This window comes from Arachis stenosperma, chromosome 9 (assembly GCF_014773155.1).
Source record: "Arachis stenosperma cultivar V10309 chromosome 9, arast.V10309.gnm1.PFL2, whole genome shotgun sequence".
Lineage (NCBI taxonomy): Eukaryota > Viridiplantae > Streptophyta > Magnoliopsida > Fabales > Fabaceae > Arachis > Arachis stenosperma.
The window spans coordinates 53,302,919-53,375,007 of record NC_080385.1 but is presented as its reverse complement, the minus strand read 5'-3'; the positions used below and the strand labels follow the sequence as shown (position 1 = coordinate 53,375,007).

Sequence of the window (72,089 nt, the reverse complement as noted above, 5' to 3'; positions counted from 1 at the left end):
TTACATTTTCCGGACTGAAATCTAAGCATTTCCCCCGAACCATTGTAAGCCAATTCTTTGGGTTTGGGTTCATGCTTTGATCATGGTTCCTAGTGATCCATGCGTTTGCATAGAACTCTTGAACCATTAAGATTCTGACTTGTTAAATGGGGTTGGTGAGAACTTCCCAACCTCTTCTTCAGATCTCATGTCGGATCTCCGGATACTCATTTTTCTTGAGCATGAAAGGGACCTCAGGGATCACCTTTTTCTTGGCTACAACTTCATAGAAGTGGTCTTGATGGGCTCTTGAGATGAATCTCTCCATCTCCCATGACTCAGAGGTGGAAGCAATTGCCTTTCCTTTCTTCTTTCTTGAGGTTTCTCTGGCCTTAGGTGCCATCAATGGTTATGGAAAAACAAAAAAGCTATGCTTTTACCACACCAAACTTAGAATATTGCTCACCCTTGAGCAAAAGAAGAAAGAATAGAAGAAGAAGAAGAAGATATGGAGGAGAAGGAGAGATGTGTGGGTTTCGGCCAAGGGGGAGAAGAGAGGGTGGTGTTGTGTGGAAATGAAGAAGGATGGAGGGTTTATATAGTGGAGGGAGAGGGGTATGGGTTTGGTTATTTAGGGTTGGTTTGGGTGGGAAAGAGATTTTGAATTTGAAGGTAGGTGGGGTTCATGGGGAAGAGTGGATGGATGTGATTGGTGAAGGGGTAATGGGGAAGAGAGATTGAGGTGATTGGTGAAGGGTATAGTGTTATTAGATTGTGTGAAGAAGAGAGGAGTGGGGTAGGTAGGGATCCTGTGGGGTCCACAGATCTTGAGGTGATCCTGTGGGGTCCACAGATCTTGAAGTGTCAAGGATTTCTCATCTCTGCACCTTTTAGGTGTGTAAAACAACCTCTGTATGCAATCCTGGTGTTTAATGCCAGACTGATGCTTGTTTCTGGCGTTTAACGCCAGCCTGATGCTTGTTTCTGCCATTAAACGCCAGCTTGGTGCTTGTTTCTGGCGTTAAACGCCAGACAGATGCTTGTTTTTGGCGTTTAAACGCCAGACAGCTCTTCATCCAGGGTGTGCTTTTTCTTCTGCTATTTTTGATTCTGTTTTTAATTTTTGCAATTATTTTGTGACTCCACATGATCATAAACCTAATAAAACATAAAAGAACAATAGAAATATAGATAAATAAAAATTGAGTTGCCTCCCAATAAGTACTTCTTTAATGTCAATAGCTTGACAGTGAGCTCTCATGGAGCTTCACAGATGTTCAGAGCATTGTTGGGACCTCCCAACACTAAACTTAGAGTTTGAATGTGGGGGTTTAACACCAAACTTAGAGTTTGGTTGTGGCCTCCCAACACCAAACTTAGAGTTTGATTGTGGGGGCTTTGTTTGACTCTGTATTGAGAGAAGCTTTTCATGCTTCATCTCCATGGTTGCAGAGGAAGATCCTTGAGCTTTAAACACAAGGTAGTCCCCATTCAATTGAAGGACTAGCTCTCCTCTGTCAACGTCAATCACAGCTCCTGCTGTGGCTAGGAAGGGTCTTCCAAGGATGATGCATTCATCCTCATCCTTCCTAGTGTCTAAGATTATGAAATCAGCAGGGATGTAAAGGCCTTTAACCTTCACTAACACGTTCTCTACCAACCCATAAGCTTGTTTTATTGACTTGTCTGCCATCTCTAATGAGATTCTTGCAGCTTGTACCTCAAAGATCCCTAGTTTCTCTATTACAGAGAGTGACATAAGATTTATACCTGACCCCAGGTCACACAGAGCCTTCTCAAAGGTCATGGTGCCTATGGTACAGTGTATTAAGAATTTACCAGGACCTTGTTTCTTTTGAGGTAAAGTTTGCTGAACCCATGTATTTAGTTCACAAATGAGCAAGGGAGGTTCACCTTCCCAAGTCTCATTACCAAACAACTTTGCATTCAGCTTCATGATGGCTCCTAGATATTGAGCAACTTGCTCTTCAGTTACATCTTCATCCTCTTCAGAGGAAGAATAGCTCTCAGAGCTCATGAATGGCAGAAGGAAGTTTAATAGAATCTCTATGGTCTCTATATGAGCCTCAGATTCCTTTAGGTCCTCAATAGGGAACTCCTTTTTGTCTGGAAGACGTCCCATGTGGTCCTCCTCATTGGGATTCACATCCTTCCCTTCCTCTTTGGATTTGGCCATTTTGATTATATCAATGCCCTTGCACTCTCTTTTTGGATTCTCTTCTGTATTGCTTGGGAGAGCACTAGGAGGAGTTTTAGTGATTTTCTTACTCAGCTGACCCACTTGTGCGTCCAAGTTTCTAATGGAGGACCTTGTTTCATTCATGAAACTTAAAGTGGCCTTAGATAGATCAGAGACTATGTTTGCTAAGCTAGAGGAGCTCTGCTCAGAATTCTCTATCTGTTGCTGAGAAGATGATGGAAAAGGCTTGCTATTGCTAAACCTATTTATTCCACCATTATTAAAGCCTTGTTGGGGCTTTTATTGATCCTTCCATGAGAAATTTGGATATTTCTCCATTAGGGATTATAGGTGTTTCCATAGGCTTCACCCATGTAATTCACCTCTGTCATTACAGGGTTCTTAGGATCATAAGCTTCTTCTTCAGAAGATGCTTCTTTAGTACTGTTGGATGCGTTTTGCAATCCATTCAGACTCTGAAAAATCATTTTGACTTGCTGAGTTAACATTTTGTTTTGAGCCAATATGGCATCCAGAGCATCAATTTCAAGAACTCCCTTCTTCTGAGGCATCTCATTACTCACAGAATTTCTTTCAGAGGTGTACATGAATTGGTTATTTGCAACCATGTCAATGAGTTCTTGATCTTCTGTAGGCATTTTCTTTAGGTGAATAGATCCACCTAAAAAATGGTCCAGTGACATCTTAGAGAACTCAGATAGACCATCATAGAATATATCCAAAATGGTCCATTCTGAAAGCATGTCAGAAGGACACTTTTTGGTCAACTGCTTGTATCTTTCCTAAGCTTCATAGAGGAATTCACCATCTTTTTGCCTGAAGGTCTGAACGTCCACTCTAAGCTTGCTCAGCTTTTGAGGAGGAAAGAACTTGGCCAAGAAGGCCGTGACCAGCTTATCCCAAGAGTCCAGGCTATCTTTAGGTTGTGAGTCCAACCATGTTCTAGCTCTGTCTCTTACAGCAAAAGGGAAAAGCATGAGCCTATAGACTTCATGATCTACTCCATTAGTCTTAACAGTATCACAGATCTACAAGAACTCAGTTAAAAACTAATAGGGATCTTCTGATGGAAGTCCATGAAATTTGCAGTTCTGTTGCATTAGAGCAACTAGTTGAGGCTTCAGCTCAAAATTGTTTGCTCCAATGGCAGGGATTGAGATCCTTCTTCCATAAAAATTAAAAGTAGGTGTAGTATAATCACCCAACATCCTCCTTGCATTATTGTTGGGTTCGGCCATGTCTCCTTCTTTTTCGAGATTCTCTGTAAGGTTTTCTCTGGATTGTTGTGCTTTAGCTTCTCTTAGCTTCTTCTTCAGAGTCCTTTTAAATTCAGGATCTGCTTCAACAAGAATGTCCTTGTCCTTGCTCCTGCTCATATGAAAAAGAAGAGAACAAAAAAGAAGATGAATCCTCTATGTCATAGTATAGAGATTCCTTTATGTGAGTAGAAGAGGAAAAGAATAGAAGAAGGAGGAGAAAAATTCGAACACAAAGGAGAAGAGAGGGTTCGAATTTTTAGATGAAGAGAAGTGTTAGTAAATAAATAAAATAAATAGAAAGAGAAGAGAGGAGGAGAATTACGAAAATTATTTTTGAAAAAAAGTTAGTGATTTTTGAAAATTAAGAGAAAAAATAAAATTAAAATTAAAATTTGAAAGAATTAGTTAATTAAAAGAATTTTGAAAAAGAGGGAGGTGATTTTCGAAAATTAGAGAGAGGAAAGTAGATAGGTAGTTTTGAAAAAGATAAGAAATAGTAAAACAAACAAAAAGTCAATTAGTTAGTTGAAAAAGATTTGAAAATCAATTTTGAAAAGATAAGGAGTTAGAAAAGATTTTTGAAATTGATTTTGAAAAAAAGATATGATTGAAAAGATATGATTGAGATTTGTTTTGAAAAAGATTTGATTTTTAAAATTAAAATTGATTACTTGAGTAACAAGAAACTAAAAGATATGATTCTAGAATTTAAAGATTGAACCTTTCTTAACAAGAAAGTAACAAACTTCAAATTTTTTAATCAATCACATTAATTGTTAGTAAAGTTTTCGAAAATTATGAAATAAAATTAAGAAAAAGATTTTGAAAATCAATTTTTAAAATTTTTGAAAAATAGTAAAAAAATGAAAAAGATTTGATTTTTGAAAAAGTTTTGAAAAGATAAGATTTTTAAAATTGAAATCTTGACTTGACTAACAAGAAACAACTTATTTTAAAAATTTTTGACTATGTCAACCCAAAGATTTCGAAATTTATGAGAGAAATAAGGAAAAGATATTTTTTGATTTTTTTTTAATTTTTAATGAGGAGAGAGAAAAACACAAATATGACCCAAAACATGAAAATTTTGGATCAAAACCAATTATGCATGCAAGAACACTATGAATGTCAACATGAACACCAAGAACACTTTGAAGATCAAGATGAACATCAAGACTTATTTTTAAAATTTTCAAGAAAAGAAAAACATGCAAGACACCAAACTTAGAAATTTTTAATGCTTAGACACTATGAATGCAAAAATGCATATGAAAAACAACAAAAAAACACAAAACAAGAAAATTTAAAGATCAAACAAGAAGACTTGTCAAGAACAACTTGAAGATCATGAAGAACACCATGCATGAGTTTTTTCGAAAAATGCACAAATTTTAAAAATATGCAATTGACACCAAACTTAAAAATTGACACTAGACTCAAACAAGAAACACAAAAATACTTTTTTGATTTTTTTGGTTTTATTAATTTTTTTGGATTTTTCAAAAATTTCTTTTTGGAAAAGCGAAAAAGAAGAAAAATTTTGAAAGATTTTTGAAAACTTTTTGAAAACTAAATAAGAAGAAAATTACCTAATATGAGCAACAAGATGAACCGTCAGTTGTCCAAACTCAAACAATCCCTGGTAACGGCACCAAAAACTTGGTAGGCAAAATTGTGACTCATACTTTTCACAACTCGAACAATTCCTAGCAATGGCTCCAAAAACATGGTGCACAATACTATGGTTCACACACATTCTTCACAACTTCGCACAACTAACCAGCAAGTGCACTGGGTCTTCCAAGTAATAAACCTTACGTGAGTAAAGGTCGATCCCACGGAGATTGTTGGTATGAATCAAGCTATGGTCATCTTGTAAATCTCAGTCAGGCGAATTCAAATGGTTATAATGGTTTTCGAATATAAAGATAAATAAAGCATAAAATAAAGATAAAGATATTTATGTAATTCATTGGTGGAAATTTCAGATAAGCGCATGAAGATACTGTGTTCCTTCTGATTTTCTGCTTTCCTACTGCTTTCATCCAATCATTCTTACTCCTTTCTATGGCAAGCTGTATATAGGGCATCACCGTTGTCAATGGCTACTTCCCATCCTCTCAGTGAAAATGGTCCGAATGCGCTGCCACAGCACGGCTAATCATCTGTCGGTTTTCGATCATGTTGGAAAAGAATCCTGTGATTCTTTTGCGTCTGTCACTACGCCCAACACTCATGAGTTTGAAGCTCGTCACAGTCATCCCATCTCAGATCCTACTCGGAATACCACAATCAAGGTTTAGACTTTCCGGATCCTAGGAGTGGCTGCCAATAATTCTAGCTTATACCACGAAGACTTTGATCTCACGGAATGGGAGGCTCGGTTGTCAGGTGAGGCAACCATGCGTCGTGGGTCAGGAATCCAAAAGATACACACTATAGCTTTCGCAGGTAGAATGGAATTGTTTGTCAGGCACGCGTTCATAAGTGAGAATAGTGATGAGTGTCACGGATCATCACATTCATCAGGTTGAAGTACGAATAAATATCTTAGAATAAGAATAAGCATGAATTGAATAGAAGAACAATAGTACTTTGCATTAATACTTGAGGAACAGCAGAGCTCCACACCTTAATCTATGGTGTGTAGAAACTCCACCGTTGAAAATACATAAGTGATAGAGGTCCAGGCATGGCCGAATGGCCAGCCTCCACAAAAGTCTAAGATAGCATAAAACTGATCAAAGATCTGGTCAAAAGACGCTTAGTACAATAGTAAAAAGTTCTATTTATACTAAACTAGCTGCTAGGGTTTACAGAAATAAGTCTAAATGTAGAAATCCACTTCCGGGGCCCACTTTAGTGTGTGCTTCGGCTGAGCTTGAGCTTTACATGTGCAAAGACTTCTCTTGGGTTAAACACCAAGTTGTAACGTGTTTTTGGCGTTTAACTCTGGTTTGTGACGCGCTTCTGGCATTTTACTCCAGAATGCAGCATGGAACTGGCGTTGAACGCCAATTTGTGTCATCTAAACTTGAATAAAGTATGGGCTATTATATATTGCTGGAAATCCCTGGATGTCTACTGGTGGACGAAATTGTGATCACATGCTCTTTGTACTTGTATGAAATTTAATAATTGGCTTTATTTGAATTCACAACTCCGTTCACTAACCAGCAAGTGTACTGGGTCGTCCAAGTAATAAACCTTACGCGAGTAAGGGTCGATCCCACAGAGATTGTTGGTATGAAGCAAGCTATGGTCACCTTGTAAATCTCAGTTAGGCAGATTAAATTGATTTATGGATTTTCGAATAATTAATAATAAAATAGAAAATAAAAAGGGATAGAATTACTCACGTAAATCAATAGTGGGAGTTTCAGATAAGTGCATGGAGATGCTGTGCTCCTCTTGAATCTCTACATTCTCATTGCTTTCATCCAATCCTTCTTACTCCTTTCCATGGCAAGCTGTATGTAGGGCATCACCATCTTCAATGGCTACTTTCAATCCTCTCGGGAAAATGGTCCTATGCGCTGTCACTGCACGGCTAATCGTCTGGAGGCATCACCCTTGTTGATAGCTACATCCCATCCTCTCAGTGAAAATGGTCCAAATGCTCTGTCACAGCACGGCTAATCATCTGTCAGTTCTCAATCAGGTTGGAGTAGAATCCATTGATTCTTTTGCGTTTGTCACTAACGCCCAGCCTTCAGGAGTTTGATGCTCGTCACAGTCATTCAATACCGGAATTCTACTCGGAATACCACAGACAAGGTTAGACTTTTCGGATTCCTGGGATCCTACTCGGAATACCACAGACAAGGTTAGACTTTCCGGATCCCCATGAATGCCGCCATCTATCTAGCTTATACCACAAAGATTCTGTTGGGAAATCTAAGAGATATGCGCCCGGCCTAAGGTAGAACGGAAGTGGTTGTCAGTCACGCGCGTTCATAGGTGAGAATGATGATGAGTGTCACTGATCATCACATTCATCAAAGTGTTTTGCAACGTATATCTTGGAATAAGAATAAAAGAGAATTGAATAGAAAGTAATAATAATTGTATTGAAACTTGAGGTACAGCAGAGCTCCACACCCTTAATCTATGATGTGCAGAAACTCCACCGTTGAAAATACATAAGTGAAAGGTTCAGGCATGGCCGAATGGCCAGCCTCCCAAAACGTGCTCAATGGCCTCCTAAGATGAAGAATAAAACAAAACTGAGACCAAAGATGAAACGTGGTCAAAAAGACATCTAATACAATAGTTAAATGTTCTATTTATAATAAACTAGCTCCTAGGGTTTACATGAGTAAGTAATTGATGCATAAATCCACTTCCAGGGCCCACTTGGTGTATGCTTGGGCTGAGCTTGATCTATCCACGAGCTGAGGCTTCTCTTGGAGTTGAACTCCAAGTTATGACGTGTTTTGGGCGTTCAACTCCGGATCATGACGTTTTTCTGGCGTTTAACTCCAGACAACAGCATGTACTTGGCGTTCAACGCCAAGTTACGTCGTCAATTCCCGAATAAAGTATGAACTATTATATATTGATGGAAAGCTCTGGATGTCTACTTTCCAACGCCGTTGAGAGCGCGCCAATTGGAGTTCTGTAGCTCCAGAAAATCCATTTCGAGTGCAGAGAGGTCAGATTCCAACAGCATCAGCAGTCCTTTTGTCAGCCTTTTTCAGAATTTTGCTCAAGTCCCTCAATTTCAGCCAGAAATTACCTGAAATCACAGAAAAACACACAAACTCATAGTAAAGTCCAGAAATGTGAATTTAACATAAAAACTAATGAAAACATCCCTAAAAGTAGCTTGAACTTACTAAAAACTACCTAAAAACAATGCCAAAAGCGTATAAATTATCCACTCATCATCTACTTTCCAACGCAATTGAGAGCGCGCCATTTCGAGTTCTGTAGCTCTAGAATATCCGTTTCGAGGGTATGGAGGTCAGAATCCAACAGTATCAGCAGTCATTTTTTAGCCTCCTATCAGATTTTTGCTCAGGTCCCTCAATTTTAGCCAGAAGTTACCTGAAATCACAGAAAAACACACAAATTCATAGTAAAGTCCAGAAATGTGAATTTTGCATAAAAACTAATAAAAACATCCCTAAAAGTAGCTAGATCCTACTAAAAACTACCTAAAAATAATGCCAAAAAGCGTATAAATTATCCGCTCATCAGTAGTCTACCCAAGATCTCGGCCAGTACAGCAGAGACGTAGAAAGCTCAGACCAAAATAATCCCAAGCTGTGGAAGAGCAGGTGCAAGCTCTACTGGAGGCAGGATTCATAAAAGAAGTCAAGTACCCACTATGGCTAGCTAACGTCGTCTTGGTGAAAAAATCAAATGGGAAGTGGCGCATGTGCACTGACTACAATGATCTCAACAAAGACTGCCCAAAAGATCCTTATCCACACTGAAGTATCGACGCTCTGGTGGATGCCTCCTCTGGATACAAATACCTCTCGTTTATGGACGCCTATTTGAGATACAATCAAATCCCGATGTACCCACCTGATCAAGAAAAAACCTCATTATTAACCCCGAAAGCAAACTATTGTTACATCATCATGCCATTCAGACTCAAAAATGCAGGAGCCACTTATCAAAGATTAATGAATAAGGTCTTCGCAGACCACATCGGGAAAGTCATGGAAGTCTACGTGGATGACATGTTAATAAAGACACAAAGTGAAGAGTCGTTACTGTAGGACCTCACCAAGTATTCGACACTATAAGAAGGCATGACATGCGACTTAACCCTGCAAAATGCACCTTTGCAGTAGAAGCTGGCAAATTCTTAGGTTTTATGCTCACACAAAGAGGGATCGAGGAAAATTTGAATAAATTCCGGGCCATACTCGACATGAAGAGCCCGACTTGTGTCAAAGAGGTACAACAACTCAATGGAAGATTGGTAGCCTTGCCTAGATTTTTAGCTGGATCGGTAATAAGATCTCTCCCCTTCTATGCCACTCTAAGGAAGGGAAAGAGGTTTGAATGGACGATGGAGTGCGAGCAAGCCTTCCAAGATTTCAAAAGATTCCTGGGACAACCACCTATTCTAAGTTGGCCACGGGAAGGAGAACCACTTATATTGTACCTCACAGTCAGAAATCGGGCAGTAGCCTCAGCACTGGTCCGAGAAGACGACAATGGACAACAATCTATATAATTCATCAGTAAAACACTACAAGGGTCCGAACTGAACTATCAAAAAATAGAAAAATTTGCCTAAACTCTCATACTAACATCCCGACGACTTCGCCCATATTTCCAAGCCCACACCATCAGGGTTCGGACCAACCAGCCCATAAAAGGCATTTTACAGAAATAGACTTAGCAGGAAGAATCTTGCAATGGGCAGTCGAGTTGTCTGAATACGACCTTCAGTATGAAGCTCGGACAACCATCAAATCACAGTATCTGGCCGACTTCATTGCAGAGTTTACTAACACCCCAGAAATCCCTATAAAATGGAATCTCTACGTAGACGGTTCCTCAAACAAAACTAGAAGTGGCACATGCATGATAATAGAAAGCGATCAGGGAACCCAAATCAACTTTCCCTCAAATTTGGGTTCCCTGCTTCAAATAACCAGGCTGAATATGAGGCACTACTAGGTGGTGTGAAGCTGGCTAAGGAGGTTGGAGCTCAAAAGCTTATCATCTTTAGTGACTCACAAGTAGTCACCTAACAAATAACAAGGAACTATCAAGCCAAGGATCCCACCATGAAAAAGTACTTGAACAAAATCAGGGAACAGCTCAGACAACTCGGGGAATATGAGGTTCGCCACATACCTCGGGAATATAATGCTCGAGCTGATGCAATCTCAAAACTAGCCAGCACCAAACCAGGGGACAACAATAGAAGCCTCATCCAGGAAATGTTGCAGAACCCATCAATCTCGGAAGAAGAAAAGGTCCTAGCCATAACAGGTCTGGATCAAGGATGGATGACTCCCATAATTAACTACCTCAAAACAGAAACCCTCCCTACAGATAAGAAGGAGGCAAAGAGGTTAAAACGGGAGGCACAATACTATACCATCATAAACAATACTCTGTACAAGAGAGGGATTTCAACACCACTATTAAAATGTGTGCCGACTTCCAACACAAAGGAAGTTTTAGAAGAAGTACACAGTGGCATCTGTGGCAACCATCTTGGAGCACTGGCTCTTACCAAAAAAGTACTCCGGGCCGGATTCTATTGGCCGACTCTACAAAAAGAAGCAACAGAATTCATAAAGACTTGTCCACCATGTCAGAAACATGCCAACTTTCACATCGCCCCACTAGAGGAGCTTATCAGCGTAACCTCACCCTGTCCATTCGCAAAATGGTGACTCGACCTTCTCGGTCCTTTCCCTCAAGGATCCGGACAAGTCAAATTCCTCATCGTGGGGGTAGACTATTTCACAAAATAGATTGAGGCAAAACCCCTAGCTAACGCCACTGCTCAAAGAAGTCGAAAATTTCTATATAGAAACATTGTCACAAGGTTTAGGGTTCCATACTCTATCACCACAAACAATGGCACTTAATTTACAGATGCAGGCTTCAGAAAATTGGTGGCCGATCTAAACATAAAACACCAATTCACATCCGTAAAACACCCCCAGGCCAACGAACAAGCAGGAGCTGCTATCAAAGTCATATTAGCTGGGTTAAAACGGAGATTACATGATGCAAAGGGAGCCTGGGCTGAAGAGCTCCCGCAAGTCCTATGGGCATATCAAACAACTCCACACTCCACCACAAAGGAATCACCTTTTCGATTAGCTTACGGAATAGAGGCAATGATCCCAGTGGAGGTCTGATGAGCGGATAATTTGTACGCTTTTTGGCATTGTTTTTAGTATGTTTTTAGTATAATCCAGTTAGTTTTTAGTATATTTTTATTAGTTTTTAGTTAAAATTCACTTTTCTGGACTTTACTATGAGTTTGTGTGTTTTTCTGTGATTTCAGGTATTTTCTGGCTGAAATTGAGGGACCTGAGCAAAAATCTGATCCAGAGACTGAAAAGGACTGCAGATGCTGTTGGATTCTGACCTCCCTGCACTCGAAGTGGATTTTCTGGAGCTACAGAAGCCCAATTGGCACGCTCTCAACGGCGTTGGAAAGTAGACATCCTGGACTTTCCAGCAATATATGATAGTCCATACTTTGCCCAAGATTTGATGGCCCAAACCGGCGTTCAAAGTCACCTTTAGATTTCCCAGCGTTAAACGCCGGAACTGGCACCTAAATGGGAGTTAAACGCCCAAACTGGCATAAAAGCTGGCGTTTAACTCCAAGAAGAGTCTCTACACGAAAATGCTTCAATGCTCAGCCCAAGCACACACCAAGTGGGCCCGGAAGTGGATTTTTATGTCATTTACTCATCTCTGTACACCCTAGGCTACTAGTTCTCTATATATAGGACCTTTTACTATTGTATTTTCATCTTCTGATCTTTGGAATCTTTTGTTCTTTAGATCTTTTGATCACTTTGGGAGGCTGGCCTCACGGCCATGCCTAGACCTTGTTCTTATGTATTTTCAACGGTGGAGTTTCTACACACCATAGATTAAGGTGTGGGGCTCTGCTGTACCTCGAGTATTAATGCAATTACTATTGTTCTTCTATTCAATTCCGCTTGTTCTTTGTCCAAGATATCACTTGTTCTTCAACTTGATGAATGTGATGATCCGTGACACTCATCATCATTCTCACCTATGAACGTGTGACTGACAACCACCTCCGTTCTACCTTAGATTGGGTGAATATCTCTTGGATTCCTGATACACGATGCATGGTTGATCGCCTGACAACCGAGTGCTCGCCTGACAAACAAGCCAGCCATTCCGTGAGATCAGAGTCTTCGTGGTATAGGCAAGAACTGATGGCGGCTTTCAAGAGAATCCGGAAGGTCTAACCTTGTCTGTGGTATTCTGAGTAGGATTCAATGATTGAATGACTGTGACGTGCTTCAAACTCCTGAGGGCGGGGCGTTAGTGACAGACGCAAAAGAATCACTGGATTCTATTCCGGCCTGATCGAGAACCGACAGATGGATAGCCGTGCCGTGACAGGGTGCGTTGAACATTTCCACTGAGAGGATGGGAGGTAGTCACTGACAACGGTGAAACCCTTGCATAAGCTTGCCATGGAAAGGAGTAAGAAGGATTGGATGAAGACAGTAGGAAAGCAGAGAGACGGAAGGGAAGGCATCTTCATACACTTATCTGAAGCTCTCACCAATGACATACATAAGTATCTCTATCTTTATCTTTATGTTTTATTCATCATCTATACCCATTTGAGTCTGCCTGACTAAGATTTACAAGGTGACCATAGCTTGCTTCATACCAACAATCTCCGTGGGATCGACCTTTACTCGCGTAAGGTTTATTACTTGGACGACCCAGTGCACTTGCTGGTTAGTTGTGCGGAGTTGTGTTTATGCCATGGTATTGAACACCAAGTTTTTGGATTCATTACCGGGGATTATTTGAGTTGTGAAAAGTATTGATCACAATTTCGTGCACCAAGTTTTTGGCGCCGTTGCCGGGGATTGTTTCGTGTATGGACAACTGACGGTTCATCTTGTTGCTTAGATTAGGTATTTTTTCTTCAGAGTTCTTAAGAATGAATTCTAGTGTTTCAAGGTGATGTTCTTATCATCTCCAAAGCTGATTGATCTTCATCAATTTAGCTCTTGAATGCAATGTCCTGTTGAAGCTTGGCTAGCCATGTCTAATTCCTTTAGACTGAAGCTTTAGACTAACATTGCATGATTCCTGGAATTCTCATTAAGAATTTTGATACCTTCATTTTCTCTTCCATATAATTTTCGAAAAAAAAAACACAAAAAAAAAATTACAAAATCATAAAATCCAAAAATTTCTTGTTTGAGTCTAGTGTCTCATTTTAAGTTTGGTGTCAATTGCATGCATTCATTCATGTGTCTTAAGGATCTTCAAGATGTTATTGATGATTTCTTACTCTAATCTTTAAATTCTCTTGACTTGAGTGTTTTGTGTGTCTTATATGCATTCTCATTAGTGTCAGTAGTATACAAACTGCTAAGTTTGGTGTCTTGCATGCATTGTTATTTGATTTTAGTTGCATTTTGATTATTAAAAATCCAAAAATATTTTTAATTTGTGTCTTCTCAAGTCAATAATACAGAGAATTGAAGATTCAGAACATACAGCAGAGGAATTGCACAGAAAAAGCTGGGCGTTCAAAACGCCCAGTGAAGAAGGACAGACTGGCGTTTAAACGCCAGCCAGGGTACCTGGTTGGGCGTTTAACGCCCAAAAAGGTAGTGCATTGGGCGTTAAACGCCAGAATGTGCACCATTCTGGGCGTTTAACGCCAGGATGGCACAAGGGGGAGAATTTTGTTTTCAAATCAATTTTTTTTTCATGTTTTCAAAGTTTTTCAAAATCAAATCTTTTTCAAATCATATCTTTTCAATCAAATGTTTTCAAAATCAATTTCTTTCTTTTTTTAAAGATACTTGCTATCAATTAATGATTTGATTCAACATTTCAAGTATGTTGCATTTTCTGTTGAGGAAGGTTTAATGTTTGAATCATATCTTTTCTTGATAGCCAAGTTATTAATTTTTAAATTCAAATCTTCTTAAAAGTTTTTCAAATCATATCTTCTCAATCACATCTTTTAAAAACCAATCATATCTTCTCAACCACATCTTTTTCAAAATAGTTTTCAATCAAATCTTTTTAATTTCTAAATTTCAAAATCTTTTTCAAAAATCACTTTACTTCTTTACCACTTTTGCTTTCGAAAATCAATTAGTGTTTTTCAAAATGTTTTCAAAATCTTTTACTTGATTTTCGAAAATTACTTCCCTTTTTCTCACATCCTTTTATTTATGGACTAACACTATTCCTTGATGCAAAATTCGAACTCCATCTTCTTTGATAAGTTCGAATTTTCTACCTCTTTCTTCTATTTTTCTGTTCTTCTGACACCTCAAGGAATCTCTATACTGTGACATAGAGGATTCCATATTTTCTTGCTCTCTTCTCTTTCATATGAGCAGGAACAAAGACAAAGGCATTCTTGTTGAAGCTGACCCTGAACCTGAAAGGACCTTGAAGCGAAAGCTAAGAGAAGCTAAAGCACAATTCTCCATAGAGGACCTAACAGAAACCTTCAAGGAAGAAGAACACATGGCAGCCGAAAACAACAACAATGCCAACAATGCAAGGAAGGTGCTTGGTGACTTTACTGCACCTACTCCCGACTTCTATGGGAGAAGCATCTCTATCCCTGCCATTGGAGCAAACAACTTTGAGCTTAAGCCTCAATTAGTTTCTCTAATGCAACAGAATTGCAAGTTCCATGGACTTCCATTGGAAGATCCTCATCAGTTCTTAGCTGAATTCTTGCAAATCTGTGACACTGTCAAGACTAATGGGGTTGACCCTGAGGTCTACAGACTTATGCTATTCCCTTTTGCTGTAAGAGACAGAGCTAGGACATGGTTGGACTCACAACCTAAAGAAAGCCTGGACTCATGGGAAAAGCTAATCAATGCCTTCTTGGCAAAGTTCTTTCCACCTCAAAAATTGAGTAAGCTTAGAGTGGAAGTCCAAACCTTCAGACAGAAGGATGGGGAATCCCTCTATGAAGCTTGGGAAAGATACAAACAATTGATTAGAAAATGTCCTTCTGACATGCTTTCTGAATGGAGCATCATAGGTATTTTCTATGATGGTCTCTCTGAACTATCCAAGATATCTTTGGATAGCTCTGCTGGAGGATCTCTTCATTTGAAGAAGACGCCTACAGAAGCTCAAGAGCTGATTGAAATGGTTGCAAATAACCAATTCATGTACACTTCTGAAAGGAATCCTGTGAACAATGGGACTAATCAGAAGAAAGGAGTTCTTGAGATTGATACTCTGAATGCCATTCTGGCTCAGAACAAGATATTGACTCAACAAGTCAATTTGATTTCTCAAAGTCTGTCTGGAATGCAAAATGCACCAAGCAGTACTAAGGATGCTTCATCTGAAGAAGAAGCCTATGATCCTGAGAACCCTTCAATGGAAAGGTGAATTACCTAGGAGAACCCTATGGAAACACCTATAATTCTTCATGGAGAAATCACCCAAATCTCTCATGGAAGGATCAACAGAGACCTCAACAAGGTTTCAACAACAATAATGGTGGAAGAAACAGGTTTAGCAATGGCAAGCCTTTTCCATCATCTTCTCAGCAACAGACAGAGAATTCTAAGCAGAACCCCTCTGACTTAGCAACTATGGTCTCTGATCTAATCAAAACCACTCAAAGTTTCATGACTGAAACAAGGTCCTCCATTAGAAACTTGGAGGCACAAGTGGGACAGCTGAGCAAGAAAATTACTGAACTCCCTCCTAGTACTCTCCCAAGCAATACAGAAGAAACTCCAAAAGGAGAGTGCAAGGCCATCAACATGGCCGAATTTGGAGAGGAAGGAGAGGAAGTGAACGCCACTGAGGAAGACCTCAATGGGCGTGCACTAGCCTCCACTGAGTTCCCCAATGAGGAACCATGGGAATCTGAGGCTCAAAATGAGACCATAGAGATTCCATTGGACTTACTTCTGCCTTTCATGAGCTCTGATGAGTATTCTTCCTCTGAAGAGGATGAGTATGTCACTGAAGAGCGAGTTGTTAAATACCTTGGAGCAATCATGAAGCTAAATGACAAGTTATTTAGAAATGAGACTTGGGAGGATGAACCCCCTTTGCTCACCAAAGAATTGGATGACTTGTCTAGGCAGAAATTACCTCAAAAGAGGCAGGACCCTGGGAAGTTTTCAATACCTTGTACCATAGGCACCATGACCTTCAAGAAGGATCTGTGTGACTTAGGGTCAAGTGTAAACCTCATGCCTCTCTCTGTAATGGAGAAGCTAGGGATCTTTGAGGTACAAGCTGCAAGAATCTCACTAGAGATGGCAGACAATTCAAGAAAACAAGCTTATGGACTTGTAGAGGATGTTTTGGTAAAAATTGAAGACCATTACATCCCTGCTGATTTCATAGTCATAGAGACTGGGAAGTGCATGGATGAATCTATCATCCTTGGCAGACCCTTCCTAGCCACAGCAAAGGCCGTGATTGATGTTGATAGAGGTGAACTGATCATTCAAGTGAATGAAGAATCCTTTGTGTTTAAGGCTCAAGGATATCCCTCTGTCACCATGGAGAGGAAGCATGAAGAGCTTCTCTCAAATCAGAGTCAAACAGAGCCCCCACAGTCAAACTCTAAGTTTGGTGTTGGAAGGCCACAACCAAACTCTAAGTTTGGTGTTGAACCCCCACATTCAAACTCTAAGTTTGGTGTTGGGAGGTTCCAACATTGCTCTGAGCATTTGTGAGGCTCCATGAGAGCCCTCTGTCAAGCTACTGACATTAAAGAAGCGCTTGTTGGGAGGCAACCCAATGTTATATTTTATATATTCTCTTTTGTTATTTTATGTTTTCTGTAGGTTGATGATCATGAGAAGTCACAAAAACAATTGAAAAAGCAAAAACAGAATGAAAAACAGGAAGAAAAATAGCACACCCTGGAGGAAGAACTTACTGGCGTTTAAACGCCAGTAAGGCTAGCAGATGGGCGTTTAACGCCCAGTCTGGCACCATTCTGGGCGTTTAACGCCAGAAAGGGGCACCAGACTGGCGTTAAACGCCAGGAAAGGGCAAGAACCTGGCGTTAAATGCCAGAAATGGGCACCAGCCCGGCGTTTAACGCCAGAATTGGCTAAAAACGCAATTTTGCATGCCATTTGGTGCAGGGATGACTTTTCCTTGACACCTCAGGATCTGTGGACCCCACAGGATCCCCACCAACCCCACCACCCTCTTTCTTCTCCACCCATTCACCAATCACCTCAATACCTCTTCCCCAAAAAACCCTTCACCTATCAAATCCCATCTTCCTCTTCACCACTCACATCCATCCTTCATAAAACCCCACCTACCTCACCATTCAAATTCAAACCACTTTACCACCCAAACCCACCCATAATGGCCGAAACACAAAGCCATTCCCTTCTTCCTCATTCCTTCTTCTTCTACTCTCTTCTTTCTTCTTTTGCTCGAGGACGAGCAAACCTTTTAAGTTTGGTGTGGTAAAAGCATTGCTTTTTGTTTTTCCATAACCATTTATGGCATCCAAGGCCGGAGAAACCTCTAGAAAGAGGAAAGGAAAGGCAAAAGCTTTCACCTCCGAGTCATGGGAGATGGAGAGATTCATCTCAAGGGTGCATCAAGACCACTTCTATGAAGTTGTGGCCATGAAGAAGGGTCAACTTTGATCAAAGGTTGGACCAAGTCCTCATAAACATTTGTGAAGAGGGCGCTCAATGGAAGAGAAATTCAAGAGGAAAGCCGGTTCAACTGAGAAGGCATGACCTCAAGCCCATCACTAAGAAAAGGATGGAGCAAACAAGAGACCCCTCTCATCATGAGATCCCTGAGATGCCTCAAGGGATGCACTTTCCTCCATGAAATTAGAGAAGATTAAAGATTCATGAGAGAGGAGCAACAAAGACAAGGAAGAGACATTGAGGAGCTCAAGCACTCCATAAGGCCTTCAAGAGGAAGAACAAGCCGCCATCACTAAGGTGGACCCGTTCTTTAATCTCCTTGTTCTTTATTTCCTTGTTTTTCGAAAAATGTGCTTTATGTTTGCCCATGTTTGTATCTTATGATCATTAGTGTCTTAGTGTCTATGCCTTAAAGTTATGAATGTCCTATGAATCCATCACCTCTCTTAAATGAAAAATGTTTTAATTACAAAAGAACAAGAAGTACAGGATTTCGAATTCATCTTTAAAACTAGCTTAATTAGTTTGATGTGGTGACAATACTTTTTGTTTTCTGAATGTATGCTTGAACAGTGCATATGTCTTTTGAATTTGTTGTTCATGAATGTTAAAATTGTTGGCTCTTGAAAGAATGATGAAAAAGGAGACATGTTACTGAGGATCTAAAAAATCATAAAAATGATTCTTGAAGCAAGAAAAAGCAGTGAATACAAAAAAAAAAGAGAAAGAGAAGGAGAAAAACGAAAAAAAAGGGAGAAAAAGAAAAAGAAAGAAAAAGAAAGAAATAAAGTTGTGATCCAAGGAAAAAAGAGTGTGCTTAAGAACCCTGGACACCTCTAATTGGGGACTCTAGCAAAGCTGAGTCACAATCTGAAAAGGTTCACCCAATTATGTGTCTGTGGCATGTATGTATCCGGTGGTAATACTGGAAAACAGAGTGCTTTGGGCCACGGCCAAGACTCAATAAGTAGCTGTGTTCAAGAATCATCATACTTAACTAGGAGAATCAATAACACTATCTGGATTCTGAGTTCCTAAAGAAGCCAATCATTCTGAATTTCAAAGGATAAAGTGAGATGCCAAAACTGTTCGGAGGCAAAAAGCTACTAGTCCCGCTCATCTAATTTGGAGCTAAGTTTCATTGATAATTTGGAGTCTATAGTATATTCTCTTCTTTTTATCTTATTTGATTTTCAGTTGCTTGAGGACAAGCAACAATTTAAGTTTGGTGTTGTGATGGGCGGATAATTTGTACGCTTTTTGGCATTGTTTTTAGTATGTTTTTAGTATAATCCAGTTAGTTTTTAGTATATTTTTACTAGTTTTTAGTTAAAATTCACTTTTCTGGACTTTACTATGAGTTTGTGTGTTTTTCTGTGATTTCAGGTATTTTCTGGCTGAAATTGAGGGTCCTGAGCAAAAATCTGATCCAGGGACTGAAAAGGACTGCAGATGCTGTTGGATTCTGACCTCCCTGCACTCGAAGTGGATTTTCTGGAGCTACAGAAACCCAATTGGCGCGCTCTCAACGGCGTTGGAAAGTAGACATCCTGGGCTTTCCAGCAATATATGATAGTCCATACTTTGTCCAAGATTTGATGGCCCAAACCGGCGTTCAAAGTCACCTTCAGATTTCCCAGCGTTAAACGCCGGAACTGGCATCTAAATGGGAGTTAAACGCCCAAACTGGCATAAAAGCTGGCGTTTAACTCCAAGAAAAGTCTCTACACGAAAATGCTTCAATGCTCAGCCCAAGCACACACCAAGTGGGCCCGGAAGTGGATTTTTATGTCATTTACTCATCTCTGTACACCCTAGGCTACTAGTTCTCTATATATAGGACCTTTTACTATTGTATTTTCATCTTCTGATCTTTGGAATCTTTTGTTCTTTAGATCTTTTGATCACTTTGGGAGGCTGGCCTCACGGCCATGCCTAGACCTTGTTCTTATGTATTTTCAACGGTGGAGTTTCTGCACACCATAGATTAAGGTGTGGGGCTCTGCTGTACCTCGAGTATTAATGCAATTACTATTGTTCTTCTATTCAATTCCGCTTGTTCTTTGTCCAAGATATCACTTGTTCTTCAATTTGATGAATGTGATGATCCGTGACACTCATCATCATTCTCACCTATGAACGTGTGACTGACAACCACCTCCGTTCTACCTTAGATTGGGTGAATATCTCTTGGATTCCTGATACACGATGCATGGTTGATCGCCTGACAACCGAGTGCTCGCCTGACAAACGAGCCAGCCATTCCGTGAGATCAGAGTCTTCGTGGTATAGGCAAGAACTGATGGCGGCATTCAAGAGAATCCGGAAGGTCTAACCTTATCTGTGGTATTCTGAGTAGGATTCAATGATTGAATGACTGTGACGTGCTTCAAACTCCTGAGGGCGGGGCGTTAGTGACAGACGCAAAAGAATCACTGGATTCTATTCCGGCCTGATCGAGAACCGACAGATGGATAGCCGTGCCGTGACAGGGTGCGTTGAACATTTCCACTGAGAGGATGGGAGGTAGCCACTGACAACGGTGAAACCCTTGCATAAGCTTGCCATGGAAAGGAGTAAGAAGGATTGGATGAAGACAGTAGGAAAGCAGAGAGACGGAAGGGAAGGCATCTTCATACACTTATCTGAAGCTCTCACCAATGACATACATAAGTATCTCTATCTTTATCTTTATGTTTTATTCATCATCTATACCCATTTAAGTCTGCCTGACTAAGATTTACAAGGTGACCATAGCTTGCTTCATACCAACAATCTCCGTGGGATCGACCCTTACTCGCGTAAGGTTTATTACTTGGACGACCCAGTGCACTTGCTGGTTAGTTGTGCGGAGTTGTGTTTATGCCATGGTATTGAACACCAAGTTTTTGGATTCATTACCGGGGATTATTTGAGTTGTGAAAAGTATTGATCACAATTTCGTGCACCAAGGTCAAAGAAGGATCTCCCAGAGTGATCCACTACAGTAAAGAGGCTAACTCCCAACTTCAAAGAGAAGAACTCGACCTACTTCCAAAAATTCGAAAAAGAGCTCGGATTAGGGAAGAGGCATTAAAACGTCGAATGGCTTCAAGATACAATCAAAAGGTAGTGCCGCGAGGTTTTTCCGAGAATGACCTCATCCTAATCCAAAATGACATTGGAATAACTCGACCTGGAGAAGGAAAGCTGGCAGTAAACTGGAAGGGACCCTACCGAGTCATAGAATTACTCGGAAGAGGCTACTACAAGCTATCCAAACTCAAAGGGCAAGAGCTCCTAAGGTCATGGCACGCCTGCAACTTAAGGAGGTACTACAGTTAGGAGGTAATAAAAGATCTTAGGATGAGGTGCACTCTTTTTCTTTAAAAAGGTTTTTTAACGAGGCACCAAGCCAAGATCCATGAAATACCTAACTTAGAGGGGTAAAACTTCCACATGTATATATTTGCATATTTTCTTTTTGAATAAAGTTTTTTCAGATTTTCTGTAAATCCTTTATCAAGACGCATTAATCTGAAACGCAAAATTTCATCGCCCGAATATAAAGCTACAGATCAGCAAAAGTGAAAACTAAATTCACTGCCTGATCACGATAAAGACCAACAAAGATGAAAACTGAATTCATCAAAGGTCGACCAAGCGAGGATCAAACTCAATTTCTACAAAATCGGCAAAGATGAAAAGGGACAAAATAGATTAAATGCAAGAAGTTATCGAAAGTGACCTATAGGAAAGGACCTGACGAGGTCTTAATGAAAATGGGTTGCTAAAAAATAACTTAAAGGATAGACCGACATAAAAAAGTCAGACTAGTCGACCACAACAACAAAATTATAAAACGTAAATCCCTGGAAAGAGGCCTGGCCAGCCCTAAAAAAGAGGATTACTAGAAATAACTTCGAAGGGACCGACATGATGAAGTCGGCCTCCCACAAGCCAAAGTTAAAAAAGTAATCCATAAAGGGGATCTAACAAAGATTCAAAATAGATTACTAGAAATAACTTAGAAGAGACCGACATGATAAAGTCGGCCTCCCACAAGCCAAAGTTATAAAAGAAATCCATAAAAGAAATCTGACAAAGATCCAAGATGGATTACTAGAAATAACTTAGTAGAGACCGACATGATGAAGTCGGCTTCCCACAAGCCAAAGTTATAAAAGTACTCCATAAAAGAGATATGACAAAGATCCAAAATGAATTACTAGAAATAACTTAGAAGAGACCGACATGATGAAGTCGGCCCCCAACAAACCTACAAAAAGTTATACAAGGTAATCCATAAGAGAGATCCGACAAAGATCCAAATAAAATGGATTACTAAAATAACTTAAGAAGGAGCAGATTGAGGCGAAGGAGTCAGCCAAACAAAAGGCATGCGCTATAAGGGACTTCAAGTCGGACACAGAATGCCATGACCCAAAAGAATTAAAGCCATAAGTATGAAAGTATAAAGGCAATCAAAAGAGGTCAGAAAACAGTATTTCAATGTCTCGAAAAAGCCTAAATACTAAGCGAGCAATCAACAGGCAGGAACCAAACTGCTATAATAAACAAAGACCCAAGATGCCACCTGAAGTCAACCCCAAGAGCCTGAGAAACTAATTTGTTTATTCCAAAATAAAGTTGCTAACAGAAAAGCAACCAAAGTATCCATAAGCTAAGACTACAAATTTCAAAAAAGAGTTCAAAGCCCACAGGTCGGGCTATACACAAATGTACCAGAAATAATCATAGAGAATCCAAAGACTTCCCAGTAGTTGCATCATGGGGTGAAGGAGGACGAGTTTGAATGGGTACAGCATCTACCGTCCCATCATCCTGGTTCAAGATCTAGACGTTAAGATCAGGCTGACCAACTTCAGCTATCGGAGCTGAGGAAGCAGGGGCAACAGAGACTTTGGCAGCAGGCACAGGAGAAGGCTCGACATCGTCATCATCAACAGGGTCATCAGGGACAACTTTACCATCTTTTACAATGTTGTCCAAGCTGAAAAGAGTAAGGTCAAGCTCGGGCGCAAGAACTCGAACCTGCTCCTTCAAATTCTCCTAAGCAGCATTAACACTTCCTACAAGATGACCTTGAAGTTCGGCATAATCAGCTCGGACAGACTCCAAACTCTCCCTGAGACCCATCATCTCCTTATAAGTGGTGAGATAGCTCTCCTTATGCTTCAACGCCGTATCCTCAGCCAACTTTGCAGAGGCCGCCAAAGCAATATCTCTAGTCTTTTCACCCTACAACTCTTTTTCCAGCTTGACCACTTTTACCTCAAGCTCCTCCTTCAAACCCTTGATCCGGTCGAACTCCGACTTGGCCTCCTCCATAAAAGCCTTTGTTGCATGGATAGGAAGATCTTGGGCGGTTCAATATAAAGCTGCTCCCATATGAGCCATCTTGATACTGCTCTGAGTAATAAAATCCAAATGACGAAGAAGAGAGACATCGTCAGTAGGCATAACACCATAAGGAGCAATCTGCTGGTCGACAAACCCAATAGCATCAAAGTTAGGAGCATCTAGATTGAAGGGCTCAACAATCTGAGGTCTTTTCGAAGGAGGAACGGCTGTAGGAGAAGAGGTAGCAGTAGAAGCCTGGGGAGGATCGAGCACATGAACCCGAGGGGTAGGAATCATCCTCCTCGGTCCTGGAGAGCTCAGCACAGGCTATTTTTGAGAAACATGAGAAGACCCTTCCCCAGTCACTCTGGCCAAGATGCTTTGGGCCGCGGTAGCCTTCCTCTCCTTTTTAAAGGCTTTCAGGGAGTCATTATTCTTAGCCATCTCTGAAAAACAAAATCAACCATAGAAATAGGTTACAAACTGGAAAGAGAAGGAAGCAAAGTAAAAGCAGAGCAAAATAAGTCAGCCAATACCCAACACAGTTCGGATTAGGAAGGGGTCCCCCCAAAAACCTCTTGGTGTCAAGATGGGGAGGTTCCCCCAGATATCTTCTAAAACATTTACAAAAGCCTGCTAGACCTCGTCAAGCATCTCTCATGTGTATTGAGACACCACAACGTAATTCTTAAAGTAATTCTTAAAGTCCCTAAAGGACTCGTCATACATAGAAAACACTTTGTGTCCCTGGGCAGATCGGAAGGAAATCCAAGAGGCTTTTTTTTTAGGAAATCCCGGGCTTAGTCAAAACAAAAAGATAAAGAAAGAGAGTCTGAGAAGGTGTGACGTCCAGCTCTTGGCAAGGCAACTGAAAAATCTTAATAAAACCCCAGGAGTTCGGATGGAGTTCGGATGGAGCTACGTTACACGACCACAACAAGTCGGTCTCAAAGGAAGTGAAAGGAAAAGTAATATTCAACTGGCTAAAAAAATAGTCATAAGCATAAAAGAAGGGACGTTCCCCCGGGGTCAAAGCAGGAAAGCAAACCCTCTCATCAGAATCAGGCGCTACCAGTTCATAGTTCTTTTCCTGATGATCTCTATTCTTACAGAGTCAGTGATGTTTTCTAAGCTCCGTACAAAACTCAGCATTTACCGCAGAAACACAGATCAACACAAGGGAGTCCAACCAGTCGGACATCCCCTCAGGAACCTTAGAAGACGTCTCAACAATATTTTTGCGAGAAAACATGGCCAACTAGTCCTACAAACAAGAAAAAGAGAATGGATTACTAACAACTCAAGCGAAATCAAAACAGCTCGGACAAAACATGACTCAGAACAAAACAAAATAGCAAAAGGAAGACCCCAAGACACACACCAAGGCCCAGGGGCACCTTTGGAGGTAGAGATAAAGTAAGCACTCAGGAAAAAGTCTACAAGGCTACACCCCAATAAAACTCTCATCAAAGAAAAACAATCCTCATCCAACCAAGTAATGACACGAGAAGAAAATCAAAATAAGTCACCAGAAAATCGTTATCATCCAAAGAAAAACTACCAACATTGCGAGAGTCATCAAAAGGAGCAATCTTTCGAAAAAGCAAAAGACTCAATAACAATATACATTTCAAATATTAAGATACTCCTAGAGCAGTAACAAGCAGATGCACCACCATACAAAATGGTTCGAACTTTCCAAGTAAGATCAAAACTTTACCAAGAATGGAACAATGTAAGAATGAAGGAAGAACGACGAAAGAAGTAAAAAAAAGAAGAACCAACCTGAAACAGGAGGAAGCACTGATAAAGTTGAAAGCAAAGAGACAAAAATCCGAAATGCCTTTCGAGCAAAGGAAGCCCCAGCAATCACCAATGACGCTACGAAAGGAAGCATGAAGAAGGTTCAGGCAAAGACAGAAAGAAAGAAAGAGAAAAGGGGAAGTTACAGTAAACAAAGAGAAACAGAAAGGAGAAAGCTTTGGGGTAATTCAAAATGAAATAAAGAAAGGGGAAAAAGCAGCAAAGAGAAGAATTAATGGGTAATTGAACCCTCGCACGTTCCCAAGGTAGAGAGACGCGCGTTTCAAAAGAACAAAGGAACGCTTGTTTCAAAAGAACAAAGGAACGCTTGTTTCAAAAAAAATTATTAAAAGAAAGAAAACGTTCTGCATTCAAAGGGAAACTCTACAAAGAAGAAATCAACAAATGCTCGAGTTCATCTTCACCAGAGAAGGATCGAAGTCTTAAAACTAAGGACTCAACCTCAAAAGGAAGACCACGCTCGAGCAGGGGCACTATTTATACCCTGGGTCAAACTGTCTGACTCGGGATGTTTAAACGACAAGTCAACCAACCTCTTCAGGTCAGGGCTATCCGACCTCTTCTCAAAGAGCTCGGCCAAATCGCCATAAGAGGCCCAAGCAGGCCCAAACAAAGGAACACGACCCAAATCTAAAGTGTAAAACCCGGTTAATTAGTGGCTAATTAACCTGTAAATGAGAATTTATTCTAGAAAGCCCTAAATGTAATTTTTATGGCTAAATGTGATAGAAGAGATTGAGACGAGAATTTTGGTACCAATTTTATAGAATTCGGACCAAGATTGGACCGAACGGGCCAAACCGGGCCAACCAGACCCAAAGTGGGCCCTTGGCCCAACATAACTAAACCAAAACCCTAGTTTTTAGCATTTTCTCTCCTCACTAAACACATTCACATGCTGAAATTGGAGGCACAAGAGGGAAGAACACTCTCTCAAGTTCTCTCCCTTGGTTGATCTTCAAACCACCATAACTTTTGATCTAGAGCTCCGATTGCCGCACCGTTTACGGCCATGCGTTCACCGCGGAGAGGTCTAAAAAACCCATACAATCAATATTGAGGTAAGCCACGTTTTGCTCTTCGAAATTCCAGCCTTATTTTCGAGTTTCATGAGCAAAAATGTTGAGATTTTGGGCTCTTTGATGTTATAGGACCCAACTCTCTTGAAGGGGAAGGTTAATCTTGTCTCCTTGGACCTTGGGTATGTTAAGATTCTCAACCCTAGTGTAATTTGTTGTTTTATGATGTTTGGGTTTTGAGATGTTGTGTATGGGTATGATGATTGTGACTTAGGTTGTGTATGTGTGAATATTGGAATTTGATTGGTGATTTTGGAAAGCTTAAGAAGGGATTTGGTGGTGAAAATCTGCTCTTGGAAGTATTGAGGCCTTGAGAGCTTGAGGAAAAAGTGGTTTGGAAGTGCTCCGGTTGAGCTTGGGAAATTGGCTAAGGTATGGTTTCGGTTTCCTGTATCTAATATGTAATGTGGTAGGAAATACTTAGGCTAGAGGCCCTAAGATAGGCATTGAATGGTTGATGTTTTTGAATGATTGAGATATATGATGTGGTCATATATGTGATGACGATTATTGATGCCTTGGTGGTATGATGTATGAGAAATATGCATGTTGTGATATATGCTTAATGATTGGTTATGGTTGAATTGTGGGTTGAACCATGTTGATGGTGAGTATGATGTTGATTGTGTACAATAATGATTTATTAGAATTGGTGTTGTTGAAAATTGGCATGAGGAAGAGTATATGATATGTCAATGTGTTTGGGTTTGAACCACTTGGGTGAAGTGGGTTAAAATGATGAGATAGTGATTTTGGTAAATTGAGATAATGTGTCAATGTGTGAGTTGAGGAGGCTTGATGTTGAATTTGATATATTTTGATTGGTTTCAAAGAAAAGGGATGAAATTGGCATGCTTTGATTGATTTCGAAAAGAGTTGAAAATGGCTTGTTTTGAAAATAGCACTTTGTGGTTTTATATGAAAAATATGGTTTTGGGGCATACTTTGACGGGACATAACTTGGACTACGGATCTCCGTTTTGTGCCAAATCTGTTTAGAAATGAAATTGGATCCGGGATATCCATGCCGTTCGAAGAACGGGTGAAAAATGATTTAAAATGAGAAAGTTATGTCCGTTGGAAGATTGGGGTTTGAATCTGTGAATTCCGCAGCTTTTAACTTAGAAAATTTTTAGCAGAATGACCCCTTGCGCGTAGGCGCACTTGGCGCGTACGCGCCGTTCTTCCAGAAAGCGCCATTGATGAGCGGATAATTTGTACGCTTTTTGGCATTGTTTTTAGTATGTTTTTAGTAGATTTAGTTAAGTTTTTAGCATATTTTTATTAGTTTTTAGTTAAAATTCACTTTTCTGGACTTTACTATGAGTTTGTGTGTTTTTCTGTGATTTCAGGTATTTTCTGGCTGAAATTGAGGGACCTGAGCAAAAATCTGATTCAGAGACTGAATAGGACTGCAGATGCTGTTGGATTCTGACCTCCCTTCACTCGAAGTGGATTTTCTGGAGCTACAGAAGCCTAATTGGCGCGCTCTCAACGGCGTTGGAAAGTAGACATCCTGGGCTTTCCAGCAATATATGAAAGTCCATACTTTGCCCAAGATTTGATGGCCCAAACCGGCGTTCAAAGTCACCTTCAGAATTCCCAGCGTTAAACGCCGGAACTGGCACCAAAGTGGGAGTTAAACGCCCAAACTGGCACAAAAGCTGGCGTTTAACTCCAAGAAGAGTCTCTACACGAAAATGGTTCAATGCTCAGCCCAAACACACACCAAGTGGGCCCGGAAGTAGATTTTTATGTCATTTACTCATCTTTGTAATTCTTAAGCTACTAGTTCCCTATAAATAGGACCTTTTACTTTTGTATTTTCATCTTGGTTCTTCTGGTTCCCTCTTTGGGACCGAAGCCAATGATCACTCTTGTTCTTATGTATTTTCAACGGTGGAGTTTCTACACACCATAGATTAAGGTGTGGAGCTCTGCTGTACCTCGAGTATTAATGCAATTACTATTGTTCTTCTATTCAATTCCGCTTGTTCTTGTTCCAAGATATCACTTGTTCTTCAACTTGATGAATGTGATGATCCGTGACACTCATCATCATTCTCACCTATGAACGTGTGACTGACAACCACCTCCGTTCTACCTTAGATTGAGTGAATATCTCTTGGATTCCTGATACACGACGCATGGTTGATCGCCTGACAACCGAGCGCTCGCCTGACAACCGAGCCAGCCATTCCGTGAGATCAGAGTCTTCGTGGTATAGGCTAGAACTGATGGCGGCATTCAAGAGAATCCGGAAGGTCTAATCTTGTCTGTGGTATTCTGAGTAGGATTCAATGATTGAATGACTGTGACGTGCTTCAAACTCGCGATTGTGGGGCGTTAGTGACAGACGCAAAAGAATCACTGGATTCTATTCCGACATGATCGAGAACCGACAGCTGGATAGCCGTGCCGTGACAGGGTGCGTTGAACATTTCCACTGAGAGGATGGGAGGTAGCCACTGACAACGGTGAAACCCTTGCATAAGCTTGCCATGGAAAGGAGTAAGAAGGATTGGATGAAGACAGTAGGAAAGCAGAGAGACGGAAGGGACAAAGCATCTCCATTCGCTTATCTAAAGTTCTCACCAATGAATTGCATAAGTATCTCTATCTTTATCTTTATGTTTTATTCATCATCTATACCCATTTGAGTCTGCCTGACTAAGATTTACAAGGTGACCATAGCTTGCTTCATACCAACAATCTCTATGGGATCGACCCTTACTCGCGTAAGGTTTATTACTTGGACGACCCAGTACACTTGCTGGTTAGTTGTGCGAAGTTGTGATAAAGAGTTGAGATTGCAATTGTGTGTACCATGTTGATGGCGCCATTGATGATCACAATTTCGTGCACCAAGTTTTTGGCGCCATTGCCAGGGATTGTTGAGTTTGGACAACTGACGGTTCATCTTGTTGCTTAGATTAGGTATTTATCTTCAGAGTTCTTAAGAATGAATTCTAGTGTTTCAAGGTGATGTTCTTATCATCATCAAAGCTGATTGATTCTCATCAATTTAGCTCTTGAATGCAATGTCCTGCTGAAGCTTGGCTAGCCATGTCTAATTCCTTTAGACTGTAGCTTTAGACTAACATTGCATGATTCCTGGAATTCTCATTAAGAATTTTGATACCTTTATTTTCCTTTTCACTTAATTTTCGAAAAATCCAAAACAATTACAAAATCAAAAAAAAAAACCAAAAAATATTTTATGTTTCTTGTTGAGTCTAGTGTCTCATGTTAAGTTTGGTGTGAATTGCATGTTTCTGTTCTTCTTGCATTCATTCATGTGTCTTCATTAATCTTCAAGTTGTTCTTGATGATTTCCATGCTCTGATCTTTAAATTCTCTTGACTTGATTGTTTTGTTGTTTTCCATATGCATTCTCATTTTGTTAGTGTCGGTAGTATACAACTACTAAGTTTGGTGTCTTGCATGCATTGTTATTTGATTTTAGTTGCATTTTGATTATTCCTCATTATAAAAAAAATCCAAAAATATTTTTAATTTGTGTCTTTTCAAGTCAATAATACAGAGAATTGAAGATTCAGAACATACAGCAGAGGAATTACACAGAAAAAGGCTGGGCATTCAAAATGCCCAGTAAGGAAGGCAAACTGGCGTTTAAACGCTAGCCAGGGTGCCTGGCTGGGCATTTAACGCCAAAAAAGGTAGTGCATTGGGCGTTAAACGCCAGAATGTGCACCATTCTGGGCGTTTAACGCCAGGATGGCACAAGAGGGAAGATTCTGTTTTTAATTCAGATTTTTTTTCAAGTTTTCAAAGTTTTTCAAAATCAAATCTTTTTCAAATCATATCTTTTCAATCAAATCTTTTTCAAAATCAATTTCTTTCCTTTTTCAAAAATACTTGCTATCAATTAATGATTTGATTCAACATTTCAAGTATGTTGCCTTTTCTGTTGAGAAAGGTTTAATGTTTGAATCATATATTTTCTTGTTAGCCAAGTCATTAATTTTTAAAATCAAATCTTTTTAAAATTGTTTTCAAATCATATCTTTTCAATCATATCTTTTTAATCACATCTTTTTCAAAGAAGTTTTCAATCATACCTTTTTAAATGCTAATTTCAAAATCTTTTTCAAAAAATTACTTGATTTCTTTCCCACTCTTGGTTTTCGAAAATCAATTAAAGTTTTTCAAAATGTTTTTAAAATCTTTTTAATTTAATTTTCGAAATTTCTTCCCCTCTTCTCACATCCTTCTATTTTTGGAGTATCACTCCTCCTCAATGCACAATTCGAACTCTGTCTCACTAAGTTCGAATTCTTCTACCTCTTTCTTCTATTTTTCTTTTCCTCTGACACCTCAAGGAATCTCTATACTGTGACATAGAGGATTCTATATTTTCTTGTTCTCTTCTCTTTCATATGAGCAGGAGCAAAGACAAAGGCATTGTTGTTGAAGCTGACCCTGAACCTGAAAGGACCTTGAAGCGAAAGCTAAGAGAAGCTAAGGCACAACTCTCTGTAGAGGACCTAACAGAAATCTTTAAACAAGAAGAACCCATGGCAGCCGAAAACAACAACAATGCTAACAATGCAAGGAAGGTGCTGGGTGACTCTACTACACCTACTCCCGACTTCTATGGGAGAAGCATCTCTATCCCTGCCATTGGAGCAAACAACTTTGAGCTTAAGCCTCAATTAGTTTTTCTAATGCAACAGAATTACAAGTTCCATGGACTTCCATTGGAAGATCCTCATCAGTTTTTAGCTGAATTCTTGCAAATCTGTGACACTGTCAAGACTAATGGGGTTGACCCTGAGGTCTACAGACTTATGCTATTCCCTTTTGCTGTAAGAGACAGAGCTAGGACATGGTTGGACTCACAACCTAAAGAAAGCCTGAACTCTTGGGAAAAGCTAGTCAATGCCCTCTTGGCAAAGTTCTTTCCACCTCAAAAATTGAGTAAGCTTAGAGTGGAAGTCCAAACCTTCAGACAGAAGGAAGGAGAATCCCTTTATGAAGCTTGGGAAAGATACAAACAATTGATCAGAAAATGTCCTTCTGACATGCTTTCTGAATGGAGCATCATAGGAATTTTCTATGATGGTCTGTCTGAACTATCCAAGATGTCCTTGGATAGCTCTGCTGGAGGATCTCTTCATCTGAAGAAGACGCCTACAGAAGCTCAAGAGCTAATTGAAATGGTTGCAAATAACCAATTCATGTACACTTCTGAAAGGAATCCTGTGAACAATGGGACAAGTCAGAAGAAAGGAGTTCTTGAGATTGATACTCTGAATGCCATATTGGCTCAGAACAAAATATTGACTCAGCAAGTCAATTTGATTTCTCAAAGTCTGTCTGGAATGCAAGCTGCACCAGTCAGTACTAAGGATGCTTCATCTGAAGAAGAAGCTTATGATCCTGAGAACCCTTCAATGGAAGAGGTGAATTACATGGGAGAACCCTATGGAAACACCTATAATTCTTCATGGAGAAATCATCCAAATCTCTCATGGAAGGATCAACAGAGACCTCAACAAGGTTTCAACAATAATAATGGTGGAAGAAACAGGTTTAGCAATGGCAAGCCTTTTCCATCATCTTCTCAGCAACAGACAGAGAGTTCTAAGCAGAGCCACTCTGACTTGGCAACCATGGTCTCTGATCTAATCAAAACCACTCAAAGTTTCATGACTGAAACAAGGTCCTCCATTAGAAACTTGGAGGCACAAGTGGGACAGCTGAGTAAGAAAGTTACTGAACTCCCTCCTAGTACTCTTCCAAGCAATACAGAAGAAAATCCAAAAGGAGAGTGCAAGGCCATCAACATGGCCAAATTTGGAGAGGAGGAAGAAGCTGTGAACGCCACTGAGGGAGACCTCAATGGACGTGTGATGCCAAGGCATCTTAGGCTAGTTTCACTAGCATTTTTCTGTTAGTTTTAGTTGTTTTATGCATTTTCTTGAGCTTAAAGTAACCAAGAATGGTTAAATGAACAACAAAGTAATGAATCATCCAGGCAGTATAATTTTGATGCAAATTCCATGAGTTTTAGTTATATTACTTGAATGCTATGAATGGAAGAATTCTCATGAAATTTTGCAAGACTTTGATGCAATTGTTTGGATGATTTCAGGGAAGAAGAGGCTAGGCAAAGAAGCAACAAAATCAATAAAGGAAGCTTGAAGATCACATGTGCCAAGCCATATAATGCTGAAACTGGCGTTTAACCTCCAGTTTAACCTTAAACTGGAAGTTAAACGCCAGAATAAGAAATGCACCAAAGCTGAAAGTGGCGTTTAACCTTCAGTTTAAGGTTAAACTGAAGGTTAAACGCCAGAATCATGAAAGCTGAGAAAAGAGGAAACTGGCGTTTAACCTCCAGTTTAACCTTAAACTGAAGGTTAAACGCCAGAATGAGAATGGCACTAAGGGAGCATTTCCACGTTTAACCTCCAGTTTAACCTTAAACTGGAGGTTAAACGTGTTCGAACCACATTATGCTCCAGGAAGCCATTTCCACGTTTAAGCTCCAGTTTGACCTCAAACTGGAGCTTAAACGTGTTCGACATTCACACTCGTGGGCTACCTTCTTTATTCCCACGTTTAAGCTCCAGTTTAAGGTCAAACTGGAGCTTAAACGTGTTCGGCGTTTTTACTCCTCCAGGGTTGCCTTCTCATTTCCACGTTTAAGCTCCAGTTTGACCTCAAACTGGAGCTTAAACGTGTTCGACCAGAATTTGCCTCCAGGGGTTGCAATCTTCATTACCACGTTTAAGCTTCAGTTTAACCTTAAACTGAAGCTTAAACGTGTTCGATTAATTACCCTCCTGGGTTGCTTTTTTCCAATTCCACGTTTAAGTTTCAGTTTAACCTTAGACTGAAACTTAAACTTCAACTTAAACGCCACCTTTTGAAAGGGTTTCTGGGCCAAATATATTGAAGTTTAAGTTAGCATTTGAGCACAAACATTAACTTAAACGTATTATGGTATGAAACCCAATTGAATATTATGGTTTATGGGATTGGGCCGGAAGAATTGATGAGTCTGGAACTTCAATTTGTTGAGTCTTGTGTCATTACTTGTTTATCACTAAATTTGCTCAATGAATGTTACAGAATTGGATCACAGCCTCATCAGGATTATGGATCATAAACCCAAAGCAAAAGGAAATCAAGAAAAAGCCTCAAAGCCCAAGAAACTCAACAGAAGCTCAATTTAGAAAGTGTATAAATAGGATAGAATTGAAGTTAGGAAGGACTTTTTTGGGACACTTTGGAACTTTGGATCATTTTGCTATTTTTCATACTTGTAATTGAATTCAGAGCTATGACTCACTAAACCCCTTTCATTGGGTTAGGGAGCTCTATTGTAATTCAATGAATCAATAATAGTTTTTATCTTCTTCTTCAATCTTTTCTCTTGAATTTTGTTAGAAAGCTTCTCGATCTAATTCCATTGGGTAGTTGTCTTGGGAAAGAAACTACCCATAATTGGAATCCTTCGGAACCTTGGGAAAGGAATGATGGATTCATGCTAGAGAAGCTTTCTCACAGTGAATTGGATTGGGGTTTGGATGGATATTGTGACATGTAATCCTACCAAATTGTGGTTCATGAAACTGTGTGGTATAATCAGTGATCGAGCATCATCTCTTCTTATGAACATTTAAACCAAGGGATTGGGAATTTGTTTGTTTTTAGAGAGAATTGGTGAGCCAAAGGATTGGGATCCAATCATATAAGGTTGCCAAGCAAAATTCAATGAATGCATTGATTGAGGAAGGGATAAAACGTTTTGATTCGGAGATCTCAATATCTCCTGAAACCCAATGAATTCCCCATTTCTGATCTACCACTTTCTATTTACATTCTGCAAATTTCAATTCAAGCAATCACCCCAATTCCCTCTTACTTTCAGCAATTTACTTTCTCGCACCTTAATTCTCGCAATTTAAGTTTATGCAATTTCAATTCCTTGCAATTTACGTTTCCTGCCACATTTACTTTATGCAATTCACATCCAAAAGTTGATTCCGCTCAACTAAACAAACTTCTAATTCGAATTGCTCATTCAACCAATCCTTGTGGGATTCGACCTCACTCTATTGTGAGTTTTTACTTGACGATAACCGGTGCACTTGCCGGAAGGAATTTTGCCGTTCGTGCAATTTCCTAAAATCGTAGCATAACAAGTTTATGCGCATCAAGTTTATGGCGCCGTTGCCGGGGATTGGTCTTCGATTGACAATTCTCAAATTGGAAGTTAACTAGATTGAGCATTTTTTTTTTGTTTTGATAATTTAGTTCAAGTTACTTGTTGAATTTTTAATTTCTGCACTCTGTTATTTGCCTTCTTTCTTTATGCCTTTAAATTCAAGCAACTAACCCACTGACCCACTAACTATTTGAATTAATTCCTCAACTGCTCTAACCATACTCTTCCATTAACCAAGAGTATTCCACTTGTTTGTTGCATGTGGTGTGTTCTTGTATGACAGGTAGAAGAGGAGAGACATCAACTCCTCCATATACCGAACCAGAGAGGACCCTTCATAGACTTAGAAGGGAAGCAAGAGGGAAGAGAGTACTGAGAGAGGAAGAATCTGAAGGAGAATCTGAGGACAACTTTGAGGAAGCTCTAGATCTCAACATGGATAGAGAATTTCACAACCATGAGAGGGCTGATGGAAACAATGCCATTCCTGAGAGGAGGGTTCTTGGTTCATACATAAACCCAACCTCTGGGAATTGTGGTAGCAGCATTCAGAAACCACCCATTCAGGCCAACAATTTTGAACTCAAACCACAGCTAATATCACTGGTGGAGAATCATTGTTCATTTGGTGGGAGTGCTAGTGAAGATCCAAACCAACATCTCACCAAATTCTTGAGAATTTGCGACACTGTGAAGTCCAATGGAGTCCAGGAAGATGCCTATAAACTGCTCTTGTTTCCATTTTCACTTAGGGACAAGGCAGCTAAGTGGCTGGAATCATTCCCAAGGGACAGCCTAACAACCTGGGATGAGGTGGAAAGCAAGTTTCTGGCACGTTTCTACCCCCCACAAAAGGTCAATAGGCTTCGATCTGAGGTTCAAACTTTTAGACAACAAGATGGTGAGACGCTCTATGAGGCATGGGAGAGGTTCAAAGAATTGACAAGGAAATGCCCACCAAACATGTTCCCTGACTGGGTGCAATTTAATATTTTCTATGATGGACTTTCTTATGAATCAAGGAAGGCTGTAGACCATTCATCAGGAGGTTCATTGAACAGGAAAAAGTCTGTGGAAGAAGCCATTGAAGTGATTGAGACAGTAGCTGAGAATGAGTACTACTATGCTTCAGAGAGACACAATACTAAGGGAGTCATGGAGCTGAACCATGTTGATACAATTCTAGCCCAAAACAAGGTGTTTGCCAAGCAACTAGCAGAGCTCACAAGGAAATTAGACACAAAGCAAGTGGCTGCAATACACACACAAGATCAAGAGGAAGTAAGCATTGAAGGAGGTGATTGGGAAGAGGCCAATTATGTAGGAAATCAACAAAGGCAATCATATGATCCACATTCCAACACTTACAACCCAGGATGGAAAAACCACCCAAACTTTGGGTGGGGAAACCAGCAAACCCAACCACAAAACCACAAACCTTACAACCACAACCAACATAACAATTCCACATGCCAAAACTCCAACCAAAGATCATACCAAGCCACACAAACACCTACTCCCAACCACCATATCATGGCCAAAATAATCAACCTGCCCAACCTAATCCGAACCAACAATTTCAAGATCAATTAAACAGGATAGAAGGAATACTTGCAAACATGGGTCAGGACATAAATGAGTTGAAAAGCTTTAGGGATGATGTGAGATCTACCTTAAGGGACCATGGTGAAAAACTCAAGAGGATGGAGTCTCGAGTAGGAGAGCTATCTCAACAGACCCCCAAGTCGACTGCAGTGTTCCCTAGTGACACTGAAAAGAATCCTAAGGGGGAACAAAAGGGAGTGAGATGGGAAGAATGCAAGGCCATCACCATATTGAAGGAAGTCTCAGAAGAAGAAGGGACCAGACCATCAGAAAAGGAGCCAGAAATCTTGAAAGAAGGTGTGGAAGAAGCTAAGCAGGAAAGTGAAACTGAGCAAGCCAAGGAAATGCAAAAGGAAGGCATGCTGGGAACATACAAACCAAAAGCACCATTCCCTCAGAGGTTTGAAGGAGGTGAAAAAGGGAAAACATATTCAAGGTTCTTAGAGACATTTAAGTCTCTCCGCATCAATATTCCCTTTCTTGAGAGCCTCCAACAGATGCCTACACATATCAAGTATTTGAAGGAATTGCTGAGCAAGAAAAGAGTTTTGAAGGGAGGACAAACTGTAATAATGAACAAAGAATGCAGTGCACTTATCAAGAAGGATATGGTCTCCAAGAAAACAGACCCAGGAAGTTTTCATATCCCCTGCATCATAGGGGAAACAAAAATTGACAGAGGACTCTGTGATCTAGGAGCTAGCATAAATGTGATGCCTCTGACTCTTATGAGGAGGCTACAACTGAATGAGGTGAGATCCACTGATGTAATCATACAACTGGCTGACAAAACTCAAAAACAAGATGAAGGGGTAGTTGAGAATGTGCTGGTGAAAGTGGGAAATTATTTTTTCCCCACAGACTTTGTCATTTTGGACATGGAGGAAAGCTACCCACACCCTATCATTCTGGGAAGGCCATTTCTAGCCACTGCTAGAGCGCTCATAGATATAGAACAAGGAGAGCTAATTTTGAGAGTACATGATGAACATCTCATTTTCCATGTTTTTAAACCTGCATCTGAGCCTGAACCAGAACCTGAAAAGCCTAAGGATGATAATAGCAATCTGTGTTTGGAGGAAAGCAATTCAGCAGCTGAAACTCTAAAACAATCCTTTGAAGGCAAACAAGAATTACAAGAGTTGAAGCCACAAGAATCAATAGAAACAGCTCAGAAGGACCCTCCTTCCATAAGGGTCAATGAAGAAATCCTCAAGAAAGAGGGAAGAATTGTAAAGAAATTGCCAAGAGGGTGGAGAAACAAGAAAATTCCCACTGAAGGTTTCTCTCCGGGAGATAAAGTGATATCAAGTCATTATTTGCCAATCCCACCTGGCCTCAAACCCATTCCTTCTCAGCTCCCTCAAGTGTTCACAATCAGGAAAGTTCTTTCTATGGAACATTTGGAAATCATGAAGGAATCAAATGGGGATGTTTCCATAGTGAGAGGAGAGGACATCAAGCACTACAATCCACCCTAACAAGGGACAACCGTCAAGCTAGTGACATTAAAGAAGCGCTTGTTGGGAGGCAACCCAACCTGAGGTAATACTCTTTTGCTGTTTCTTTTATTTGTTTCAATAAAAAGGTGAAGTAGTTTCTGTGCATTGCAAAGAATTAAGTTTGGTGTTTCACACCAAACAATGAATTTGTGGATCAATAATTCAAAGGGGAATGTGTGACTCTAAGTTTGGTGTTCCACCATACAGATTAACTGAACACAACAACCTTTGAATTATATGAAAGGAACAACCATTCTAAGCAATCACAGAAATGCTTAAAATCCTTAGCAGCAACTTCATTCCAAGGAGAATTCAAGGATTCAAAGAGCAGAGGAGTAAGTAGGAGACTAAGTTTGGTGTTCACACACCAACTTAAGACTCAGACACTTGCCCATATATAGTGAGCTAACCATTCAAGTGCTTGAGAAACAAGCAACTTCGTCACTCTTTGCAGGAAAGGAAACAAGGATCTTAGAAAGAACATGATGCAATAACTAGTAGAAGAAGGAGAAATCAAATTGTTTCCTGGCAACAAAGAGAAAACAAGAAATTTCACAAGGTGGTGTTGTTCCTTGACCTTTCTTTAAAAGGCAAACAAAAGCATGCTTGTTCTGGTTTAAACTGAAATTGTTGAATCTTTCTGTAATGTGAAGTTTTAGTATGTTTGTCTGTTTACTGCTTTGAATAAAGTGAATGCCTAGATGTTTGGATATAACTCACCCTTCTTAAACAAATGCTTGCCATGCTTGTTCTGTTTCCAAAAATTAAAAAGAAAAGTTTGAACAAAAGTAACTTGGCTCAATTAGTGACAAATCAAGTAGAATCAAGTGGTGGTATGCATGCTTGATTGTTTAGTTAGCTCACTGGAATTGAGTGTAGAATTATCATTTTCTGTGTAGAAGTTGAATACTGTCTATGGATCTTGATGAATAATTGTCTTTGGCCATGAAAAAGAAAGAAAAAGAAGAAGAAAAGCCACTGAAACAGGGCAACCAAACAGCAAAAGAATTAAGAAAATAAAGCTAGGCACCAATGGTTTGAACTTTTGAGACATATGCCTGTGGTGTTTATGTACTAGGATCTGCTTGGATGAATAGGTTCTGTGGAGTGTTTCAACACTTGATAACTTGGGTTAACTAACCCGGGATTATCAACCAAAAGTCCATTATCAAGAGCAACCTAGCTACAAAACATTTAGTCACACAAAGAGGTGCTGGGCACCAATGTCTCAGGAAGAAATGTGAACTAAAATGCCTGTAGTGGATATGTGTAGTGCACTGATAAGAAAAAGAAAATGCCAAAGGCTTGTGCAACACATGACACTGAGCAAACAAGGAGCAAAGGAGCTCTAAGAAAAAGAAAAACAAAGAAAGGCAAAAGTGCCAAGGACATAAGAATAACAAGAGGCCATAGCAGTGTTTGATGGATGCAATGGAAAAGTGATAATCCTACCTGATAAGAATGAAAAAGTGATGCTGCAACTTTCCGCATAAAACCCTTCTGATGAACTTCAAATGCTTACTAATATAGCCAATGTCATTGCTTTCTGTTTAATACTTTCTTCTCAAATATCTCAGGACTTGCTTAGGGACAAGCAAGTATTAAGTTTGGTGTTGTGATGCCAAGGCATCTTAGGCTAGTTTCACTAGCATTTTTCTGTTAGTTTTAGTTGTTTTATGCATTTTCTTGAGCTTAAAGTAACCAAGAATGGTTAAATGAACAACAAAGTAATGAATCATCCAAGCAGTATAATTTTGATGCAAATTCCATGAGTTTTAGTTATATTACTTGAATGCTATGAATGGAAGAATTCTCATGAAATTTTGCAAGACTTTGATGCAATTGTTTGGATAATTTCAGGGAAGAAGAGGCTAGGCAAAGAAGCAACAAAATCAATAAAGGAAGCTTGAAGATCACATGTGCCAAGCCATATAATGCTGAAACTGGCGTTTAACCTCCAGTTTAACCTTAAACTGGAAGTTAAACGCCAGAATAAGAAATGCACCAAAGCTGAAAGTGGCGTTTAACCTTCAGTTTAAGGTTAAACTGAAGGTTAAACGCCAGAATCATGAAAGCTGAGAAAAGAGGAAACTGGCGTTTAACCTCCAGTTTAACCTTAAACTGAAGGTTAAACGCCAGAATGAGAATGGCACCAAGGGAGCATTTCCACGTTTAACCTCCAGTTTAACCTTAAACTGGAGGTTAAACGTGTTCGAACCACATTATGCTCCAGGAAGCCATTTCCACGTTTAAGCTCCAGTTTGACCTCAAACTGGAGCTTAAACGTGTTCGACATTCACACTCGTGGGCTACCTTCTTCATTCCCACGTTTAAGCTCCAGTTTAAGGTCAAACTGGAGCTTAAACGTGTTCGGCGTTTTTACTCCTCCAGGGTTGCCTTCTCATTTCCACGTTTAAGCTCCAGTTTGACCTCAAACTGGAGCTTAAACGTGTTCGACCAGAATTTGCCTCCAGGGGTTGCAATCTTCATTACCACGTTTAAGCTTCAGTTTAACCTTAAACTGAAGCTTAAACGTGTTCGATTAATTACCCTCCTGGGTTGCTTTCTTCTAATTCCACGTTTAAGTTTCAGTTTAACCTTAGACTGAAACTTAAACTTCAACTTAAACGCCACCTTTTGAAAGGGTTTCTGGGCCAAATATATTGAAGTTTAAGTTAGCATTTGAGCACAAACATTAACTTAAACGTATTATGGTATGAAACCCAATTGAATATTATGGTTTATGGGATTGGGCCGGAAGAATTGATGAGTCTGGAACTTCAATTTGTTGAGTCTTGTGTCATTACTTGTTTATCACTAAATTTGCTCAATGAATGTTACAGAATTGGATCACAGCCTCATCAGGATTATGGATCATAAACCCAAAGCAAAAGGAAATCAAGAAAAAGCCTCAAAGCCCAAGAAACTCAACAGAAGCTCAATTTAGAAAGTGTATAAATAGGATAGAATTGAAGTTAGGAAGGACTTTTTTGGGACACTTTGGAACTTTGGATCATTTTGCTATTTTTCATACTTGTAATTGAATTCAGAGCTATGACTCACTAAACCCCTTTCATTGGGTTAGGGAGCTCTATTGTAATTCAATGAATCAATAATAGTTTTTATCTTCTTCTTCAATCTTTTCTCTTGAATTTTGTTAGAAAGCTTCTCGATCTAATTCCATTGGGTAGTTGTCTTGGGAAAGAAACTACCCATAATTAGAATCCTTCGGAACCTTGGGAAAGGAATGATGGATTCATGCTAGAGAAGCTTTCTCACAGTGAATTGGATTGGGGTTTGGATGGATATTGTGACATGTAATCCTACCAAATTGTGGTTCATGAAACTGTGTGGTATAATCAGTGATCGAGCATCATCTCTTCTTATGAACATTTAAACCAAGGGATTGGGAATTTATTTGTTTTTAGAGAGAATTGGTGAGCCAAGGGATTGGGATCCAATCATATAAGGTTGCCAAGCAAAATTCAATGAATGCATTGATTGAGGAAGGGATAAAACGTTTTGATTCGGAGATCTCAATATCTCCTGAAACCCAACGAATTCCCCATTTCTGATCTACCACTTTCTATTTACATTCTGCAAATTTCAATTCATGCAATCACCCCAATTCCCTCTTACTTTCAGCAATTTACTTTCTCGCACCTTAATTCTCGCAATTTAAGTTTATGCAATTTCAATTCCTTGCAATTTACGTTTCCTGCCACATTTACTTTATGCAATTCACATCCAAAAGTTGATTCCGCTCAACTAAACAAACTTCTAATTCGAATTGCTCATTCAACCAATCCTTGTGGGATTCGACCTCACTCTATTGTGAGTTTTTACTTGACGATAACCGGTGCACTTGCCGGAAGGAATTTTGCCGTTCGTGCAATTTCCTAAAATCGTAGCATAACAAGTTTATGCGCATCAATGTGCACTGACCTCCAATGAGTTCCCTAATGAGGAACCATGGGAATCTGAGGCTCAAAATGAGACCATAGAGATTCCAATGAATTTACTTCTGCCATTCATGAGCTCTGATGAGTATTCTTCCTCTGAAGAGGATGAGTATGTCGCTGAAGAGCAAGTTGCTAAATACCTTGGAGCAATCATGAAGCTAAATGACAAGTTATTTGGAAATGAGACTTGGGAGAACAAACCTCCTTTGCTCACCAAAGAACTGGATGACTTGTCTAGGCAGAAATTACCTCAAAAGAGACAAGATCCTGGAAAGTTCTCAATACCTTGCGCCATAGGCACCATGACCTTCAAGAAGGCCTTGTGTGACCTAGGGTCAAGTGTAAACCTCATGCCTCTCTCTGTAATGGAGAAGCTAGGGATCTCTGAGGTACAAGCTGCAAGAATCTCACTAGAGATGGCAGAAAATTCAAAGAAACAAGCCTATGAACTTGTAGAGGATGTTCTGGTAAAGGTTGAAGACCATTGCATCCCTGCTGATTTCATAGTCCTAGAAACTGGGAAGTGCATGGATGAATCCATCATCCTTGGCAGACCCTTCCTAGCCACAGCAAAGGCTGTGATTGATGTGGATAGAGGTGAACTGATCATTCAAGTGAATGAAGGATCCTTTGTGTTTAAGGCTCAAGGATATCCCTCTGTCACCATGGAGAGGAAGCATGAAGAGCTTCTCTCAAAGCAGAGTCAAACAGAGCCCCCACAGTCAAACTCTACGTTTGGTGTTGGGAGGCCACAACCAAACTCTAAGTTTGGTGTTGAACCCCCACATTCAAACTCTAAGTTTGGTGTTGGGAGGTTCCAACATTGCTCTGAGTATCTGTGAGGCTCCATGAGAGCCCTCTGTCAAGCTACTGACATTAAAGAAGCGCTTGTTGGGAGGCAACCCAATGTTATATTTTATCTATTTTCCTTTGTTATTTTATGTTTTCTGTAGGTTGATGATCATGAAAAGTCACAAAATCAATTGAAAAAGCAAAAACAGAATGAAAAACAGGAAGAAAAATAGCACACCCTGGAGGAAGAACCTACTGGCGTTTAAACGCCAGTAAGGCTAGCAGATGGGCGTTTAACGCCCAGTCTGGCACCATTCTGGGCGTTTAACGCCAGAAAGGGGCACCAGACTGGCGTTAAACGCCAGAAAAGGGCAAGCACTTGGCGTTAAACGCCAGAAATGGGCACCAGCCCGGCGTTTAACGCTAGAATTGGCTCAAAACGCATTTTTGCATGCCATTTGGTGCAGGGATGACTTTTCCTTGACACCTCAGGATCTGTGGACCCCACAGGATCCCCACTAACCCCCACCACCCTCTTTCTTCTTCACCCATTCACCAATCACCTCAATACCTCTTCCCCAAAAAACCCCACCTACCTCACCATTCAAATTCACACCCTAAACATTACTTCTTCCCCCCTTTGGCCGAAACATAAGCCTCCTCCATCTCCTCCATTTTCTTCTTCTTCTACTCTTTCTTCTTTTGCTCGAGGACGAGCAAACCTTTTAAGTTTGGTGTGGTAAAAGCATTGCTTTTTGTTTTTCCATAACCATTTATGGCATCCAAGGCCGGAGAAACCTCTAGAAAGAGGAAAGGGAAGGCAAAAGCCTCCTCCTCCGAATCATGGGAGATGGAGAGATTCATCTCAAGGGTGCATCAAGACCACTTCTATGAAGTTATGGCCATAAAGAAGGGTCAACTTTGATCAAAGTTTGGACCAAGTCCTCATAGACATTTATGAAGAGGGCGTTCAATGAAAGAGAGATTCAAGAGGGAAGCCGGTTCAACTGAGAAGGCATGACCTCAAGCCATCACTAAGAAAAGGATGGAGCAAACAAGAGATCCCACTCATCATGAAATCCCTGAGATACCTCAAGGGATGCACTTTCCTCCACAAAACTACTGGGAGCAAATCAACACCTCTGGTGGACGAAATTGTGATCCATGTTCTTTTGTACTTGTAGGAAATCATTATTGTGGCATCAGTTGTTTTCACAATTCCGTTCAACTAACCAGCAAGTGTACTGGGTCGTCCAGGTAATAAACCTTACGCGAGTAAAGGTCGATCCCACAGAGATTGTTGGTATGAAGCACGCTATGGTCACCTTGTAAATCTCAGTTAGGCAGATTAAATTATGGAATTTAGAAAATCAAATAATAAAAGAGAAATAATAAAAGGGATAGAATACTTATGCAGATTCATTGGTGGGAATTTCAGATAAGCATATGGAGATGCTGTATGGCTCAAGGACGCCTGCTTTCCTACTGCTTCAACTCAATCCTTCTTACTCCTTTCCATGGCAAGCTGTTTATAGGGGTTCACCGTTCGACGATGGCTACTTTCAATCCTCTCGGGAAAATGGTCCTCTGCGGCTGTCACTCGCATGGCTAATCGTCTGGAGGCATCACCTGGCCGAAGGCTACATCCCATCCTCGCAGTGAAAACTATGCTCACGTGCTCTGTCACAGCACGGCTAATCACTGGTTGGTTCCCGCGCCTACTGGAATAGAATCCCTTGATTCTTTTACGTTTGTCACTAACGCCCAGCACTTGCAAGTCTGAAGCACGTCACAGTCATTCATTACCGGAATCCTACTCGGAATACCACAGACAAGGTTAGACTTTCCGGATTCCCAGGATCCTACTCGGAATACCACAGACAAGGTGAGACCTTCCGGATCCTCATAAATGCCGCCATCTATCTAGCTTATACCACGAAGATTCTGTTGGGGAATCTAAGAGATACACATTCAAGCTCTGTTGCATGTAGAACGGAAGTGGTTGTCAATCACGTGCGTTCATAAGTGAGAATGATAATGAGGGTCATATAATCATCACATTCATCATGTTCTTGGGTGCAAATGAATATCTTGGAATAAGAATAAGAGAGAATTGAATAAAAGAAAATAGAATTGCATTAATACTTGAGGTACAGCAGAGCTCCACACCCTTAATCTATGGTGTGCAGAAACTCCACCGTTGAAAATACATAAGTAAAAGGTTCAGGCATGGCCGAATGGCCAGCCCCCATGTGGTCACAAGACCGAATGATCAAAGACCTCTTAGGATGAAGAATAAAACAAAACTGAGACCAAAGATAGCTAATACATTAGTAAATCATCCTATTTATAATAAACTAGCTCCTAGGGTTTACATGAGTAAGTAATTGATGCATAAATCCACTTCCGGGGCCCACTTGGTGTATGTTTGGGCTGATCTTGATCAATCCACGAGCTGAGGCTTCTCTTGGAGTTGAACTCCGAGTTATGACGTGTTTTGGGCGTTCAACTCCGGATCGTGACGTTTTTCTGGCATTTAACTCCAGACAGCAGCATGAACTTGGCGTTCAACGCCAAGTTACATCATCAAATTCCAAATAAAGTATGGACTATTATATATTGTTGGAAAGCTCTGGATGTCTACTTTCCAACGCCGTTGAGAGCGCGCAAATTGGAGTTCTTTAGCTCCAGAAAATCCATTTCGAGTGCAGGGAGGTCAGATTCCAACAGCATCAGCAGTCCTTTTGTCAGCCTTTTTCAGAGTTTTGCTCAAGTCCCTCAATTTCAGCCAGAATTTACCTGAAATCACAGAAAAACACACAAACTCATAGTAAAGTCCAGAAATGTGAATTTAACATAAAAACTAATGAAAACCTCCCTAAAAGTAGCTTGAACTTACTAAAAACTACCTAAAAACAATGCCAAAAAGCGTATAAATTATCCGCTCATCACAACACCAAACTTAAATTGTTGCTTGTCCCCAAGCAACTGAAAATCAATTAGGATAAAAAGAAGAGAATATACTATAAATTCCAGAATATCAATGAATATTAATTCTAATTAGATGAGCGGGACTTGTAGCTTTTTGCTTCTGAACAGTTTTGGCATCTCACTTTTTCCCTTGATGTTTAGAATGATTGGCTTCTCTAGGAACTTAGAATTTCGGATAGTATTATTGACTTTCCTAGTTAAGCATGTTGATTCTTGAACACAGCTACTAATGAGTCTTGGCCGTGGCCCTAAGCACTTTGTTTTCCAGTATTACCACCGGATACATAAATGCCACAGACACATAACTGGGTGAACCTTTTCAGATTGTGACTCAGCTTTGCTAGAGTCCCCAGTTAGTGGTGTCCAGAGCTCTTAAGCACACTCTTTTGCTTTGGATCACGACTTTAACCACTTAGTCTCAAGCTTTTCACTTGGACCTTCATGACACAAGCACATGGTTAGGGACAGCTTGATTTAGCCGCTTAGGCCTGGATTTTATTTCCTTGGGCCCTCCTATCCATTGATGCTCAAAGCCTTGGATCCTTTTTACCCTTGCCTTTTGGTTTTAAGGGCTATTGGCTTTTTCTACTGCTCCTTCTTTTTCTTTCAATTTTTTTTTCGCAAGCTTCTTTTTTTTCACTACTTTTTCTTACTTCAAGAATCAATTTTATGATTTTTCAGATCATCAATAACATTTCTCTTTGTTCATCATTCTTTCAAGAGCCAACAGTTTTAACATTCATAAACAACAAGATCAAAAGACATATGCACTGTTCAAGCATTCATTCAGAAAACAAAAAGTATTGTCACCACATCAATATAATTAAATTAAATTCAAGGATAAATTCGAAATCCATGTACTTCTTGTTCTTTTGAATTAAAACATTTTTCATTTAAGAGAGGTGAAGGAGTAATGGATTTTATTCATAGCTTTAAGACATAGTTACTACATACTAATGATCATGAAGTAGAGACATAAAACATAGATAAACACAACATTAAAAACCGAAAAGCAGAAAGAAATAAGAACAAGGAATGAATCCACCTGGGTGAAGGTGGCGCCTTCTTGAAGAACCAATGGTGCTCTTTGAGCTCCTCTATGTCTCTTCCTTGCTTCTGTTGAATGATTCCTAGTAATTTTGGTGTTCCTCCCCTTAGTTGCTTCCAATATTTGTGTGGAGGACAACTTATCCCCTGAGGTATCTCAGGGATCTCTTGATTTGCAGCCACATGTTCTACCACTGAGCTATGACGGCTTATATTAGTCTTTCCATCTCCCATGACTCAGAGGTGGAAGCTTTTTGTCTTCCCTTTGAGGTTTCTCTGGCCTTAGGTGCCATTAATGGTAATGGAAAAGCAAAAAAGCTATGCTTTTACCACACCAAACTTAAAATATTGCTCGCCCTCGAGCAAGAGAAGAAAGAAGAGAAGAAAAAGAAGAAGAGGAAAAAGGAGGTGAGTGAGGGGAGATGGATTCGGCTATATGGGTGGGTTTGGGTGGGAAAGAGTTTTGAATTTTGAAGGTGAATGGGGAAGAGTGGATAGAAGTGAGTGGTGAATGAAAAACAGAAGGAATGACCATGAATGGAGAGAGGGAGGGCGAGGTAGGTGGGGATCCTGTGAGGTCCACAGATCCTGAGGTGATCCTGTGGGGGTCCACAGATCCTGAGGTGTCAAGGAATTCCATCCCTACACCAAATAGGCATGTAAAATGCCTTTGCACACCATTCTGGTGTTTAAACGCCGTGTGGTGCACATTCTGAGCGTTCAACGCCCATGTAAAGCATGTTTCTGGCGTTGAACGCCAGTTTCATGCTTGTTACTGGCGTTCAGCGCCAGTTTTTCCTCTCTGGGCACATTCCTGGCATTCAGCGCCAGAATGTTGCTTGTTTCTGGCGTTCAGCGCCAGAATGGTGCTCTGTTCTAGCGTTGAACGCCGGCCAGATGCACCTTACTGGCGTTGAACGCCAGCCTGTGCGTCCTCCAGGGTGAAATTTTTTTCTTCTGCTGTTTTTGATTCTGTTTTTTAATTTTTATGATTTTTTCGTGACTCCTCATGATCATGTACCTAATAAAACATAAAATAACAATAAAATAAAAATTAGATAATTAAAATTGGGTTGCCTCCCAACAAGTGCTTCTTTAATGTCAATAGCTTGACAGTGGCTCTCATGGAGTCACAAGGTGATCAGGTCAATGTTGTATAGTTGCCAACACCAAACTTAGAGTTTGGATATAGGGTCTTAACACCAAACTTAGAGTTTGGTTGTGGCCTCACAACACCAAACTTAGAGTTTGACTGTGTGGGCTCTTCTTGACTCTGAACTGAGAGAAGCTCTTCATGCTTACTCTCTTTTGTCACAGAGGGGTGGCCATGTGCCTTAAACACAAGGTATTCCCCATTCAATTGAAGGACTAATTCTCCTCTGTTGACATCTATCACAGCTTCTGCTGTGGCTAGGAAAGGTCTTCCAAGGATGATACATTCATCATCTTCCTTCCTAGTGTCTAGGATTATGAAATCAGTAGGGATGTAAAGGCCTTCAACCTTTACTAGAACGTCCTCTACTAACCCATAAGCTTGTCTCAATGACTTGTCTGCCAATTGTAATGAGAACAAGGCAGGTTGTACCTCAATGATCCCCAGCTTCTCCATTACAGAGAGTGGCATTAGATTTATCCCTGACCCCAAATCACACAGAGCTTTTTCAAAGATCATAGTGTCTATGGTACAAGGTATTAAGAACTTGCCAGGATCTTGTTTCTTTTGAGGTAGAATTTTCTGAATCCAAGTATCCAGTTCATTAATGAGCAAGGGAGGTTCACTTTCCCAAGTCTTATTACCAAATAACTTGGCATTCAGCTTCATGATAGCTCCTAAATATTGAGCAACTTGCTCTCCAATTACATCTTCATCCTCTTCAGAGGATGAATAGTCTTCAGAGCTCATGAATGGCAGAAGGAGATTTAATGGAATCTCTATGGTCTCTATATGAGCCTCAGATTCCTTTGGATCCTTAGTAGGAAACTCCTTCTTGCTTGAGGGACGTCCCAGGAGGTCTTCCTCACTAGGATTTTCGTCCTCCTCCTCCCTTGTGCATTCGACCATATTGACTATGTCAATGGCCTTGCACTCTCCTTTTGGATTTTCTTCTGTATTGCTTGGGAGAATACTGGGAGGAGTTTCAATGACTTTCTTACTCAGCTGGCCCACTTGTGCCTCTAGATTTCTAATGGAGGATCTTGTTTCACTCATGAAACGGAAAATGGCCTTTGACAGATCAGAGACTACATTGGCTAAATTAGAAGTGTTTTGTTCAGAATTCTCTGTCTGTTGCTGAGAAGATGATGGATATGGCTTGCTATTGCCCAGCCTATTACGTCCACCATTTTTAAAACCTTGTTGATGTTTTTGTTGATCCTTCCATGAGAAATTTGGATGATTTCTCCATGATGAGTTATAGGTGTTTCCATAAGGTTCACCCATGTAATTAACCTCTGCCATGGCAGGGTTCTCAGGATCATAAGCTTCTTCAGAAGCTGCCTCTCTAGTACTGTTGGATGCATGTTGCAATCCATTCAGATTTTGAGAGATCATGTTGACCTGTTGAGTCAACACTTTGTTCTGAGCCAATATGGCATTCAGAGTATCAATTTCAAGAACTCCTTTCTTTTGAGGTATCCCATTGTTCACGGAATTCCTCTCAGAAGTGTACATGAATTGGTTGTTTGCAACCATGTCAATGAGTTCTTGAGCCTCTTCAGGCGTTTTCTTCAGGTGAATGGATCCACCTGCAGAATGGTCCAATGACATTTTCGAAAATTCAGAGAGACCATAATAGAATATATCTAATATGGTCCATTCTGAAAACATGTCAGATGGACATCTTTTGGTCAGCTGCTTGTATCTTTCCCAAGCTTCATAGAGGGATTCACCATCTTTTTGTTTAAAGGTTTGAACATCCACTCTCAGCTTGCTCAGCTTTTGAGGAGGAAAGAATTTATCCAAGAAGGCAGTGACTAGCTTATCCCATGAGTCCAGGCTATCCTTAGGTTGTGAATCCAACCATATTCTAGCTCTGTCTCTTACAGCAAAAGGGAAAAGCATGAGTCTGTAGACTTCAGGATCAACTCCATTCGTCTTTACAGTCTCACAGATCTGCAAGAACTCAGTTAAAAACTGGTAAGGATCTTCAGATGGAAGTCCATAAAACTTGCAGTTTTGTTGCATTAAAGCAACTAGCTGAGGTTTCAGCTCAAAGTTATTGGCTCCAATGGCAGGAATGGAGATACTTCTTCCATCAAACTTGGACGTTGGCTTTGTGAAGTCACCAAGCATTCTCGTTGCATTATTATTATTATTATTTTCGGCTGCCATCTCCTTCTCTTGTTCGAAAATTTCTGAAAGGTTGTTTCTGGATTGTAATTTAGCTTCTCTCAATTTTCTCTTCAGAGTCCTTTCAGGTTCTGGATCAATTTCAACAAGAGTGCCTTTATCCTTGTTCCTGCTCATATGAAAGAGAAGAAAACAAGAAAAGAAGAGGAATCCTCTAATCTGAGCAACAAGATGAACCGTCAGTTGTCCATACTCGAACAATCCCCGGCAACGGCGCCAAAAACTTGGTGGACGAAATTGTGATCCATGTTATTTTGTACTTGTATGAAATCATTATTATGGCATCAGTTGTTTTCACAATTCCGTTCAACTAACCAGCAAGTGTACTGGGTCGTCCAAGTAATAAACCTTACGCGAGTAAGGGTCGATCCCACAGAGATTGTTGGTATGAAGCACGCTATGGTCACCTTGTAAATCTCAGTTAGGCAGATTAAATTATGGAATTTAGAAAATCAAATAATAAAAGAGAAATAATAAAAGGGATAGAATACTTATGCAGATTCATTGGTGGGAATTTCAGATAAGCATATGGAGATGCTGTATGGCTCAAGGACGCCTGCTTTCCTACTGCTTCAACTCAATCCTTCTTACTCCTTTCCATGGCAAGCTGTTTATAGGGGTTCACCGTTCGACGATGGCTACTTTCAATCCTCTCGGGAAAATGGTCCTCTGCGGCTGTCACTCGCATGGCTAATCGTCTGGAGGCATCACCTGGCCGAAGGCTACATCCCATCCTCGCAGTGAAAACTATGCTCACGTGCTCTGTCACAGCACGGCTAATCACTGGTTGGTTCCCGCGCCTACTGGAATAGAATTCCTTGATTCTTTTGCGTTTGTCACTAACGCCCAGCACTTGCAAGTCTGAAGCACGTCACAGTCATTCATTACCGGAATCCTACTCGGAATACCACAGACAAGGTTAGACTTTCCGGATTCCCAGGATCCTACTCGGAATACCACAGACAAGGTGAGACCTTCCGGATCCTCATAAATGCCGCCATCTATCTAGCTTATACCACGAAGATTCTGTTGGAGAATCTAAGAGATACACATTCAAGCTCTGTTGCATGTAGAACGGAAGTGGTTGTCAATCACGTGCGTTCATAAGTGAGAATGATAATGAGGGTCATATAATCATCACATCCATCATGTTCTTGGGTGCGAATGAATATCTTGGAATAAGAATAAGAGAGAATTGAATAAAAGAAAATAGAATTGCATTAATACTTGAGGTACAGCAGAGCTCCATACCCTTAATCTATGGTGTGCAGAAACTCCACCGTTGAAAATACATAAGTAAAAGGTTCAGGCATGGCCGAATGGCCAGCCCCCATGTGGTCACAAGACCGAATGATCAAAGACCTCTTAGGATGAAGAATAAAATAAAACTGAGACCAAAGATAGCTAATACATTAGTAAATCATCCTATTTATAATAAACTAGCTCCTAGGGTTTACATAAGTAAGTAATTGATGCATAAATCCACTTCCGGGGCCCACTTGGTGTATGTTTGGGCTGAGCTTGATCAATCCACGAGCTGAGGCTTCTCTTGGAGTTGAACTCCGAGTTATGACGTGCTTTGGGCGTTCAACTCCGGATCGTGACGTTTTTCTGGCGTTTAACTCCAGACAGCAGCATGAACTTGGCGTTCAACGCCAGGTTACGTCGTCAAATTCCGAATAAAATATGGACTATTATATATTGCTGGAAAGATCTGGATGTCTACTTTCCAACGCCGTTGAGAGCGCGCCAATTGGAGTTCTGTAGCTCTAGAGAATCCATTTCGAGTGCAGGGAGGTCAGATTCCAACAGCATCAGCAGTCCTTTTGTCAGCCTTTTTCAGAGTTTTGCTCAAGTCCCTCAATTTCAGCCAGAATTTACCTGAAATCACAGAAAAACACACAAACTCATAGTAAAGTCCAGAAATGTGAATTTAACATAAAAACTAATGAAAACCTCCCTAAAAGTAGCTTGAACTTACTAAAAACTACCTAAAAACAATGCCAAAAAGCGTATAAATTATCCGCTCATCAACCTCCCTAGGAGAATTGAGTTCCAACATGGGACAACTAAGGGTGGAGCACCAAGAACATTCCATCCTCCTCCATGAAATTAGAGAGGATCAAAGAATCATGAGAGAGGAGCAACAAAGGCAAGGAAGAGACATTGAGGAGCTCAAGCACTCCATAAGACCTTCAAGAGGAAGAACAAGCCGCCATCACTGAGGTGGACCCGTTCTTTAATCTCCTTGTTCTTTATTTTCTTGTTTTTCGAATTTTTATGCTTATGTTTGTCCATGTTTGTGTCTTATGATCATTAGTGTCTTAGTGTCTATGCCTTAAAGTTATGAATGTCCTATGAATCCATCACCTTTCTTAAATGAAAACTGTTTTTAATCACAAAAGAACAAGAAGTACAGGATTTCGAATTCATCTTTAAAACTAGCTTAATTAGTTTGATGTGGTGGCAATACTTTTTGTTTTCTGAATGTATGCTTGAACAGTGCATATGTCTTTTGAATTTGTGGTTCATGAATGTTGGCTCTTGAAAGAATGATGAAAAAGGAGACATGTTACTGAGGATCTGAAAAATCATAAAAATGATTCTTGAAGCAAGAAAAAGCAGTGAATACAAAAAAGAAGAAGGAGAAAAACGAAAAAGAAAAAAGGGGAGAAAGAAAAAGAAAAGAAAAAGAAAGAAATAAAGTTGTGATCCAAGGCAAAAAGAGTGTGCTTAAGAACCCTGGACACCTCTAGTTGGGGACTTTAGCAAAGCTGAGTCACAATCTGAAAAGGTTCACCCAATTATGTGTCTGTGGCATGTATGTATCCGGTGGTAATACTGGAAGACAGAGTGCTTTGGGCCACGGCCAAGACTCAATAAGTAGCTGTGTTCAAGAATCATCATACTTAACTAGGAGAATCAATAACACTATCTGGATTCTGAGTTCCTAAAGAAGCCAATCATTCTGAATTTCAAAGGATAAAGTGAGATGCCAAAACTGTTCGGAGGCAAAAAGCTACTAGTCCCGCTCATCTAATTTGGAGCTAAGTTTCATTGATAATTTGGAGTCTATAGTATATTCTCTTCTTTTTATCTTATTTGATTTTCAGTTGCTTGGGGACAAGCAACAATTTAAGTTTGGTGTTGTGATGAGCGGATAATTTGTACGCTTTTTGGCATTGTTTTTAGTATGTTTTTATTAGTTTTTAGTTAAAATTTACTTTTCTGGACTTTACTATGAGTTTGTGTGTTTTTCTGTAATTTCAGGTATTTTCTGGCTGAAATTGAGGGACCTGAGCAAAAATCTGATTCAGAGACTGCAGATGCTGTTGGATTCTGACCTCCCTGCACTCGAAGTGGATTTTCTGGAGCTACAGAAGCCCAATTGGCGCGCTCTCAACGGCGTTGGAAATTAGACATCCTGGGCTTTCCAGCAATATATGATAGTCCATACTTTGCCCAAGATTTGATGGCCCAAACCGGCGTTCAAAGTCACCTTCAGAATTCCCAGCGTTAAACGCCGGAACTGGCACCAAAGTGGGAGTTAAACGCCCAAACTGGCACAAAAGCTGGCGTTTAACTCCAAGAAGAGTCTCTACACGAAAATGCTTCAATGCTCAGCCCAAACACACACCAAGTGGGCCCGGAAGTGGATTTTTATGTCATTTACTCATCTTTGTAATTCTTAAGCTACTAGTTCCCTATAAATAGGACCTTTTACTTTTGTATTTTCATCTTGGTTCTTCTGGTTCCCTCTTTGGGACCGAAGCCAATGATCACTCTTGTTCTTATGTATTTTCAACGGTGGAGTTTCTACACACCATAGATTAAGGTGTGGAGCTCTGCTGTACCTCGAGTATTAATGCAATTACTATTGTTCTTCTATTCAATTCCGCTTGTTCTTGTTCCAAGATATCACTTGTTCTTCAACTTGATGAATGTGATGATCCGTGACACTCATCATCATTCTCACCTATGAACGTGTGACTAACAACCACCTCCGTTCTACCTTAGATTGAGTGAATATCTCTTGGATTCCTGATACACGACGCATGGTTGATCGCCTGACAACCGAGCGCTCGCCTGACAACCGAGCCAGCCATTCCGTGAGATCAGAGTCTTCGTAGTATAGGCTAGAACTGATGGCGGCATTCAAGAGAATCCGGAAGGTCTAACATTGTCTGTGGTATTCTGAGTAGGATTCAATGATTGAATGACTGTGACGTGCTTCAAACTCGCGATTGTGGGGCATTAGTGACAGACGCAAAAGAATCACTGGATTCTATTCCGACATGATCGAGAACCGACAGCTGGATAGCCGTGCCGTGATAGGGTGCGTTGAACATTTCCATTGAGAGGATGGGAGGTAGCCACTGACAACGGTGAAACCCTTGCATAAGCTTGCCATGGAAAGGAGTAAGAAGGATTGGATGAAGACAGTAGGAAAGCAGAGAGACGGAAGGGACAAAGCATCTCCATTCGCTTATCTGAAGTTCTCACCAATGAATTGCATAAGTATCTCTATCTTTATCTTTATGTTTTATTCATCATCTATACCCATTTGAGTCTGCCTGACTAAGATTTACAAGGTGACCATAGCTTGCTTCATACCAACAATCTCTGTGGGATCGACCCTTACTCGCGTAAGGTTTATTACTTGGATGACCCAGTACACTTGCTGGTTAGTTGTGCGAAGTTGTGATAAAGAGTTGAGATTGCAATTGTGCGTACCATGTTGATGGCGCCATTGATGATCACAATTTCGTGCACCAGCCATCCACGCGTGCGCGTGATGGGCGCGGGCGCGCCGATGTGCTGCACCCAATGCCCAGCTATTTTTCCAGAGAGTTGTGCCAGAACTGTGCCAGTTTTGTGCCTGGGGTACGAGAGCACCCACGCGTACGCGTGGTTGACGCGTGCGCGTCGATTTGCTAGTTTTCAATCCACGCGGTAGCGTGCATGACGCTTACGCGTCGATGAGTTTTGTGGCCATCCACGCGTGCGCGTGGAGTGCGTGTATGCGTGGCCCTGTTTTCATCCCAAAGTTGAATTTTGAGTTTTAAAAGCCAAATCTCATACTTCTAAGCCTCCGATCTCACCACTTATGTCTTAAATCATTATGATATGCCTAGCAATGGGAAGAGGGCTAGTGAATATGGTAACTTGCGAGTGAAGCAAGGAAAAAATGAATGATCAATGAGGATCAAGATGATTACGTGAGATGCGGAGGATGGCGGTGGAAGTGCTTGTTATGCCATGGGCCGAAGGGCCATAATTGTTAATGAAATGGCTGGTTATGGATTTAACCGTGAGCCGGATGGCTAGATTATTACCGTGTTACGGCGGAACCATGATTATGGCTAGTATAAATGCATATATGTTGTTGAATGAATTGTGAATGTTGCATTTCCACTATTAGAGATGAGAGTTTCCCTGAGAGGAAGCAGTGGCTAGCCACCACGTGCTCCAAGTTGAGACTTGAAGCTCTTTTGATCCTATGTCATAAGTGTGGCCGGGCACTGTGAAAGACCCGGATGAGCTCGCCCCCGTAAATATTCACCAGTGAAGGTGATGGATATAGATCATGATTATGATCAAGTTTATGATGAGTATAACTCGAGTTGGGGATGCGTGACAGAGGGACAGTCCAATGGTTAGCTACCAGGACTTGTCGGGTTGGCTCTATAACCGACAGATGATATCATCAGCCACTAGGGACAGGCATTCATCATATGCATACTATATGAATTGTATGAGATTGCCTATTTGACTACATACTACTTGTAAATTGTCTAAATGCCTTAATTGTTCCTGTTTGTATATTTCTTGTTTGATATAACTGTGTTTGCTATATTATACTCCTGTTGGTGGTTGGGAGGTTTGAAGGAATTGGAAAGGGAAGCATTATTTAGACTGAAGAACCTTTAGTCATATGCCCTTTTATGGTTTAGCTTGTTTATAAGCTTGATATTACCTGGAGGAAGTTCTAGTATTGCCTTCGGCTTTCCCCTATTATTATGAATTATATATGTGAAAGCTGTTACCATGCTGGGGACCTCTGGTTCTCACCCATGCGGAATTTTGTGGTTTTCAGATGCTGGACGTGAGGTTTCTCGCTGAGGCCTGCTGGAGACTTCTGGATTAGCGAAGATCCTTTGTTCTTGGGGACTCCGTTTTAGTTTATATGTTTTGCTTAGATACTTTTATCTCCATTAAATAATACAAACTGTGATGACTCCTCTTATGGGAGATTTTGGAGAATAGGTTTCTGTATTTGTGTCCCTTTGGGTTTCCTTTGGGGTTTCCTTATTTTATCATATGTATATATATTGCTATGCTCGGACCGGTTATCTTCGCAGCCGGATTTTGAGTCTTGATATTCCTGTTTTTGACACTCCTTTGTATATATATAATCTCGCGTTGGTTTATCCTTGTTCGTTACGTTATCGATCGGAGTGTTGCGCTTTTGAGTTGCGATTTTTGTTTACCCAATTTTTTTCTACAAAGGCTCCTAGTTATAATCAATCATTCATACTACTATACGTACTAAATTTTTATTTTAGAGGTCGTAATACCTTGCCATCTCTGAATTATGACTTAAGCATAAGACTCTGTATAGTAGGGTGTTACATTATGGTATCAGAGCAGTTCGTTCCTGTAGAGCCTGAGAGACGGACTGACTATGCTTCTGTGCATTCTCTGTGTGTGTGTTATGTGCTATTAGTATATCTGCTTGATATAATTGGCATAAATGTTCATGAGCATGCATTTGGGACTTTGAAGCACTAGAGTTCCGATATTGAGACTGATCAACTTAATATCGATTGTTTGGTGTGTATAGGGACCAGATGGCACCTCGTGGACGCAGTAGAGGCCATGGAAGGGGTTGTACGAATGCTCTTGCGCCGGAGAATAACCCTAATGACCCGGTGAACTTTATGACTGCGTTGGAGAACATGGCTGCTGCTATGCAAGCCACTGCTTAGGCTCTTGGTCAACAGATGAACAACCATGGTAATGATGGAGGTGGAGTTCAGGGTCCGATGACACTGGCAAACTTTTTGAAGGTTAATCCGCCTAAGTTCAGGGGAACTACTAGCCCGACTGAGGCTGATACATGGTTTCAGGCCATAGAACGAGCACTGCAAGCACAAGTGGTGCCTGAAGGACAGCGTGTCGAGTTTGCTACCTATATACTCACCGGTGAAGCATCGCATTGGTGGCAAGGTATCCGACGTCTTCTGCAGCAGGGTGATGACTATATCACCTGGAATGTCTTCCAAGAGGAGTTCTATAAGAAGTACTTTCCAACTTCTGCTAGGACGGCTAAGGAACTTGAGTTACTACAGCTGAAGCAGGGCACCATGTCCGTATCAGAGTATACTGACAAGTTTGAAGAGCTATTCAGGTTCTCTCGTATGTGCCAAGGGACTCCGGTGGAATATGAGGAATGGAAGTGTGTTAAGTATGAAGGAGGACTCCGGAGCAATATTTTCAGTTCAGTGGGACCAATGGAGATCAGGACTTTCTCCGAATTGGTGAATAAGTGTAGGGTTACTGAAGAGTGTGTGAAAAGGGCAACTGCTGAGAAAGGGAGTCACAAAGGATCATTCCCACAGAACCGAGGGAAGAGTTTTGCACCTAGAGGTCCGTCTTTCAAGAGGGGAAGCTCTTTTAGGAGGCCCAACAACAACTCCCAAGGGAAGAAGTTTGGGGAGCAGCCTCAGAATGATCAAGCTTGTACTAGATGTGGGAGTCACCATCCGGGAGCACCATACAAGGCCGGATGGGGTTTGTGCTACAATTGTGAAAAGGCGGGGCATAAAGCCGCAAGCTGTCCGGAGAAGCAGAAACAAGGTGCTGGGAAAGCACAACAGACTGGTCGGGTGTTCGCCACCTCAGCTATAGGAGCCGAGGGATCTGAGACACTCATTAGAGGTAACTGTGAAATGGCTGGTCAAACTTTAAATGCTTTATTTGATTCGGGAGCATCACATTCATTCATTGCATTTGAGAAAGCCCATGAGTTAGGATTGAAGATCGTAACCTTAGGTTATGATCTAAGAGTGTATAATGCTACCCATGAAGCCATGGTAACTAGGCTAGGATGCCCAGAAGTTTCCTTTAGGTTCAAGCAGCGTAATTTTGTTCATAATTTAGTCTGCTTACCGATGATCGGTCTTGATCTTATCTTGGGATTGGACTGGTTATCTAAGAACCATGTCCTGCTTGATTGTTCTGCAAAGTTGGTGTACTTTATGCCGGAAGATACAGAAGGGCCGGTCGTGGTGAATAATTATTACTTGAATTCGATGATGGTGAACTGTTCCGGAACCGAATGTCAGGGTATCCTGTTGTTAACCGTGGGTGTTTCGGGTAATGATCAAAGGTTGGAGCAGATTCCGGTTGTGTGTGAGTTTCCGGAAGTATTTCCCGATGATATTGATGAGTTTCCACCTAACCGAGAGGTTGAGTTTGCTATTGAGTTGGTGCCCGGGGTGGGACCAATCTCAAGTGCTCCTTATAGGATGTCACCGTTAGAGATGACTGAGTTGAAGTCTCAATTGGAGGATTTGTTGGGTAAAAATTTTATCCAACCGAGTGTCTCTCCCTGGGGTGCTCCAGTGTTACTGGTGAAGAAGAAAGATGGGAGTATGCGGCTCTGTGTGGATTACAGGCAGCTGAACAAGGTCACAATAAAGAATAAGTACCCATTGCCGAGGATTGATGATCTCATGGATCAGTTGCAAGGAGCTGGAGTTTTCTCCAAGATCGATTTGCGATCCGGTTATCACCAGATAAGGGTGAGGGGTGAGGATATCCCTAAGACCGCTTTCAGGACTCGATATGGTCATTACGAGTACACTGTAATGTCTTTTGGGTTGACAAACGCTCCAACAGTATTCATGGATTATATGAATAAAGTTTTCCGTCCGTTTCTGGATAAATTCGTTGTTGTCTTCATTGATGACATACTGATTTACTCCAAGAATGAAGAAGAGCATGCGGAACACTTGAGGACCGTGTTGCAGATTCTAAAGGAGAAGAAACTCTATGCGAAACTGTCTAAATGTGAGTTTTGGAAGAGTGAGGTGAAGTTTTTGGGCCACGTGGTGAGTAAGAAGGGAATAGCCGTAGATCCAACTAAGGTGGAGGCTGTGATGGATTGGAAGCAACCAACCACCGTAACAGAGATAAGGAGTTTTCTGGGCTTAGCTGGCTATTACCGAAGGTTTATCAAGGGCTTTTCACAGATAGCTTTGCCAATGACAAAGTTAACCCGCAAAGACACTCCATTTGTTTGGACTCCTGAGTGCGAGGAGAGCTTTCAGACATTGAAGAAAAAGTTGACCACTGCACCTGTGTTAGTGTTACCTGAGCCGAATGAGCCATTTGAGGTGTACTGTGATGCCTCACTGAAGGGTCTAGGGTGCGTGCTGATGCAACATCATAATGTGGTGGCGTATTGGTGGACGAAATTGTGATCACTTGTTATTTGTTTATAAAGGATGTTTACTCTTAGGGCACTGTTTATTTTCTTCACAACTCCGTTCAACTAACCAGTAAGTGTACTGGGTCGTCCAAGTAATAACCTTACGTGAGTAAGGGTCGAATCCACAGAGATTGTTGGTATGAAGCAAGCTATGGTCACCTTGCAGATCTCAGTTAGGGAGATTAAAATTGGATTATGGGTTTAAATCTGATTAATAAAATAAAAAGAAAATACATAACAAAAGGGATAGAATACTTATGCAGATTCATTGGTAGGAATTTCAGATAAGCGGAATGGAGATGCTGTAGAGCTCTCGGACGCCTGCTTTCCCACTGCTTCTACTCAATCCTTCTTACTCCTTTCCATGGCAAGCTTTGTATAGGGGTTCACCATCAACTGTGGCTACTTTCATCCTCACGGGGAAATATCCTATGCGGCTGTCACTCGCACAGCTAACCAGTCTGGAGGCATCACCCATGGTTGATAGCTACATCCCATCCTCGCAGTGAAAGCTAATGCTCACGCACTCTGTCACAGTACGGCCAATCACCAGTTGGTTCCCTCCCCTACTGGAATAGAATCCCTCTTTTGCGTCTGTCACTAACGCCCAGCAGGTTACAGGTTTGAAGCACGTCACAGTCATTCATTACCGGAATCCTACTCGGAATACCACAGACAAGGTGAGACTTTCCGGATTCCCAGGATCCTACTCGGAACACCACAGACAAGGTTGGACTTTCCGGATCCTCATAAATGCCGCCATCTATCTAGCTTATACCACGAAGATTCTGTTGGGGAATCTAAGAGATACACATTCAAGCCTTGTTGCATGTAGAACGGAAGTGGTTGTCAATCACGCGCATTCATAAGTGAGAATGATGATGAGGGTTATTAACTCATCACATTCATCATGTTCTTGGGTGTGAATGAATATCTTGGAATAAGAATAAGATAGAGATTTGAATAAAAGAAAATAGAACTTCATTAATCTTTGAGGTACAGCAGAGCTCCACACCCTTAATCTATGGTGTGCAGAAACTCCACCGTTGAAAATACATAAGTGAAAGAGGTCCAGGCATGGCCGAATGGCCAGCCCCCTAAAACGTGATCACAGGATTCAAAATACAATCCAGGATGTCTAATACAATAGATAGATGTCCTATATATACTAGACTAGCTACTAGGGTTTACATGAGTAAGTAATTGATGCATAAATCCACTTCCGGGGCCCACTTGGTGTGTGCTTGGGCTGAGCTTGATCAATCCACGAGCTGAGGCTTCTCTTGGAGTTGAATTTCGAGTTATGATGTGTTTTGGGCGTTCAACTCCGGATCATGACGTTTTTCTGGCGTTTAACTCTAGAAAGGAGCGTGTACTTGGCGTTCAACGCCAAGTTGCGTCGTCATTCTTCGAATAAAGTATGAACTATTATATATTGCTGGAAAGCCCTGGATGTCTACTTTCCAACGCCGTTGAGAGCGCGCCAATTGGAGTTCTGTAGCTCCAGAAAATCCATTTCGAGTGCAGGGAGGTCAGAATCCAACAGCATCAGCAGTCCTTTTGTCAGCCTTTTTCAGAGTTTTGCTCAAATCCCTCAATTTCAGTCAGAATTTACCTGAAATCACAGAAAAACACACAAAATCATAGTAAAGTCCAGAAATGTGAATTTAACATAAAAACTAATGAAAACATCCCCAAAAGTAGCTCAAACTTACTAAAAACTATATGAAAACAATGCCAAAAAGCGTACAAATTATCCGCTCATCACAACACCAAACTTAAATTGTTGCTTGTCCCCAAGCAACTGAAAATCAAACAGGATAAAAAGAAGAGAATATACTATAAAGTCCAAAATATCACTGAATATTAATTTAATTACATGAGCGGGACTTGTAGCTTTTTGCTTCTGAACAGTTTTGGCATCTCACTTTTTCCTTTGAAGTTTATGAATGATTGGCTTCTCTAGGAACTTAGAATTTCGGATAGTGTTATTGACTTTCCTAGTTAAGCATGTTGATTCTTGAACACAACTACTTATGAGTCTTGGCCGTGGCCCTAAGCACTTTGTTTTCCAGTATTACCACCGGATACATAAATGCCACAGACACATAACTGGGTGAACCTTTTCAGATTGTGACTTAGCTTTGCTAGAGTCCCCAGTTAGTGGTGTCCAGAGCTCTTAAGCACACTCTTTTGCCTTAGATCACGACTTTAACCATTCAGTCTCAAGTTCTTTACTTGGGCCTTCATGACACAAGCACATGGTTAGGGACAGCTTGATTTAGCCGCTTAGGCCTGGATTTAATTTCCTTGGGCCCTCCTATCCATTGATGCTCAAAGCCTTGGATCCTTTTTACCCTTGCCTTTTGGTTTTAAGGGCTATTGACTTTTTCTACTGCTCCTTCTTTTTCTATATACTCTTTTTAGATCCCTTTTTTTTTTCACTGCTTTTTCTTGCTTCAAGAATCAATTTCATGATGTTTTTCAGATCATCAATAACATTTCTCTTTGTTCATCATTCTTTCAAGAGCCAACAATTTTAACACTCATAAACAACAATATCCAAAGACATATGCACTGTTCAATCATTCATTCAGAAAACAAAAATTATTGTCACCACATCAATATAATTAAACTAAATTCAATAATAATTTCGAAAATTATGTACTTCTTGTTCTTTTGAATTAAAACATTTTTCTTTTAAGAGAGGTAAAGGACTAATGGATTTTATTTATAGCTTTAAGGCATCGTTACATACTAATGATCATGAAGTAGAGACACAAAAACATAGATAAACACAATAATTAAAAACCGAAAACAGAAAGAAATAAAGAACAAGGAATGAATCCACCTGAGTGAGGGTGGCGCCTTCTTGAAGAACCAATGGTGCTCTTCAACTCTTCTATGTCCCTTCCTTGCCTTTGTTGCTCCTCCCTCATTGCTCTTTGATCTTCTCTTATTTCTTGGAGAATGATGGAGTGCTCATGATGTTCCACCCTTAGTTGCTTCCAATATTTGTGTGGAGGATAACTTATCCCCTGAGGTATCTCAGGGATCTCTTGATTTGCAGCCACATGTTCTACCACTGAGCTATGACGGCTTATATTTTTCTTTCCATCTCCCATGACTCAGAGGTGGAAGCTTTTTGTCTTCCCTTTGAGGTTTCTCTGGCTTTAAGTGCCATTAATGGTAATGGAAAAGCAAAAAAAAAGCTTATGCTTTTACCACACCAAACTTAAATTATTGCTCGCCCTCGAGCAAGATAAGAAAGAAGAGAAGAAGAAGAAGAAGAAGAAGATAGAGGAGAGTGAGGGGAGATGGATTCGGCTATATGGGTGGGATTGGGTGGGAAGGAGAAGTTGAATTTTGAAGGTGAGTGAGGTTTATGGGAAAGGGTGAGTGGTGAATGAAAAATAGAGGGAATGGCCATGAATGAAAAGAGAGAGGGTGAGGTAGGTGGGGATCCTGTGAGTTTCACAGATCCTGAGGTGATCTTGTGGGGTCCACAGATCCTGAGGTGTTAAGGAATTCCATCCCTGCACCAAATAGGCATGTAAAATGCCTTGGCACACCATTCTGGCGTTTAAATGCCCATTGGTGCACATTCTGGGCGTTCAACGCCCATGTAATGCATGTTTCTGGCGTTGAACGCCAGTTTCATGCTTGTTCCTGGCGTTCAGCGCCAGTTTGTCCTCTCTGTGCACATTCTGGCGTTTAACGCCAGGTTGTTGCTTGTTTTGGGCGTTCAGCGCCAGAATGGTGCTCTGTTCTGGCGTTGAACGCCGGCCAGATGCACCTTCTGGGCGTTGAACGCCAGCCCGTGCGTCCTCCAGGGTGAAAAATTTTTTTCTTCTGTTTTTGACTCTGTTTTTAAATTTTTTTGATTTTTTCGTGACTCCTCATGATCATGTACCTAATTAAACACAAAAATAACAAAGAAACAAAATAAAATAAAATTAGATAAATAAAATTGGGTTGCCTCCCAACAAGCGCTTCTTTAATGTCAATAGCTTGACAGTGGCTCTCATGGAGCCACATGGTGATCAGGTCAATTTAAGTGTGGTATTCCCAACACCAAACTTAGAGTTTGGATATGGGGTTTGAACACCAAACTTAGAGTTTGGTTGTGGCCTCACAACACCAAACTTAGAGTTTGACTGTAGAGGCTCTTCTTCTTGACTCTGAACTGAGAGAAGCTCTTCATGCTTACTCTCTTTTGTCACAGAGGGATGGCCATGTGCCTTAAACACAAGGTAGTCCCCATTCAATTGAAGGACTAACTCACCTCTGTTGACATCTATCACAGCTCCTGCTGTGGCTAGGAAAGGTCTTCCTAGGATGATGCATTCATCATCTTCCTTCCTAGTGTCTAGGATTATGAAATCAGCAGGGATGTACAGGCCGTCAACCTTTACTAGCACGTCCTCTACTAATCCATAAGCTTGTCTCACTGACTTGTCTGCCAGTTGTAATGAGAACAAAGCAGGTTGTACCTCAATGATCCCCAGCTTCTCCATTACAGAGAGTGGCATAAGATTTATCCCTGACCCCAGATCACATAGAGCTTTTTCAAAGCTCATAGTGCCTATGGTACAAGGTATTAGAAACTTGCCAGGGTCTTGTCTCTTTTGAGGTAGAGTTCTCTGAATCCAAGTATCTAGTTCACTAATGAGCAAGGGAGGTTCACTTTCCCAGGTCTCATTACCAAACAGCTTGGCATTCAGTTTCATGATAGCTCCTAAATATAGAGCAGCTTGCTCTCCAGTCACATCTTCATCCTCTTCAGAGGATGAATACTCTTCAGAGCTCATGAATGGCAGAAGGAGGTTCAATGGAATCTCTATGATCTCTGCATGAGCCTCAGATTCCTTTGGATCCTTAATAGGAAACTCCTTCATGCTTGAGGGACGTCCCAGGAGGTCTTCCTCACTAAGATTTTCGTCCTCCTCCTCCCTAGTGCATTCGGCCACTTTGATTAAATCAATGGCCTTGCACTCTCCTTTTGGATTTTCTTCTGTATTACTTGGGAGAGTACTGGGAGGAGTTTCAATAACTTTCTTACTCAGCTGGCCCACTTGTGCCTCCAAATTTCTAATGGAGGATCTGATTTCATTCATGAAACTGAAAGTGGCCTTTGACAGATCAGAGACTGGCTAAATTAGAAGTATTTTGTTCAGAATTCTCTGTCTGTTGCTGAGAAGATGATGGATATGGCTTGCTATTATTCAGCCTAGTACGTCCACCATTGTTAAAACCTTGTTGAGGTTTTTGTTGATCCTTCCATGAGAAATTTGGATGATTTCTCCATGATGAGTTATAGGTGTTTCCATAAGGTTCACCTAAGTAATTAACCTCTGCCATGGCAGGGTTCTCAGGATCATAAGCTTCTTCAGAAGCTGCCTCTCTAGTACTGTTGGATGCATGTTGCAACCCATTCAGATTTTGAGAGATCATGTTGACCTGTTGAGTCAACACTTTGTTCTGTGCCAATATGGCATTCAGAGCATCAATTTCAAGAACTCCTTTCTTCTGAGGTACCCCATTATTCACGGAATTCCTCTCAGAGGTGTACATGAATTGGTTGTTTGCAACCATGTCAATGAGTTCTTGAGCCTCTGCAGGCGTTTTCTTCAGGTGAATAGATCCACCTGCAGAATGATCCAATGACATTTTCGAAAATTCAGAGAGACCATAATAGAATATATCTAATATGGTCCATTCTGAAAACATGTCAGATGGACATCTCTTGGTCAGCTGCTTGTATCTTTCCCAAGCTTCATAGAGGGATTCACCATCTTTTTGTTTGAAGGTTTGAACATCCACTCTCAGCTTGCTCAGCTTTTGAGGAGGAAAGAATTTGTCCAAGAATGCAGTGACAAGCTTATCCCATGAGTCCAGGCTATCCTTAGGTTGTGAATCTAACCATACTCTAGCTCTGTCTCTTACAGCAAAAGGGAAAAGCATGAGTCTGTAGACTTCAGGATCAATTCCATTAGTCTTTACAGTCTCACAGATCTGCAAGAACTCAGTTAAAAACTGATAAGGATCTTCAGATGGAAGTCCATAAAACTTGCAGTTTTGTTGCATTAAAGCAACTAGTTGAGGCTTAAGCTCAAAGTTATTGGCTCCAATGGCAGGAATGGAGATGCTTCTTCCATCAAATTTGGACGTTGGCTTTGTGAAGTCACCAAGCATTCTCCTTGCATTATTATTATTATTTTCCTCTGCCATCTCTTTCTCTTGTTCGAAAATTTCAAGAAGGTTTCTTCTGGATTGTTGTAATTTAGATTCTTTTAATTTTCTCTTTAGAGTCCTTTCAGGTTCTGGATCAATTTCAACAAGAGTGCCTTTATCCCTGTTCCTGCTCATATGAAAGAGAAGAAAACAAGAAAAGAAAGAGGAATCCTCTATGTCACAGTATAGAGATTCCTTTGTGTTAGTAGAAAAAGAAAGGGGGTAGAAGAATGAAGAATGGATTCGGATTTATGGATGAAGAGAGGTGAAGAGAAGTGTTAGTAATTAAATAATTAAATAGAAGAAGAAAAGAGAAGAGAAAATTCGAAAATAATTTTGAAAAGGAGTTAGTGATTTTCGAAAATTTAAGATAAATTGTAATTAAAATTAAAACATGAAACAATTAATTAATTAAAAAGAATTTTTGAAAAAAAGAGAGATATTTTCGAAAATAGAAGAGGGAAAAGTAGTTAAGTGGTTTTGAAAAAGATAAGAAACAAACAAAAAGTTAGTTAGTTGATTGAAAAAGATTTGAAATCAAAATTGAAAAAGATAAGAAGATAGTAAGTTAGATAAGATATTTTTGAAATCAAATTTTGAAAAAGATAAAATTTTTGAAAAAGATCAAATAAAAGATAAAAAGATTTAACTCAAAAATTTTGAAATTATTTACTTCACTAACAAGAAACTACAAGATAAGATTCTAGAACTTAAAGATTGAACCTTTTTTAACAAGAAAGTAACAAACTTCAAATTTTTGAACCAATCACATTAATTATTAGTGAATTTTCGAAAATTACATATAAAAGATAAGAAAAAGATTTTGAAAATATTTTGAAAAAGATTTTTGAAATTTTCGAAAATTGAAAAAAAAATGAAAAAGATATGATTTTTGAAAAAGATTTTGAAAAGATAAGATTTTTAAAATTGAAATTTTGACTTTGACTTGTAAGAAACAACTAATTTTGAAAATTTTTTTGACCAAGTCAACCCAAAATTTCAAAAATTTGGAGGGAAATAAGGAAAAGATATTTTTTTTATTTTTGAATTTTTAATTATGAGAGAGAAAAACACAAACATGACCCAAAACATGAGAATTTTGGATCAAACACTTTAATGCATGCAAGAATGCTATGAATGTCAAGATGAACACCAAGAACACTTTGAAGATCATGATGAACATCAAGAACATATTTTTGAAAAATTTTTGATGCAAAGAAAACATGCAAGACACCAAACTTAGAAATCTTTAATGCATGGAAAATATGAATGCAAAAATGCACATGAAAAACAATAAACAATACAAAACAAGAAAACATCAAGATCAAACAAGAGGACTTATCAAGAACAACTTGAAGATCATGAAGAACACTATGAATGCATGGGATTTTCGAAAAAAAATGCAAGAAAAATTTTTAAATCATGCAATTGACACCAAACTTAAAAATTGACTCAATACTCAAACAAGAAACACAAAATATTTTTGATTTTTATGATTTTCTAATTTTTTTTTGTAATTTTATTAATTTTTTTCGAAAATAAGGTTTGTAAAAACGAAAAAGAAAAGAGAAATTTTGAAAAAGATTTTTGAAAAGAAAATTACCTAATCTGAGCAACAAGATGAACCGTCAGTTGTCCATACTCGAACAATCCCCGGCAACGGCACCAAAAACTTGGTGGACGAAATTGTGATCACTTGTTATTTGTTTATAAAGGATGTTTACTCTTAGGGCACTGTTTATTTTCTTCACAACTCCGTTCAACTAACCAGCAAGTGTACTGGGTCGTCCAAGTAATAACCTTACGTGAGTAAGGGTCGAATCCACAGAGATTGTTGGTATGAAGCAAGCTATGGTCACCTTGCAGATCTCAGTTAGGGAGATTAAAATTGGATTATGGGTTTAAATCTGATTAATAAAATAAAAAGAAAATACATAACAAAAGGGATAGAATACTTATGCAGATTCATTGGTAGGAATTTCAGATAAGCGGAATGGAGATGCTATAGAGCTCTCGGACGCCTGCTTTCCCACTGCTTCTACTCAATCCTTCTTACTCCTTTCCATGGCAAGCTTTGTATAGGGGTTCACCATCAACTGTGGCTACTTTCATCCTCACGGGGAAATATCCTATGCGGCTGTCACTCGCACAGCTAACCAGTCTGGAGGCATCACCCATGGTTGATAGCTACATCCCATCCTCGCAGTGAAAGCTAATGCTCACGCACTCTGTCACAGTACGGCCAATCACCAGTTGGTTCCCTCCCCTACTGGAATAGAATCCCTCTTTTGCGTCTGTCACTAACGCCCAGCAGGTTACAGGTTTGAAGCACGTCACAGTCATTCATTACCGGAATCCTACTCGGAATACCACAGACAAGGTGAGACTTTCCGGATTCCCAGGATCCTACTCGGAACACCACAGACAAGGTTGGACTTTCCGGATCCTCATAAATGCCGCCATCTATCTAGCTTATACCACGAAGATTCTGTTGGGGAATCTAAGAGATACACATTCAAGCCTTGTTGCATGTAGAACGGAAGTGGTTGTCAATCACGCGCATTCATAAGTGAGAATGATGATGAGGGTTATTAACTCATCACATTCATCATGTTCTTGGGTGCGAATGAATATCTTGGAATAAGAATAAGATAGAGATTTGAATAAAAGAAAATAGAACTTCATTAATCTTTGAGGTACAGCAGAGCTCCACACCCTTAATCTATGGTGTGCAGAAACTCCACCGTTGAAAATACATAAGTGAAAGAGGTCCAGGCATGGCCGAATGGCCAGCCCCCTAAAACGTGATCACAGGATTCAAAATACAATCCAGGATGTCTAATACAATAGATAGATGTCCTATATATACTAGACTAGCTACTAGGGTTTACATGAGTAAGTAATTGATGCATAAATCCACTTCCGGGGCCCACTTGGTGTGTGCTTGGGCTGAGCTTGATCAATCCACGAGCTGAGGCTTCTCTTGGAGTTGAATTTCGAGTTATGATGTGTTTTGGGCGTTCAACTCCGGATCATGACGTTTTTCTGGCGTTTTAACTCCAGAAAGGAGCGTGTACTTGGCGTTCAACGCCAAGTTGCGTCGTCATTCTTCGAATAAAGTATGGACTATTATATATTGCTGGAAAGCCCTGGATTTCTACTTTCCAACGCCGTTGAGAGCGCGCCAATTGGAGTTCTGTAGCTCCAGAAAATCCATTTTGAGTGCAGGGAGGTCAGAATCCAACAGCATCAGCAGTCCTTTTGTCAGCCTTTTTCAGAGTTTTGCTCAAATCCCTCAATTTCAGTCAGAATTTACCTGAAATCACAGAAAAACACACAAAATCATAGTAAAGTCCAGAAATGTGAATTTAACATAAAAACTAATGAAAACATCCCCAAAAGTAGCTCAAACTTACTAAAAACTATATGAAAACAATGCCAAAAAGCGTACAAATTATCCGCTCATCACGTATGCCTCACGACAGTTGAAACCTCATGAAGTTAGTTACCCTACGCACGATTTGGAACTCGCTGCGGTTGTGTTTGCCTTGATGGTGTGGAGGCATTACCTCTATGGGGTTAAGTTCCAAGTTTTCTCTGATCATAAGAGCTTGAAATATCTCTTTGATTAGAAAGAGCTTAATATGAGGCAGAGGAGGTGGATGAAATTGTTGAAGGACTACGACTTTGAGTTGCATTACCATCCGGGAAAGGCGAACGTAGTGGCGGATGCGTTAAGTCGGATGTCATTATATGCGGCTTGGATGATGCTTCAAGAGGAGAAGTTGCTCAAGGGATTTGAGAGTCTGAAAATTGGTGGTCGAAAAGTATCCGAAACTTTGTGTTTGAGCCGATTAGAAATCTCAAGTGACTTTAAGTCTGAACTCCTAAAGGCTAATCAAAATGATGAAGCGTTATGGAAGGTGTTACCGGCTATTGAGCAAAGAAAACAGTGGAGAGTATCGGAAGAAAAAGATGGGTTATGGAGATTCAAGGGTAGGATCATTGTGCCGGATGTTGGCACTTTGAGGCAAGATATTTTAAAGGAGGCACACAAAAGCGGATTCTCCATTCACCCGGGAAGTACTAAGATGTACCATGATTTAAAGGCGATGTTTTGGTGGCCGGGTATGAAGAATGATGTGACGGAATATGTTTCAAAGTGCTTAACTTGTCAAAAGGTAAAGATTGAACATCAAAGACCTTCCGGGATGTTGCAACCTTTAGAGATTCCACAATGATAATGGGAAAGTATTGCAATGGACTTTGTGTCAGGATTGCCAAGGACTAGGGCTGGTTTTGATGCTATCTGGGTGATTGTGGACCGACTGACGAAGTCAGCTCACTTTCTACCCATTCGTATGACTTACACCCTTGAGGAGCTAGCACGGTTATACATAAAGGAGATTGTGAGACTTCATGGTGTACCTGCTACTATAATCTCTGATAGAGAGACTCGTTTCACTTCTAGGTTTTGGGGTACATTTCAGAAAGCTTTTGGAACCCGATTAAGCTTGAGTACGTCTTAGCATCCTCAAAAAGATGGTCAATCCGAGAGGACGATCCAAACACTAGAGGATATGTTGAGAGCTTGTATTTTGGACCAAATGGCGAGTTGGGATCGGTATATGCCATTAGTGGAGTTTGCATACAATAATAGTTATCATGCGAGCATCGGAATGGCTCCGTATGAGGCCTTGTGTGGGAGGAAATTTCAATCTCCGCTATGTTGGTATGAGGCTGGAGAGAAGGGCTTGTTGGGGCCGGAGATGATAGCTGAGACCACTGAACAAGTCAAGAAAATCCGAGATAGGATGCTTACGGCGCAGAGTCGTCAAAAGAGTTACGCCGATCAGAGACGAAAGCCCTTAGAATTTGACAAAGGAGACCATGTTTTCCTTAAGGTTACTCCGACCACGGGAGTAGGTAGGGCAATTAAAGCAAAGAAGTTGAATCCTCGATACATTGGTCCATTTCAGATCCTGGAGAGGATTGGACCGGTGGCGTATCGGATGGCCCTACCACCTCATCTTTCAAACCTGTACGACGTGTTTCACGTGTCGCAGCTTCGGAAGTACACTTTTGATGCTAGCCATGTGTTAGAACCTGAGTCGGTTCAGTTAATGGAAGATTTGACGCTTCCAGTGGCTCCAGTCAGAATTGATGATACCAATATCAAGCGGTTGCGTGGAAAAGAGGTTTCATTAGTCAAAGTGGCATGGAGTCGAGGCGGTGTTGAGGAACACACTTGGGAACTTGAGTCGGAGATGCGAACGGATTATCCGCACTTATTCTCAGGTAATTGCATTTGAATTTTGTGGGCAAAATTCCCAATTAGGTGGGTAGAATGTAAAACCCGGTTAATTAACGGCTAATTAACCCATAAATGAGAATTTATTCTAGAAAGCCCTAAATGTAATTTTTATGGCTAAATGTGATAGAAGAGATTGAGACAAGAATTTTGGTACCAATTTTATAGAATTCAGACCAAGATTGGACCGAACGGGCCAAACCGGGCCAACCGGACCCAAAGTGGGCCCTTGGCCCAACATAACTAAACCAAAACCCTAGTTTTCAGCATTCTCTCTCCTCACTAAACACACTCACATGCTGAAATTGGAGGCACAAGAGGGAAGAACACTCTCTCAAGTTCTCTCCCTTGGTTGATCTTCAAACCACCATAACTTTTGATCTAGAGCTCCGATTGCTGCACCGTTTACTGCCACGCGTTCACCAAGGAGAGCTCTAAAAAACCCATATAATCAATATTGAGGTAAGCCACGTTTTCTCTTCGAAATTCCAGCCTTATTTTCGAGTTTCATGAGCAAAAATGTTGAGTTTTTGGGCTCTTTGATGTTATAGGACCCAACTCTCTTGAAGGAGAAGGTTAATCTTGTCTCCTTGGACCTTGGGTGTGGTAAGATTCTCAACCCTAGTGTAATTTGTTATTTTATGATGTTTGGGTTTTGAGATGTTGTGTATGGGTATGATGATTGTGGCTTAGGTTGTGTATGTGTGAATATTGGAGCTTGATTGGTGATTTTGGAAAGCTTAAGAAGGGATTTGGTGGTGAAAAATCTGTTCTTGGAAGTATTGAGGCCTTGAGAGCTTGAGGAAAAAGTGGTTTGGAAGTGCTCCGGTTGAGCTTGGGAAATCGGCTAATGTATGGTTTCGGTTTCCCGTATCTAATATATAATGTGGTAGGAAATACTTAGGCTAGAGGCCCTAAGATAGGCATTGAATGGTTGATGTTGTTGAATGATTGAGATATATGATGTGGTCATATATGTGATGATGATTATTGATGCCTTGGTGGTATGATGTATGAGAAATATGCATGTTGTGATATATGCTTGATGATTGGTTATGGTTGAATTGTGGGTTGAACCATGTTGATGGTGAGTATGATATTGATTGTGTACAATAATGATTTATTAGAATTGGTGTTGTTGAAAATTGGCATGAGGAAGAATATATGATATGTCAATGTGTTTGGGTTTGAACCACTTGAGTGAAGTGGGTTAGAATGATGGGATAGTAATTTTGGTAAATTGAGATAATGTGTCAATGTGTGAGTTGAGGAGGCTTGATGTTGAATTTGATATATTTTGATTGGTTTCAAAGAAAAGGGATGAAATTGGCATGTTTTGATTGATTTCGAAAAGAGTTGAAAATGGCTTGTTTTGAAAATAGCACTTTGTGGTTTTATATGAAAAATATGGTTTTAGGACATACTTTGATGGGACATAACTTGAACTACGGATCTCCGTTTTGTGCCAAATCTGTTTAGAAATGCAATTGGATCCGGGATGTCCATGCCATTCGAAGAACGGGTGAAAA

The 72,089-nt window shown here is 40.4% G+C and overlaps 4 non-coding genes across 4 annotated transcripts; 1 reads left to right on the top strand and 3 right to left on the bottom strand.

The window, feature by feature from the left end:
* Positions 1-15,078: 15,078 nt before the first annotated feature.
* LOC130952122 (small nucleolar RNA R71) lies at positions 15,079-15,186 on the bottom strand. Its single transcript, XR_009074303.1, has one exon. It is a non-coding gene; the product is annotated as a small nucleolar RNA R71 (small nucleolar RNA).
* Positions 15,187-31,014: 15,828 nt separating this feature from the next.
* On the bottom strand, positions 31,015-31,122 carry LOC130952762 (small nucleolar RNA R71). Its single transcript, XR_009074939.1, has one exon. It is a non-coding gene; the product is annotated as a small nucleolar RNA R71 (small nucleolar RNA).
* A 4,010-nt stretch (positions 31,123-35,132) lies between these two features.
* Positions 35,133-35,236, bottom strand: LOC130952949 (small nucleolar RNA R71). The gene has a single exon (XR_009075123.1). It is a non-coding gene; the product is annotated as a small nucleolar RNA R71 (small nucleolar RNA).
* Positions 35,237-48,995: 13,759 nt separating this feature from the next.
* On the top strand, positions 48,996-49,099 carry LOC130953215 (small nucleolar RNA R71). The gene has a single exon (XR_009075388.1). It is a non-coding gene; the product is annotated as a small nucleolar RNA R71 (small nucleolar RNA).
* The last annotated feature ends 22,990 nt before the right edge of the window (positions 49,100-72,089 follow it).